This window comes from Apus apus, chromosome 3 (assembly GCF_020740795.1).
Source record: "Apus apus isolate bApuApu2 chromosome 3, bApuApu2.pri.cur, whole genome shotgun sequence".
In the NCBI taxonomy this organism is placed as follows: domain Eukaryota; kingdom Metazoa; phylum Chordata; class Aves; order Apodiformes; family Apodidae; genus Apus; species Apus apus.
In genome coordinates, this window is record NC_067284.1 from 88,030,084 (window position 1) to 88,101,773 (window position 71,690).

A 71,690-nucleotide genomic window follows, 5' to 3' on the forward strand; every position below is an offset into this window, starting at 1 on the left:
TTGTCTTCAGGGCTGCTCGCAAGCCAGTCACTGCCCAGCCTATATCAGTGCTTGGGATTGCCCCAGCCGAGATGCAGGACCTTGCACTTGGTCTTGTTGAACTTCACAAGGTTGGCATGAGCCCACCTCTCTAGCCTGTCAAAGTCCCAATGGATGGCTTCCCCTCCCTCCAGCATGTCCGCCACCCCACACAACTTGGTGTTGTCAGCAAACTTGCTGCAGGTATATTCAGAACATAACTGTGATGGAAATTTCTTATTGCTTTTCAGTTTGGCCCCAGAACAAGTTCTATTTCTTTTTTTCCTTTTTAACATTATTGGTCATGGAAAGAGCCTTTTTATTATAGTGATAACTAGTCAAATAAGTTTATTCTATCAAAAAAAAATCCGCAAAAAACCCAAACTAAAAAACATTTTGACCATAATTTCCCCTTCAAAATAATTTATGAAGCAATACCTCTTGGTCTTTTATTTGTATAAATTATACAACAACTATAGTTTTTTTTAGACAGTGAGATGAGTCTGTATTTAGTACTTCAATCATCGTTCTCAGGGTTGGAAAAGTCTCTGATACTGATGGTAGGCTCTTGTAAGAAGGTGAAATACTGAGAGGAGAAAAAAAAGAAAATTATTTATCTTTTGCCAAGTTTTATGATTTACCTGAAAGTTAACACATTAGCTTGCATTTCTTTTCCTCCCCTTCTCCAACAAATCTGGGACCTGAACTGAAGCATCTGCTGCCCACAGCCACCTCTTGCTTCTCATGACTCCTCACTACACAGAATGAACATAACGACTACATAAAACAGCCTTTGGAAATGGCAGAAGTTAAAGCAAAATTTTACTGCTTCAAGTCTTCAAGCCTTACTTACCCTACCCACTATTATTCTTCTACCACAGACAAATTAGCTACTCAAGTTAATTGCCTTCATATTACTACTTCAAGTCCTTTGGGCTGTGCTTCTACAGTTACTTTTCTCAGCATCAAGCAAAATCAGCTTTAGCATTTTCTTCACTCTGGCTCATTCCTTGTCCCATTATACATCATTCATTTGAGCCAGCAACACTACTGGTGGAACTACACTATGGAATTGTCCCAGTTGAAAATAAATTCTGGTTTTGTCAAGATTGTTTTTAACGGAAATCAGTTTCCTGATCTGGCTTGCTATGGATTCCCACAAATTTCAACAGTACAAATGAGAGCGTCAGAAACACACAGGTAGGGTTGAAATGGCTTAAACTGACTTTGCTCCCAAGAGAAGAGTTCCCCTTCAGTAAAGACGTCTTAAGGAAAAAAAGAAACCACAAAAAACCAACACCAAAACAAACAAAAAAACCACACCATGGAAAGAGGATTAAGAAAGAAGTTGAGTATATAACTTAGGAATTTATAGTACAAAATTGTAGGAACCATAAATATTTTATATTTCCCAGACAACCAAGTCTCAATATTTGTGCAGACTACTTTTAATAAAAACTGCAACTTCTTGCTACACCATAGTTGAAAAATGTCAGTCCTTGATAAATGCTGATTTTGACTGCATTTACATTTAGATTTTTAGTCTGAGTCTGACAAAGATGCCCCTGTCTTCTTTATAGCCTTCTTCATTTAGGAATAGATTTTATAGTCTTGTGAAATTCACCAGGCTGAGAACTGATGTTATAAAGTCTAGTGAAGTTAAACACCACTCATCAGTATGAGATACTTGGCACTAACAGTAGCTGCAGAGTTCCTCAGGCTCTCAAGAATAAGTCAGGTTGGACCAGATCTCAGAAGGTCTGTGATCTAACATCCTGCTCAAAGCAAGGTCAACTGAAAAATCAGAACAGGATGTCAGGGCTTTATCCTGTCAGGTCTTGAAAAATCCTCAGGGTGGGAGACTGCACAGCCTCCCTGGGTAGCCTGCTCTGCTGCTTGACTACCCTCAGTGTGAAAAGATTATATTCGGTCTGAACCTTGTTTCAACTCATGCACCGTTGCCGTTGTCCTCCCACCAAAAGCTGCCCAGCACCATATTCTCAATACCTGCAGGTACTGCAAAGTTGCTGTTGGGCCAAAGTTTTCTCTTCTCCAGGCTGAACAAGCCCAACTCACTCCTGTTAAGGCCTGTGCTCCAGCCCTGTGACCATCTTGGTGGCTGCCTACTGAATTTGCTCCCATTTAGCATACTCTTTACTGCAGCTGCCCCAAACTGGATACAGTATTCTAGGTGTGGTCTAAAGTGCTGAGTATCTCCTAAATCTGATTATCTGAACAGCTTTTTACCCATCTAGCTGTCCATTTGTCCAGACCACAACATATTCTCCTGGTATGAGAGTATTGTGGGAGTCCTTGCTGAAGTAAAAATAAACAACAACAACTCTCTTCTCATTCCCAGATCTTGATGTTTTATTGCACAAAGCAATAATATTGGGTCACACAATGTTTAGTAAGCTCATGTTGACTGGCCCCAGTCACCTTCTCCTTCACATACCCTGAAATGCTTTCCCAGATGACTCACTTCATGACTTTCCCAGGAATCAAACCGAGTCTGACCAGCCTACAGCTGGTCAGAGTTGTCCTTCTAGAAGATGGATGCAAGATTTCCTTTCCTGCAGTCACCAAGAATGTCCCTGATGTGCACAACCTTTCAGAGCCTATAGATGGCCTCGTAAGGACATCGTCCAGTTCTCCCAGCACCCTTTAAGTGTCTTGACCCTGACCTGAAGGATACTAAAACTGGTTTTGTCTCTGGCCCAATTTTTAGATTTTATGTGGGGAATAACCTCTAAGGTACAAATAAAATGCACCAGATTCACAATATTGTCAAGGAATTAATGTGTTCACTATTCAAAAATCAATTCACAGGAAAATAAAAAAGAAAAGTAATGCAGTTATACTAAGTGATGTAATTCTGTATATTAAAAATTTCCATCTACCTTGAAAATACTTATCCTCTGAAATAAAACAGCACTAAAGGATAAGGAAATTATTTTTTATATACATTTTGAAAAGAGCCCTTAAGAACGAGGAAAACAAAGTTAAAATATTTCCCTGCTTTGTTGACTCAATCGCCAGATTTACTAATGATAAAAAATTAATAAGAAAAAGGCAGATATGACCACTGGATAAACCAAAGAAAATATTAACCCAAATAATTTTCTTAGAGGTTAATATTCACATAGCTGAATGTCTAGACTCCTAACTATTCTGTTAGACTAGAAATAAGCTACTGTGTTTGTAAATTCAAAACTAGTCTCAGCAATTCCTAAATGGTGTTAAAAAAATACACTGAATCATTTACTAAACTCATATTATCGAAGTAACATTTTTTTAGTATAGGTTTAAATTTTAAATTTCAAGCCTTTCATATTTTATTTCCTCATCTCTTCATCTGAACAAAAAGATTTACCTTTTTAGATTCATCCAGCTCCTTGCAATTTTGCTAAAAGCTTCAGACCCTGGTGCTGTCATAGCTTCAAAATCAACCAGCTGAAAATGCAACAACAAAAAAATCTTAAGAAATCAGACAAGCTTTAAGTTATCTAATTTCAGGGAGTTAATCCTCAATTAATCTTAACATACACATTTTACTTTAAAAACATATCCTTCCTTTTGTGACAAAACCCCATTATTTCTTTATCTCTTAACAACATGTTTTTACTTATCAGCCATTGCCAGAAAATATTGACTGTCTTTAGCGCTTTATTACAATGTCCAAACAAAATGGGGATATTTCTCATTTCTACATACTGTATTCTGAAAAATATTGTTTCAAATGATTGGCAGATTAATATTGGAATTTCCAGGCATTCTGTATTGCTTCTTTCCACAGTGGGTTTTCAGACAAGTTTGACCACCCTTAGCCAAGAAATTTGTGCAAAGTTGTATCTACAGCTAAAAATAAGTTTTCAGCAAAACAATGTTCAGCCAAAAACATGGGTTCACTAGTATTGAAACACTTAAGCAAATAATTCTGTCCAAATGTTCTCAGCACCCTTCTCAAAGAAAGCTGAAAAGTGCAGCTCAGCACCCTAGAAATGCTTCAGTTACCAATATGTAACTACTGTGAGACACAAACTGCTAAAATCTGCCTAACCAGATTTACTGGACATACTATCTCAATCTCACCCACTGTCAGAAGAGCAATGAAACTTCCAAAACTCTCTCAGGCTGCAAGACATCACAGTATGCAGCTATCCCATCTCCAGTAAACAAGTGTGCAACTTCTGTTGGTTCTTACAGCTCCTTCCACACATTTGCAAGCATTACTTCCTCCATCAAAGCTGACCCAGTCTGTTTTGATACTTGCCTTTCCTTTAGGGATTTTTCCTGATACTTCTTTTCCACTTGCCATTAGTGCTCCCATGATCACTGAATAAGCTATCACACTAAAAGAAAAAAAAAAAATTAAAAAAAATCAAAGCCAACAAAACAAAGCACAATAGAAGCTTTTCCATAATGCTATTTCAGACTAGAAAACAAAGAATCTAGTATGGTTTCATACGAGGTGAGTAAAATTACTGTGATAGTTACTTTATTTTAGAAGTAAAAACAATCATAAAACACTTAAAAAGTGAAATCACCATTACTTTCCACCACCACTGGAATGAAGTTAAGATCCTATAGAGTTTAACTACTGAAGAACACTGTTTCTACAGTAGTCAGAGTCGCAGTTTCAGACTTAGGAGTTCTTAAGACTCCACAGAGCTGGAAACAAAGCAAACTCCTGTTCTCAAGAAGCTTAGCTGCAGCCCAGAAGAGTTTATGAGCTCGACTGTAACAGAGCTAGAGTCACTGTAAAACTGTTCAGTTACTCAATGTTTTTTAAAATTTAACTTAATTTTTTAAATGGTAAAATTCAGACATAATTTCTGTTAATTTTTACATTCTTCAGGACAAAGGCAAGTCTGATTATAAAAAGAAGTCTCAGTACTTTAACAACATTATTTTCTACTGACCTGTGTTTAATAATAAGCTTTAATATCCTCAGTGCTTTGTGGAAAAGAGATTCATAATAGTGTTAGAGACAGCCAGGTTTGAATTAAACTAGAATTTCAGTTGAACAGATCTGCCACATGGGATTTTATTCTAGGATCTGGTGACCCAAACAGTTGCAATAAATTACTAAAGTAATATTTTAGTGTATTTTATTAACATACGTTATCACAAAGTATATTTCATCTTAACTACACATTTTGGTAAAGCTTCTTGAGTGAAACAGCAGTGGTGTAAAGTAATATGGATTAGGAATCCAACCATTACAACTTAAAAATGACACTTTTCCATCTTTGAGCTGAAGTTTATAAATAGAGACTACTCACCATTCTAAATATACATGCAGCTATGAATAGTTACCATCAGCAATTACAAACTAGCTTTTAAAACAGTACTGGGTCAGTACCCATCATCATAACAGCACAAAATCAGAGACTGTGCAGGACACACAGCTCAATCCAGAGCTTTTTTAGCTTTTGGAATTAAAAATGTACAAAGATACTGCAACACGTGGACATTTTACAGCATGCATCCAAGAAAACAGACACGATAAAAGACAATCACTAACCTAGATCCTCTTGAAAGTGGCATTAAATTATAGAAGTAATAAACTAATGACAGGATCAAGTTGCAAACAGCATCTACTTCCTAAGCAAGAGCAAAAAAAAGCAAATTCAGTTTAACAGTCAGGTAATACCATTTAAAGGAATTCATATTAGGAAGTCTTACAGTACTGTGATTTTTGTATTTTTTTAAAGAACATTTCAAATGTGAAAATTATCAAATTAATAAGTTGAATTCTGATCAACAGATGTTTAAACAAATTATTTTGTTACACGTTTAAAATTTAGGTGAAAAACAGTTCATCTACATGGTATTAAAAGATGAAAACCGGAAAGAAGAACCTCAAATGCAGTCAGATTCTCAGTGCAACACAAATCAACTCAAACACAATTCTAGTGCTTCTCATTAAGTCATGTTACTTCTCATCTGTTGTGTAACCACCGTGAGCCAAATCCTAAGTAGCGCTTCTAAGGATGAAGAAACAGTGAACACAGATCCACAAGAAAAATAAAGAAAATAGGGGTAGGTGGGGTGGGGAGGAACAGAACACGCTGTGGTACTGAGACCTTGCCTGGACTCTCTCTATTACTGCAGCAAAGCACAGCAAATTTTAAAGTAACAGATAGAATAATGGGAACTTCTTAGGTTGTTTGTCAGAATTGGGTTTAAGCAAGCAGTCGATTTTATTAAGAGCTCTGTGAAAAATTATTAGAACACTGACTAAGAAATAGGAGGTATAAAAACATAATACAATTTCATCACGGAATTCATAATTTCCACTAAAACAGCCTTACCCCCAGCTCTGCAGACAGGATTAGAATTTTTCCTTTAGCTGTTAGATCTCTATATAGCGCATCTATTTCTGCGTGATACAGCTGTGTTCTCTCTTCTGTTGTCTGAGTTTCTACTGAAAATAATATGTTTCCCACTCTATCAAGTAGATGAAAAAAAACGAGGTAAGAACTTTTTTGAACAGTAGAACAGTAACTTGATGAATAAACTAATATCCAGAGTAAGTTACAAATGTACTACAGATGAACACCACCTTATAACCTTTGTCCTATCATTCTTGTTCCAGTAAATTCTTCACTATGAGGGTCATGAGACACTGGAACAGGCTGCCCAGGGAAGCTGTGGCTGCCCCCTCCCTGAAAGTGTTCAGGGACAGGTTGGATTGGGCTTTGAGCAACCTGGTCTAGCAGGAGGTGTCCCTGCCCATGCACAGGGGTTGGGACTAGATGATCTTCAAAGTCCCTTCCAACTCAAACCATCCTATGATTCTATAATTTCCTTAAGCAGAACATTATGTAAATTGCCCCTCTCCGTTAAAATAAAAAAATACATTAAAAAAATAACTTAAATTAAAAATGTTTTGGCACACTGTAAGTTTGGCTGAAAAGAATATATAAAGACTGCTGTATAATCACAGATGAAATATTTCCATTGAAAAATACCTGACAAGCACTAGTGTTTCACTTAAAGTTCAGGCAACGCATAAGAAATATGAAATATTGAAGTATCTTCATGGTCTTGAGATTTTTGTATAGAATGCAAACTGTAGCTTTCTTAACTTTTAAACTACCAAAATGGAATTGTTTTGGTATAAAAGCATAGTTACAAACTTTGGATCAAAACAGATTGACTAATACTGAACAAAGTTTGTGCAGAACAAAGTTATACTATTTTACTAACAGTAAAATAATTTCCTTAAAACAGTGTGGCCATATATTTAATGCCATTTCACTGTATATAGAAATATTATTTAGAATGCAAAACTAAAAAACTAGAGAAGATATGTTAACACTTCAGAAGAGAAGTTTGGCTTCCATGCCCCTTATTAGAAGCACACAAGTTTTGGGAAAAACTCCAAACTATGGAATTTTAAATTCCATATGCCAAACTTTTGGCTAGTAGTAGGACAGAACTTCTGAGCTTCAGATTAATGTTTATTCTTCAGGAAGACAAGGAGCCAGTATCCATAAAGTGAGAAATTTGCTATCTAGCCCAAAGAGTGGTCTAAAGCCTTCTGATTGTATCGTCATATCTAAATTGGCATTTGCAGACAGAACATCTGCAAACATCTCAAAAATAAGCATAAAAAAAAGAATAAAAGAGAGTTTCTTCCATTCTCAGACCACAGAAATTTCCATTCTATTCATGACTTTTTAGTCCTCATAACAGAAAAAGTCCCACAACAAGAAATGTATTTTGATATGGATAAAATCTGAGGGTTTTAAAGATTATTTTTTTTCCCCTTTAGGCATTTTATAATCCGAGATGAATAACAAGATCTCTCTTCACTTTTGTGCTATATGCTGAAGAATCATCTCAACCGGGCCCATTCCATCAATTAATGTTATCCATATTCCCTTTTTGTGAAGGAACACAACAGGAATCAAAAGTCCTCAAGTGTAAATTTTTTAGTTCTTTACAAATTGCCATTAGTGAAAAACAAAAGCCACTTTATGCAAGTAGAAATTACATTTCAGAAGATTAATTGCTAAGACTTTATAATTGCTTAATGTACCTAAACCACTGAAAATAGCAAACATACTTATCTCCTGTTATTGTAATTGTGAATCCATCATATTCTTTCCCTTGATCCTTGAGGCTGGGGACTTTTGTGTTCACAGTAAACCCATCTCTTGTTTTACTGTTAAACTGCTTTCAAAAGAAAAAAAAAAAAGGTAATATTAGAGTGAACAGACTGCCTAGCTGTTGTTCAGAAACACTAAAATACCTGGAGCAGAAATGAAAATGGACAAACGGAGGGAACAGGATAAAGTTACTGTCAATCACATTTTTTCATTTATCCTTTATTTCCTACTGAATGGAAAATCATAAATATTGAATGAGGCATATTAACTTTAAACTTTATATAGCAAACATAAAGCGGCCCTGTTTCTGAAACTTTACAAAATAGTTTGAGTTGTACAGAATTCTCCACAAGCTGCATGTTGATAGTAACCTTTTGGAGTAACAGTGTAAAAGTAACAGCAAGAATTTGAGAGCCTGTTCTATGTTTACACTAAGAAGTAGCTGCATTAAGTCTTAAGTGTAGGTTCCAGAATACAGCTCACAGCAACAAGTTCTTCACTATGATCCACTTTCAATTAATATTTATCCTCATCAGAACGAAATACCACAAAGTTTAAAAAATGTGCAAAGCTACATTATTTAAGTGTAATTTGTAGCCAATGAGTTGTATTAACCAGGCAAAAGTGTATTTAAGCAAAGCCAAAAGCCCAGCTTTTAACATACAACATTCCCCAGCTATCTGAATAACCAAACTACATCAATATTAGCAGACATTCATTTTATACAGACACTATGAATGACTATTATGCAATAATGTTGAATTAATTACTCAGACAATTCTTTAAGATAGAACTTGTGATTTAGGATGTTTCACTTAAAGAGAATCTTCATTTATTTTAAAGAAATCTAAAACCTCTAATAAGAAACAGTATTCCACTTCCATACAGTTTGGAATGGGATACCAGAGATTCAAACCAGAGCAAAATCTACAGGTTATGAAAACCAGAAAGAATATTTGCTGCCAGTTGAGACATCTATTTTGAAATAAGTCACGTATAGTCCACCGTTTATATGTTTTCACCATCCTCTTGGAGTAATCTATAATTTTTACTCCACTAATAATAGCATTTTGTATGGCCTACAATACAACAGTAGCCATATTAGGTGTTCTACAGCTGCCTATTGCACATTCGTGTGCCAGCAGAACATTTAACTGTCTATCCACCCCAACATCTACTACCTCTTCATCACAAATTTTTGTTTAGGTTCAGTTAGTATCCATTTGGCTTCACCTTTCTAGGCCAAGAACAAGACAGTAATATAAAAGGGACCTCCAAAATCATGGTAGGTTCTTTGAAGGCACTTATAATAGTAACAGATAGTGAAAAAAAAAACCACCATTAAAAATTTAGTCCTTGAGCCATGTTGCTTTCATAAAGGTATCTGTAAGCACACAAGTGAGTGATCACTAGTAGCACGTACAAATCCAAACCCAGACAGTCAACCAGTAGTAGCAGCTTATCTTTAGAGAGCTCTGCTCTATGGCAATTCATCAGCTTTGCTTAGATATTAAATTGCAGCATGAACACACTCAATAAGAAAGCTTTGTTTGTCTCTGCTTAGAATGACTGCTTCTTCCCAAAAGTTATTCTATTCTAAATAAAATCTGGTACAACCCTTTAAAAATAAACACTTTGTAACAGTGTTTCCCCAAACCCAAACACTTACATGCTGCTCATCCTGGATTAATTTGAGGTAGCAGGGGGGAGAAGGGGAAGACCTTTTCCTTAAACCCAGCTCAAGTCTTACTATTTTACTTGAGATAACAGTATAAATAATTTTGCATGTCATGTAACCAATTGACAGTCTTCCAAAGCACAAGAACGTAAGCCAAGATTTAATTTGAGATTAGCCATCAGTCACTAAGAGCAGCTATTCCCCTCTTTCCCCCTGCCAGCCCAAACATGTACTGACCTGGACTAATGAACCTAAGCAAAAAAAAAGAGCTTCCATGTTCCTTATCTGTCAAGCAGACATCTTCAGTTTTTACCTCACACTGTAGAGGCACAATGTGAGCCCAGTATGGTGGGCCTGAGCACAAACCCTCCCAGATGATAAGACTGGCTCCAATGAACTACATTCAATCTTTTCTTTGTTTGTTCCTCTCATTTCTTTACCAATTCAGTTAGGCTAAGCCTTTCAAATATATATCATGTGTCTGTATATATTAAAGAGTCATACCACATATATACAGATTTGAAATAACCTGAGTTAGTGTTTCTAGTTATTCATGTTAAACTTATACATAGTGATTACATTCTGAGGAACTGGATATCTCTCAGAATACATTTTATCATTTTTATCATATTTTGAAGTTTTCTTTAATTTACCTTCATTATGGGAAGAAGATCTTCTACTTTATGTACCTTTTCCAAAGCTTCTCGAACCTCTAATAGTCCTTTTGGATTATTAGCACTGGAAAAAATTAAATATGGAATCATAAGAGTTGAACACGTCACATTTTTTGAAATCCATCTAGCTTTAATCTAATAAGTTATACTGAAAAAAGTTATTAGAAGTTATTTATTTATTTTTTAAAACTTAGTGCCTTCATACTTGGCCACATGCTCTCCTGTTCTTCAAAAACTAGTTTCCTTTTACTTTGGCTCAGCTTCTATTATACAGCTTCAAACCTCAACTTCAGATTTCAGGTTTATCTTATTTATTTGCTGTTGGCCACTCATTAAAACAGTATTTGCATGAATGAATGTGGGCAGGGCGTTGTTGATGGGGAAAGATGGAAGAAGAATAGTTAAATTTAAAAATACTCTTCTCAAAATATATGCATCTGTGTATCCTGAAAGGTACATAAATACGCAGATGCAGACACAGCTGGACCATGATGAAGCCTATTGAACTAGTGCTCTAGTATTTATTAATCATTGTAAACTCAGATTTTAAGAACAGAATTATATTTTAAAAAGGAAAAATCACAGCACAAATTGCCCTGATGCAAGGTCAAATGCTGATGGCTCACTCTGAACAAACCTTCTCCCAGTAGAGGATAGAATCCCCAGTTATTACAGAACTTGTGTATCTTCAGCAACTATCATACATTTTTTAAACTTACATGTTTTCAATGGTTATAAGGATTTTCTGCACTTTATTTTTTTAATATTTAAGTAGCGTAGTAAGATTGAGAAACAGAACTCAATAATTAGTAAGTTACCAGGCAAAAAAAAAAAAAAAGATAACTGGAATAATAAAGATAACAGAGTATCTGTTAGAACACTGTTGCCACAAATGAGCCACAGGTGGGGAAGTCATTTTATTAATGAAAAACTGATCAAAACTTGAAATAAATGCCAACATACATTTCAGATTACCTTCAGTCACATTCTTTCATTCAAGATTCTACAACTGTCTTCTGTTCCAGGACAAGGTCTACTGACCCATCTATTTAACAGGTTGTAAAGATTCTCTGCTCCTCTAAAACCACTTTTCAAAGAATAGTTTGAATTAAAACTACCTTACACATCTTCTTTTAGCTTTTTTCCTCACTCCTACTATTTAATAAATTAATCTCAATATTCAGAAAATAATGGGAGGAAACTCAACATCTTCAATAAATCATATTTTTAGAAAGAATTGAGACCCACTCATGCCAAAACTGTGGGTACAAATTCAACTCCTTTATTATTTCTAGATACACTGTAATTCACTGTTTTTTTCCTATTAGTTTCAGTTTCTTTACATGGCAATGAATAGGATTTTACATTTCCAAAAGGAAATAAACAATGATAGATACTAAAAAAACTAGAACTCCCTAAAATTAAGAAAATGTCTCTCCGACTTTCCGAAATGATATTATGTAAATTACAAATCAGTATTACCAGGGGACTAAAGTAAGAGAAATAAGATATCAGTCATTTACCCATGATAAACAAGGATCCTGTCTTTGATAAAATGAAGAATTTTCTCAAAATATTCCAGGTACCGCATGTTAATGACCTGTCCCCTACAAAGAAAATAAAAGGTTTTTTTAAAGTCTTCTTCTTCAGCCCAACATTTCAGACCTAAGACACAAATATTGCTCATTAATACTTGACAGAACTTAATCCACAGAAGCACTGTAAATTAAAGGAATGAATTATAGGTTTGTCTGAAGTGAACTGCTCATTCCTCATTTTCAATATAAATTTCAGAGTGAACTTGCAAAAGCTTATGTGTTGGTGTTCTCTGATAAACTACATTTAATGTATATTTCCCCATTCTCAACAAGCCCACATCCAGTAAATCTTATCCATATCATAATTATCAATTTGTATCAGGGTATAATCATTCTTAGGCAGTTGTTGGCACTTGCAAATATTGCAGAACTCTGAGAAAACCCTCAGTCTGCATACTGATTTACTTTGAGAACCAACACTCTGCATTTTATATATCTACCAAAATACAAGCTGATCTGCTCTGAGAGACCATACATATTTTTATTCACCTACATCCCTCTGTACTGAAGTAATTTTGCTTTTACTCCTAACAGTTACAAGTAGTAATTGTTTAACAAAACATCAGAAAGGTCTTGTATTTTCCCTTGGACTACTAAGGAAAAGAAAAAACCCAACATTAAAAGCTTGGTAGAAACCTGCTCGGATTACAACCATTCTGAGAGGAAAAATTACATACCATTATTGTATTTGTAGGAGTCCTTCCTCTTCTCCCAGTCTACAAAACAAGATTTTATAAAGCAAATGTTATCGCTCTCTGAGGAAGCAAAACCACTGTCAATCACAGGAAGGTGTGTACACTTAGCTTTTCTTCCTCTCTAGGTGATTTTTGGCAGCTTAATTCCCTGTCTAATGCCTCACTCAACAGTCTTATACTTTAGTAGGCCTAGTCTCAGAATAACAGCAAAAACTGTCCTTAAAAACAGAACAGAATTAGAACACAAATATATATCTGCATATAGGAAAGGGAGGTAGGGAAAACAGAAGGATGAGGCAAAATCTATACACATAATTTGCCCTTGTTGTACGTCCCATCACTTTCCATCAGTATTAAAAAAACATCTGTACAACAGGCAGAAGCGTGTCAGTATAAGAACTTTCCTTTAATGGCATTTTAGAAAATAGAACCAAACTAGACCTATCATTCTGTTAGGCCATCTAGATGCAGTAATACCAAGGAAAGACTTTTGGCGAGTGGTCAGAAGTTATTTGTGTTTATCCCCACTCTTTATCCTTTTTAATAAATACTACCACCAAGAATTCAAAAGTCACAATGTTCCAGAGAGTGTTTTCATTTTTTTATATGAACCTTAAGTATAACATTAATGCTCAGCTGATCTGAAATTCATGTTTTGCCAATGAAAATAACTTCAGTTTTCTACTTTCAATAAAACTTGGTAGCTTTGATCATTTAAGGCAGAAAGGAGATAAGCCAAAGTTGCATTTGTCTTGAAGAAGTAGTGACAGCTGACACACTTCCATCTTGAGGAAGTTAAAATCTGGAAGCTTATCAAACACTGTGAAGTGCAAGATGTTTCTTATACACCTTTAACAAAAGGTCCCAAAATTGACTCAAAACAAACAAAAAAGTTCTTGCTTTCTGACATTCTCCAAACATTTTGCCACTCTGCAAAAGGCAATGTAATTCAGCAGTCACTGAATGTTAATGCCTCCATGCCAAGACTCATTTGACAGGAATCACTGAACAATAATGGACAAAGAATTCTGAGGAAATGAAACGGTTAATGTATATCTATTCTAACAACCTTTGTACACCAGAAATTACTGGTGTGCAATTTAGACCAAGTAGAACCTAGAGACAGCTTCAGCTCAGCAAGATCAGATCTGTTACAATTACTAAAAGAACACCCAAGTTCTGTTGTTACACCTATTTGATTAAAGAGCTTTTATCTTTGTATAGTTAATAACCAGGAAGGCTGTCATTTGTCAGCCTAAAAAAAAATAAATAAATCTGTTACACCTGGTTTTCAGGTAGCCATGCCATAGAAATAATTCAGCCTTAGTCATACAGTTATAAAAATGTAAGCCAAATATAAAGCAACATACATCTTCCTTAAAAACGGTCAAGTGATCTCAATTACCAATAAAAATGTGTTAGCTCTGTACCCTATTAATATTTTCAGTCAGCAGCCATTTGACAGCTGAATAATGCAAGAAGGGGATTATACAGATCTGTATAATCCATTAAGAGCAAAATGTCATTTAGAAATCATAATGGACTTGAACATGCTTCAAAAGTAAAATAAATTTTTAAAACATATTACCATTTAATATAATAATTTATTTAATCCCTCACCTCACATGAAATCATTGGGAGGGAATCCAAAAGCAGAAACAAATCACTACAGAAAGCTGAGCAATGAAAGCAGCTATTATTTGTGACGCAGAATGATCAAACAAGTATGTATTTCCAGAATCAAATAGGATGCAATCACCATGCAGTACCAAATAGTATGTTTAATTACTAAGGCAGAAGTATTTAGGCTGCTTCAAATCTATTGTTCCTTCCAAAAAGTTGCCAAATCAATAATTTTTAGAGAACTACTACCTATCAATCAAAAAAATGGGATGAAAATGCTGATGAGATCCATGAAAGTCAAGGCTGAGGCAAAACCAAATGGTTAGAATTAGATTCACTGTGGTCCTACCATTCTGAATTCCCACAAAGCTTATTCTATTTTCTATTTTCCATGACATCACCAAAACAGCTGGTACAGTAAATAATGAATTTTGCTAGTGTTGTCTAATGAGAGGAGAACAAGTAAAGTACTTTGGGCAGTGAAAAACAGAGCTGCTGACACAGAAATCCTGTACAGGGAAGCATTTCCCCAGATTAAATGTTCAATGACATTTTCAGCATGATGATCCAGTGTGTTACATGAATGCCCTTCTGCCAGCACTCGTCACCTAGAAATTAAGCTTTTACTATCTCATTTAAAATAAAACCAGAAAGAAACAGATGAAGTATAGAACACATCCTTGTCTCAAAGCACAGATGGTTGTGTTTTCTCCTGCATCATATGTGTTAGAAGAGAGAAATGCAGCAACAGCAAAAATGGACAGAGCTTGGAGTCCAAATGTAATACTTGGCTTGAGCGAAGACAGGAGCCTGAGCATAAGAATGTTCAAGAAGAAGCACACCTTGCAGGCCAACTACTGATCTGCACTGGAGTTTAACCCTGCATTGCAACCACTCCCTAAAGCAAGGTGGAGGCTGCTAGGGTCCACTCCGTAGAGTGGAAGCAAAAGCATGGACCAATTCTCATTACCCTCTGTACATGAACGCTATAGTACTGCTAATTTTTTCCACCTGAAATAATTCTTGAGAAGGCTTTGCTTCCCTTATCCTCATTTTTCCATACAGCTTCTCAAAAAAGAAAGAAATAGATATAAAGGCAGAATGACAGATCAAAGATTCAATATATCCCATGGTGGGGGGAAATAGATGAAACCTGGCTACATACTTGCTTACACAAACACACTCTGCTCCTGTGATTGACAGTGATTTGCCACATTGAGTCTCTCACCTCTACCACTTCATGGGAGGTAGCACTGTCATTGACTACAAAACTGTGTCTTGCAGCATGGGAGAAGATGGAACGTACAACAGTGGTTCTGTTTTTTAAATTTTACCTTTGTTTGAAAGTGCATCTGTTACTTTTCACAGGTTACTTATTTCGTCATTTTTGCTTTACTTAGGACTGATTGCTTTGAAAACAACTAAAAGAACTACGTTTTTCCTCTCTATTGTAAATTGGTATTAAAGCTAAACAACCAACATTGTTTCATTACTGCTGCCACTATTTTTGAGAAGCAGCATTTGAAAAAATTACAACTGTCATGAACATCATCTAATTTGCACATTTAAGGTGATTTTGAAATTAAAAACAGCACATTAAAAAATGTATCATTTGGATCCTAGTTAAGATTTTACTATAACTCAGTTGTACAGTTGATATTCTGGAAAATGTCATGAGGGAAGATCTGAGGTTCACAAAACCCAAATGTTCCATTAGGAAATATAAAATACATATTAAAGCAAAACAATAAACACATAAACATTCAATACTGTAATAGGTTGTTTCATGAACAGCCAGTAAATTCTGGTGCAATCCCTTAGGTATTGGGGAAGGTTGTTTGGAAAAACTCTCATACCTGATTAAGTTTATGTGATTATTGAAACCTCTGCTAAGGCTTCGGGCAGGCATCTGGTCCAACCAAAGTACAGGCTGGTCAGGGTCAGCTATCCTACAAAGACAAAGGACATTCATATTGGCACACATTTCACTCCATGTAGTTATTTTTAATTAAGCTTTGTGCAAACACCAGTAATTTTAGGCAAAAGCTAGAATTCAGAGATCAACCAAAAAAAGCCCTTTATTGAAATGCACCTACAATTTTCATAAGAAAAAAAAAAGTCACAAGCATTTTATGTTGCCGCAGTTTGGAACTGTTAGTTTTTGTTAGCCTAAGCTGCAATGTATCCTACTCACAGCTTTGCCTCAGCCAGAAAGTGCTATTCCAAACTCTCTTTTTTTAACAGAAAGAAGAAAAATTGAGTATTTTCAGAAGTGCACTCACTGTACCTAAATCACCCTTATCTTTCATCAGAATACTTTCTAGTTACAGAGTGGTACTAAGTGCTCATTTTCTCCTCCATGACTTCTGCCCCTTGGTTAATGGAAGCATGCATCACTACTACAACCATCACAAGGCTTGCTCTCTCTCTTTTACCATTACCTTCGCCACTTCACAGCAATATCAAACATATCTCTCCATTGCATCAGTCTAGTTTTCCCATTCATCCGAACTTTGGAGTTAGCCCAAGTCCTCTGCACAGCTTGCATTACTTCTAGCGTGGCCAACCCCATTGCTGGGCATGCAGGGAGGAGGAGAGAGGGACAAACAACAGAAAACCCATTAGAGCCAAACACTCATTTTTGTATAGGTAGGAAAACTGAAGTAGGGAAGTGAATGTATTTACAGGAAAAGAATCGATGACATCAATAAAAGCCAGGAGATCATAATTTCCAGTTCCAAATTAGGTCAAGAAATTGCTGACATAATGATTATTTTAAACTTTTTATCTAATTTGAAAGGAACAGAGCAATAAAACTCATTTGCAAATAGCAAAGGTATAGTGTTAAATTATCAACACAGATTTTTTATTTTTCCAACTCAAATTTACAGAACATTTTCAGCATACCTCTATGTATTCTTTTATTTGGAAGAAATCCCGGTGTCTCATACTGCATCATGGAACCCAGATGATCAGCTACACATATGAGTTCTTGCACATCAGGCTTATAGCTTTCAAAATTCTGAAATAACACATCTCTTACAGAGGAGAAAAACATGCATCAGACATAACTTGGCAACAAAAGTCCTGAAAGTTGTAAAGCATAGATTTGTTTGTCTGATAATCAATGCCATTTTTGTGAGAAATACTTAAAAGCAATATAAAGAACACTCATTCCTCTTCCCACCCCACTGAACATACACAGTACATGGCAGCCACACACCATATCTCAAATTAAATTCTGGTATTAGTGAACCCAATGCCAGAACTTACTACTGTGACAGCCACCTTTTCACTTTCAGACTTGCTCATAGTAAGTGATACTAAATAAATTTCACAGATACTTAGATGTTACATTGTTTCATTATCTTTCATGTTACACTGACCCTGAGGAACACTTAAGTATGAAAAGAGTATGCATATAAACTGAAAGCCTTAATCCATAACTTCTTTAATTCTGTAAAAGCTTCTTGTGCTAAAAAAAAAAGTGGATTCTACTCCAAGCACGCAAAAGGCATAAGCTTTTAACTTTGCAAAATTTTACATAGATAAAAGTGAATACATGACAATACAGCTAGAAATTAGTTTACAGCATGAGAAATAGGCTGAAGCCTATTCTAATAAAATGCCCTGCTTTGTTGACTGAAAACACCCTCCTCCTAAAATACTGGTTACCTAAATTACTCTGGATAGTATTTTTTTTTCTCCAGTGAAACCCAGCTGCCACTAAAAATCTATTAAGTACACCTATAACAAAATAAAAACTTAAGACAAGAAACAAGAAGGCTGCTATATAATGCTAACAATGACCACATCAAACTCTTTAACATAATTTGCAAGAAAAAATGAAATACAATAGTTAATCAGTAAGGCCATAGAACATAAAACATTATGTGAATTTTGTTAATTATGTAATGACAAAAGTGAAGCAAATCATCCTAAATTTCATTCTTCCTCTTTCATAAGCTAAACCAACTACAATCCCTATGATTTTTAAAAGGATCTGCACTTTCAGTGGAATCCCACTTTCATATAGCATTAAACATTTGTGCTGTTAAAATGCCTTGGAACAACACTTTCAAAAGTCAAACTGAAAAAAAACAATTGGAGTAAGCTTTAAAAAAATGATAAATTACTCACTTTATATGTGGCTGTAATCCTGGCTGTTCTTCATAATTTTCTATAAGAAAAGGAAGATTTTTTGCCCAGTGGTCCTTGAAATTTCCAGGAAGATCTACATCAATATTATACTCTGTAAGAGGGGTATCCAAATGTGCATGCAAGTATCTAGAATACTCTGGTGGAAAGAAATAAAATTAAACACTGTTTGCATAATCAACCTACTTACATAATTACATAAAAATAAAAATCAGATTATACATTTGTCAGTTATCCAAAACAACTTTATTAAGTTATTACTCTTAGACAACTTAATTTTCTTATTAGCTAATTTCCAAGATAGAAATAAGTCTACTTCAACTAAGTATCACACTTTATCATTATATAAAAATGTATCTTTCATTTGTGGTCCCAGTATTTAATTGTATGAACAGTAAGAATAAGTGTACAACTTTTTTAAAGGCATATTCATGCTCATGAGAATGTGTGATGAATTCTTTAAAATGGCCATAACTATAAGTCTGCTTGCACTTTAGGGTTCTAAAAGGATTTAAGAAAATTAAAAAAAAAAAAAGAAAAACAACTCCAACTTACCTCGGAGGTATTTCACTTTGAGATATTCTGGGCTGGCCTTCTGACCAGGTAGTGGATCATTTAACATAACTTTAGTTTGAGCTTTTATGCCTTCATAAAACTGTCCCATTGCAACATGGCTGAGACCTTTCATGTACTGGCATACTTCATTGTATGGTTCTAGCTGTAGACATCTCTAGTAAATTAAAGGAACAGAACACTCATCAATCAAGTGGGAGAATGAGTATCTTCAAATAAACTTAACCTGTTAGGTCAGAAGACCACATGAAAAAGTTTTACTGATTATTAAGATCATTTCTCTCTAAAATCATGCTGAACACATAAATTGCTAGCAAATGTACAAAATAAATATTTTCAACTTCAATAAAGGGAAAAAAAATACATGGAACTGACAGTGCAAATATGCTTTTGATCACAGTTTCATTGTTATGAAAATAGTTGATGTTTGCTCTAATGACATTAGCACTACAGAAATGTCAACTTCAGTTGAACAAAATTAGACAAAATATACTGCTGACAATATTAGAAACAAGTAATTTCTTGCTAGCTCAGCATCAACATATAGTGCAATTTCTTCCATCCATATCTCCTCTATTTCATGCATTAGTACACTTCATTATGTTAGTCAACTATTCACTATAGGTTAACACATGGCAAATTCATATTTATAATTCAAAAATGAATGTTCTGATTCTTCTGGCAATTACAGGTATTTAGAAGAGCATCTCCATCATAAAAACTGAAATATCTTTTCAAATACACCAGCATTTACAAATTGTGTTAGAGAAGGTGAATAGGTAATAACACACATGAAATGCCCTCCCTGGGATAAACAGACAGGAATTCAGAAAGGGATGGGATGGTTTCCATATCTTATTTCACTCTTTTTTTTTAAGGATATGGTCATATGATTAACATATGCCTTTATTGTTCTGCCTACAAAATGAGGCCATCAATTAATGCTAATGGAAAGAGGCAGGATTTTGTTTACCGATGGAAATACGCATTTTTACAAGCTCAATGAATCGCAACATATTCAGAGCTTCTCAAAACAAAGAAAGTATCTCAGAAAAAACAGATAAATATTGGAACTTGGTATGCCTATTTTAAGCTTAAAATTACAAAAAACTCTATATTCCATCTACTAGTCCTTGTTAAAGCATTTTGTATTTACTTAGGGCCTGCTCACCTTAAAATTCTTTAGTGCTTCATCTAGGCTACCATGATGATACAGCATCATTCCCTTGAGCTGTAATGTCTGAACATGATTTTGATTTAACAGCAAAGCCTTCTGGAAGCTCTCTGTAGCAGCATCGAAGTTGCCAAGTTCTCTAGACAGTTCCATAAAGTGGAAAGCAAAGAATATAGAAGGCAACAGTGACAATAAAATTACTTACTAAAAGTTGTTTTAATGTGTCCAAAGAGAACATCATTAAAGAGTTACACAGTACTAATGGAAAACTTCATTAAAGGCAGCAATTCTGCAACTGTTCTTCAACAGTATTAAGAGAACAGCTGCACAGAGTTTTGCACTCCCAGAAATGTCTTCTCCGACATACAACTCCACAAGACCACAGATCTTCAAAATTCTCAGTGGACAGAAACCATACACACACACACCCCTATGATATTTCTTCAGAAACGAAAAGAAAGAAAGCTGCCACAGAAAGCATTCTTGGAAAGCATTATCTACAACAGGTCTTTTCACCTACTAAATATAAACACTTCAAAAAAAAAAAAAAAGATACTTAGATGCTGAATAAGAAGAAAGTATATGGTGTTTACAAGGTGAAAATAACTGAAAACATACTGACTAGAATTACTCGATGTGCAGGACAGATTTTAGTAAAAATAGCCATAAAGTATAATGAAAAAAAAATAAAATAGGAATAGTGCACAACTTAAGTTTTCTTCATTTTTCTAATCCAGTATACTTATTTTTTAAGCTCTTTACCATTCTTTCCACATCAAATGATATTAGACTAAATTAATCCCAACAAGAGAACCACTAGAAAAAACAAGACTTACTAGTTTTAAATACATTTGCCAAAAAGAATTTTAATACAGAACAGTGATTAACCAGAGCTCTTCGGTTTCAAATAAATGCACAAACACCAGTAACCAGATTTGAAGGAGGAATTATTAGGTAAAAAGCTGTAATTCATGTTATACATAAGGACAAATCAGACTAATAACTGTCTACTTCCACTATAAAGAAAATTCTTTAAAAGGTATTTTTAAGCACTATATTTGAAGCTTACTTGATGCAAAAGAAAGCTTGAACTTAAAACTCAAGATTTTAAAAATAAAGAATTTTACAGCCTAAGTGAACAGTGCTCTGAAAAAGTGAGGTTATTGTTTCTGCATGTTTTAAGACCTGAGTGTTCATGGGAAAGTAATTCTGACTTATCATAGTGGATCATTTGTTACAGTGTACTCATTTATTAAACAATATTCTATTCAGCTTCTGGCCTTCTCTAACTGCTGAGCATTTAGAAGAGTCAACAGCAATTGTACTTTGCATATCAAGTTTAAAAAAAAAAATAGAAGGTAGATTTCTTTACATTCCTTCCCCTATTATTTCTTGAGAACCAGAAAACTTTTGGAGGCAGGGAAGACAAGGAATAAAAGAGAGGGAATAAAAGCAACAAATTTAAACTCATTAGGAATACTCTAGTTAAGTGAGTTTTCCTTTGCAAAACAGCAGTGCAGCATAAAATGAGACATTTTAAGGCTTGCTTTTTTCTGTCTTTCAAAACAAGACTTCAGATTAAGATCTCTTGGGCAGGGGGTAGAACAGCTGATCAACTAGAGAGTCAGTCCCACATGCAAATACATATCAAAAACATTAAAAGCATTTACTGGAAATGTAAGAAGGCAACTGCCCATTTTTCAAGACAAATTACTATTATTTAGTACCTTGGAAGTACTTACACACTGCAATAACAAGCACAACAGAAAAACTCATGAATAGATTAGTGATTCCACATTGAGTTCAGAATTTAGATACACATGTAAACAAGGCGTAAGTCCACAAAGCAAAAAATAACAAAAAAATATTTAATTGACACTGCCTTCAGTGAATATGACATGTTCTGTATGCTGAAGGAAGTGTAAAGCCTGAGGAAAAAGAACACACATTCATGTAATACTTGCAGACAAACCCTGCCCAGCTTAACCCTTGCTACACAAAAGCCATTCAGGTTGCAGCAACATCTGAGGAGTGATTTCCAAAAATAAAAATGTAAAACAGGAAATAAAAAGCTGGCAAGACACAGCATGTTGGAAAAAGAACTGCAACAGGCAGAGATATTTAGTTGCTATTTAAAGTTCTTATCTTGTTATATACAAACTATATGTACTTTCCATTTACTAATTATCTGCAGACCTCCTTTAAAGTAATACATATTATTCAACTAGAAATTATTTTATCTTTATTCTAAATTTAAACAAGAAAAAAGTGACTAGTCACTAAAAAGAGGGTGTTGGGGTTTTTTTTAAATTATTCTATTAATAGGTAGGAAACCACAGGAAATCAGCTAAACTCTCAAAACTGTAAATCTCTTTGAGGAGAGACTAATAGAGGATGTAGCAGTTCTATGATAAGATACGTGCTATGCAATGAGTTTTTAATAGATTTAAGTAGCCTAATAAATCTCAGATGGCAACTAACGAACATAGCAATTGATAATTTGTATTAAATATTTCCATCATTTAAAAATTATTTAGCATACCTAAAACACATTTGCCATTTTCCTAACCTTTGAGTCTGGGAAATTCAAAGAGCTACTGGAGACTGAATCAAAAATGCAGAACAAGGCTAGAAATTATATATATTGAACATAGCCTAACATAGCCTTACTGGCTACAGGAGCTAATAAATACACTTTGGATTCTACAGTGCTTTGTAACAAACACATAAAACTTGAAAGTGCATTTTAAAGAACACAATCAGATAAAAACTGACTTGAAAACTATTTCTGAATGCAATTACCTGTAGGCTTGTCCCAGACTTTTATAGGCATCTATAAAGTCGGCTTTCTGCTTCAGAGCTTCTTTGAATGATTCAATGGCTTCCTACAAGACACCAACAGAAAACATTTTCACTTACTGTATACATTTCATTTTAGCATCCTCAGTAGTTACTAGCCATGGATTTAGTGTTATTCACCGAAACCTTTGGAAGGAACAAGGCATGAATTTATTAAAAAAAAAATCTATAGAATAATAATCATCATGTAACAAATGAAATACTTCAACACTCTTTATGGCAACAACAGATTTGGCTGGAACTCCTTTGTCTAATATGCTATGGGAATGAACGATTCTTTCAGCATTTCACAGATTTCAGAGATTATAATCTCCTGAGTCTGCTTTCAAAATTCAGTCTGGTCCCCAAGAAAAAGCAGGTTCTCCTTACAGTCCTCCTTCTTCATTCATGATACACCTCTTAATTTTTGCAGTCCAAAAGACTCCTTCAGATCTGTACTCTGCCTTCCATTGTTTCATTGCATTCTGTGTTAGTTGCAGTTAGCAAACACCCTCCTGAGGGGTTACAGAGCAAGTGATCATCTTCACACTATAGGATGCACTGCTGCTGTGAGGAATACAATGTAATAAAAATAAGATAGCTAAAAGTAATTTTATATATATATATATATATATATGCGCATATGCTCAAACAGATCTTCCTCTTCAAAGGATCTGACTAAGAACTCAGGTTTTAAACTGGACTGTCTATATAAATTGGCAAACACAGTATTGAGACTTAGAATTTAGGACAGAATAATCAACTACTTTACATTATGAAGGAATGCCTGAAAAGTATCTTGAAGTCTATAGAGCAAGAAATCAAACCCATCATTAGTATCTTCAGTCAATTTAGAGATATTTACTCAGAAAACTCTTAAATATATTCTAAGCACTACCACACGCACAAAAATACCTACTGAAAAAATATAAGATCATCACCTACCATTACTAATAGCCTCAGGCCCTCTAGATAATTTTTAAATCCAAGAAGATTTTTCTCAAAAACAAACACTGTCACCCTGACCCCAAGCTTAGTAAAACCTAAGAGATTATGTTTATAGCCTTCCTTTAAGAGGCAGTCTGAACCTGACTGGAAGCTAAGGTATACCCAGGGACGAAAAGTTGCTCTGTCACAATCTCTCGTAACTTGAATATCAGAGAGGGAAGACACTTCCTCTGAGAATGAAATTGGGAGGAATAAGGTGGTAGTGCAGAAATGTGGTTTTGCAAATCAAGACATTATTTATCCTTGCCAGTTTTATTTCCACCATCATTTTCTGGGTTTTCTGCTGCCTACACCAAAAATCAGAAATTAAATCAGATTATTATTTGCAAGTAACTCCTCTGAGTGCAGTATGACACACACAATAAGTTACATGACAGCCTGAATTTCTCCCAGCATACACTGAGAGTGCAGAAAAAAAATCGAGCCTGGTAGTAAGAAAATGGAGAAGTAGCCTGTTTGCTAAAAACAAAACCACAAAAAATCCCAACCAAACCAAACCAGATACTAAGTCGAAACTCAGGAGTTCTGGGTTGTGTCCAGGTTGTCATGTTTTCTTCCTACAACCCTTAACAAATCCCAAACCATCAGAATTTAAATTAAAACTTCCACAGTGTTGGAATTTAGGAATCACACTGTTTCATCCCCACTTCAAACTGAGGATTTCAGACACCTTGCCCAATTACTCTCCCTGCAGAAAAACTGCAGCAGTATCTCTAAATACTACACAAGGAAGAAACAGATGCAGTATTACTGCACCTAAAACTCACAGAATTTTTGAGTCAGAAAATGGTAAAACATTAAAAGTAGCACGGGAAGACCTTCTTTCCCTATTGGTTTTAGAATGTGAAGGAGCAACTATGTTCTCTTGAATTAGATAGGAGCATTTCAGAATACCCATGCATATATAGATGCAGGGGTCTCTATTAGCAGTTTCCTTGATTGCCTGCCAGCTCAGTCAAGGAAGAATTTAAAATTATTTTCCTCTTCAACCCTTTTCCAGTCACAAAAACTAGGAAGTAATTTCATAGAAAGAAATTTTTAATATAGCCACACAGATATTAACAGAGGTGCCAAATAAGAACATCTTTCAAAGCACCCTATAAACACGTCAGTTATCACTGATTTATCAAGATTCAGCAAGTATTTACAAGTCACAGTACAAAGTAACTCAGTCAACAATGGCACCTTTTCATTTTGTTTGCACTCTTTTGCCTTAAAGAGTCTTAAGTGAGAAAAAAGTCCGTATGTCAAGACCTATGACATTTCTCCTATTTTACAGGAGTAACTTAAAATAGAGTGTATTGTTCTACATGAACTATTATTTAACACAGTTTTACCTTCAAAAGTCCTCTGTGAAAAAAGGTTAAGCCTTTATAAAGCATAGCTACAGGCTGATTTTTGTTCAGTTCCAAAGAGTGCTGAAAATCTTCATGGGCTGTTGCATAATCCTGTGATAAAAGTAGATTTTAGATGACAGAGGAAACATCATACAAATAAAGAGGATTACATACTTTTATTTTCATAAAGATATACTACAGAATTTTGTTTAATCCATGAAGTCAGTTTCAGGGCTAAGCAGCAACAATTGCCAACTGCCAGTCAGAATATCAAAGAATAAGTAGTGTGCCACACACTTCCAACTTTCACAGAAAGGGCTATATAGAATGTAGTAAAGTAAGTGGATACAGAGCTGGAAACAGAGCATTTAACAATACTACTTAAATGCAGCTGTAGGTTATAAATCAAGTCAAATTATTCATCCATATCCTACTCCTCAAATGCACAAAATGGTCTAAGATGTGCATGCAAGGCACTTGCTTTCTGATTATCTGCATTAAATAGATATGCAGTTTAAATACTTGAAGAATGCCTCTGAACTATCAGAAAGTCAACTACAGGAAAATCAGAGCTTTTGTTGTTGGGTTTGTTTTTTTTTAATTTCAATAGGAAAGAAGCTCTTGAACAACTGGAACAAACACCACCAACAAAATAACCAAAAATATCCACACAGCCAAAACCAAACAGAATCCCCAAAATCCACTAACCTCAGATATGAAGTAAAGGGTACCTCTGTGCCTGTAGAGCCGCGCTGATGGTTGTAGCTGAATAGCTTTGGTGAGATCAGATAATGCTTCACTGATTCGTCCTAATGGGGACAATATCTAGGAGTATAATACAAAAACATAGTTCAGAACAAACAGGCTGAATAGATTTTAGAAATGCAAAAATTATTCCTTTTCGTGTTCAGCTGTACAGAATAATTTTATATGCTAGAACAGGTGGGAAAGTTCTACTATAAACTTCAGTATTTGTTGCTTTTAAACCCCTATCAAAGGGAAAATCTGGCAAAAACACAGTGTACACAAATATAACCAATAACACTTGCAGAAATCTAGTATTCCAAATAAAAACAAGTCAGCCAAAGCAAAATGCTCTATTTCAAGTCTTTTCAACACATTCAACTGAAAATGTAATTGAATTACTCTCATAAACCTTTTTATATTGAAAATATTTCCTCATTGGAAAATGGTCTATCTTCCAATTATTTGAATGCCTTTCACATTTTTAGATCAAGATTATTTCCAAATGTATTATAAAACAATTGAAAACACAAAAACTGCGAATTAAAATTTCATATTGTGGCAGTTACCATTATACAGCATTCTGACTTCCGTGAACATTTACGCTTTTGATTCGTCTACAAATCTGCTTCTCGAAATCCATTTTCTGTACTTTAATTGGCAAAATAAACCATGATTTTCAAAATGAAAATTATCTGTACCTTAACGATATTTCACTTCTATGCACAAATATAAACCCAAAAAGTTTGATTAAAACTCAATTCTTTACAAGGTCTGCATTTTTCCAGCTAGTCCTAACAATACATTTACTGAGGTGATACTAAGTGCTCATGGTATTTTTATTCATTATATTAAAAAAGCCAAAACACACAATCTTAATTGTATGCCAAAACCTAAACAATTAGGCATAATATATGCTATTCTATTGGCTACAGTAATTCCTTATGGTGTATGTTTCATTTTACAGATACACACTCCACAAATTACAGTTGAGAGCAAATACGTATATTTTAAAGGAAAGGAGGAATGTTCACAGAAAAACAAAGGTAAGAGCTTTAGTCATGAAATCAGTGAAGAAATACTTTAAAACATTGCAAAATTGAAAGTTCTTCTCACTTCTGCTCGCTGTTCAAATACTTCAGGATGATCTGGTTCTAGACTAATCACTCTACTGAGTTCAAACAGAGCAAGTTCAGCATTTTTCATATCCTGAAAAGGAGAAAAATAAAGGTAAACAACTGTGCATACTCTGAGTAATGTGCATACTTAAAGCAGCAGGATCCACTAGATCCCTCTCTGTTATGAAGCACCTACCACAGCTAGACATATTATGATAGTAAGACTGCACAAAGACTTCAGGATGCACCTATTAAGTTCCCATTAGTCCAGCTCCTCCTGTTACAGGTCTTCTTATAGGTTAGATTCAAATAATTCAGCCAAGTATTTAAATAATTATTTACTCACATGTAGTCCTTTTTTTCCATATGCTATCCCTCGTCCATAAATTGCACTAACCAGCTCTGGTTCTTCCTGTTAAAAGAAAAAATTAACACAATCAGTTGCATTTGTCTGGGACTTCTGTGGTGTTTTGTGGGTTTTTTTAAGGTATCTTTCTTCAATATCTGTTTAATTCTTGCTGATGTTCAGTACTAGCTGTCAGGCAAAGACACTGATTGTGTTAGAGTCCACACTTCACATGCTCACAGTTTCCAATTCAATTTACTGGCATTGTTCTGGAGCATTTATCTGGGAAATGAGCTAAATAGACTGCAGTGACCACCTATCAGAAGCTATGTACACATTCATATAGTCTGTTATCCAAACTTCATTACTTGTAGCCTTACTGGTAATTATAAGACTTCTTTTGTCTGACGGCATCTGAGGTGATAATAAACAAACACAATTCAGCCATTCAAAGCTTATTTTGTTTGCAATTTAAATTTAAGAATTAAAATTAAGAACCAGGAAATTGTGACATCCTGATTAAACTAGTACTCAGGCAGAAACAAAAATTAGAGATATTTTACCAAAATATTTCTGCAAAATTCAAACAAACAAACCTGCCTTGGGTTAGAGTTCAGTTCATGGCTTTCCAACTTGGGCACTTAAGGGGATGTATATTACATAAAGAATCTACCTCTTGTTTAATGTTATTTCTTTCATCTATGGTTTATCCCCCAAATTTGAAGAACTACAACAGCAAAACTGGTTTTCTTGGTACAACAATCCCTATGCAGTGAAATTCCCTGAAAAACAGTCATGAACCATGACAACTTCACATATGCAAACCAAACAGCTGGCTACAGAAATTTGTAGAACAGGCTACAAATTGCTTCACTGACAAAACAACAGGCACAAGGCACAACAATGCTGGCAGTTTGCCAGACTTGAACTGATTCCAAGTGTACACTTAGCCAACATCAACTTCAGGTAGTAACCTACTTTTAATACAGCAGCTAAGCAAGGCTGTTTTGTTCTGTTAAATGTTTTAATACCCACCTTATATGTATTTAAAATTGCCTGGTGGAAGGCAGAGCGAACACTCATAACCACAACCTCTCAGGCATACAATGAGCATGACACTCATTTCAGCTGAGAGGTGTGCATTGCAAAGGTACTCATATTATATACACACTTCCCACAGCGTGTATACAGTGCCTGTATCTTGCTCATCTTTGCTTATATTAAGTCTCCTTAATAAAGAGAAGGCAGGAAACATCATATAAGTCCAGTGGTTTTGAAGCAGGATTTCTCATTAGGGTAAAAAAAAATAAATCATTTCCCACATTAAAAACAAACCAGACATCACTAGACACCTAAAACAAACAAACAAAAAAACTATTCTGGTTCTCTGAGAATTTCAATTTAAAAATTCCACTAAATTGCCACACTTTCACTCAATTTCAGTATGAGCCATATGACATTTGAGTTAAAAAAAAAACAACATGCTAGTATTTAAAGTATTACTTTCAGCTTGCATTTGTGTACTACAACCAGTTTATGTAAAAAAACCAGGTCCATGCTTCTTCTAGTCCCAGGTTTCTAGCCATAAAAAAATACACTATTTTCAAATAAGCTTTAGTTGAAGCTTTTAAACTATTTGGGTTGGTTTTAAGTGTGGGTGCCTTCTACTTCACAGAAGTTTCTAATTTCTTTAGCTTGGATAGAAAAAAGATGTTTGAGTATTATGTTTTACTTATATATTGAACTCATCAAATGCTTACCACTGAAGAAGAGGGATAAACCCATAACACAAAATCATTTATCATCATGAAAGCAATGTGATTCTTGCCACTAGCAATAAGCAATCTCTGTTAGTTTTTTTTTCTGATGTTACTGGGAGCACACTAACTGCCACCTCAAAAAATCCATATTAAAATATCTCAGCCTACACATTAAGCGGGTAATTAAAAGAACTTCAATTTTGCACAGATCAGGTTTCTCTTGATGGTTTGGTTTGTAGGGGTTTTTGGGTTGAAATGCCATAAAAAGTTTACTCCTACAGATGAGAAAAATACTCGTTAAATAAACAACCTGCTGAGTCATCTGATTTTAGGAGTATGCTTATGTTTGGATGGAAAAAATGAATAACAGATTAAACTCCTAGAATAATTACTCTCATTTTAAAATCTTTAATTGAATCTCTGTTTTAGTAAAAGCTGTATGTTGTATGGATAATTTCATAAAGTGATTTTCGTAGGGGTCGAAACAGAAAACTTACCTGCAGCATTGTTGAAAAATGTCGTATGGCTTCATCATACAAGCCGTTGCCAATCAACACGTAAGCAACAGCTAAAAAAAATTACAAATGTAAATCAAACAGAAAAAAAAAAGGGTTTTTTAAAATACATTTTACAATTAGTTTATATTGAACATAAGATCCTACATTGCACTGAATATTTAAGCAGTCAAATGTTTACCAAATTGCCACTGAAATTACTTCCATCAAGCATTACCTAGTATTCATTAATTACTCAGTTCATACTGTGCTCATCAGAATTGGATTTTGTAGTTTTTTTGGCGTTTTTTCTCTCCTTTTTACAAATTGTTCAGTAAAGGGTCCATGTTTGCTCCCTAAAGTACTTAGGACCAGGAAAGGTACCATGATCCCATTTGGTAGCCCTAGATGCTTTCTCAATTATAACTGAGCCTGGCTAACACTGGCTAACTTTTTTGTGGTAATTCCATTACAGAACATCTGATTATCCTTCTCTGCACACATTTTGATAAACTTTACTAGCTCTTGGTAAGTTTTTCCTTCATTGGAGTAGAAGCCAAGTGTTTGAAAAAGAAACAAACCACTGTCTTAGAAACATGTTCTTGTAATCTCCACAAGATATAAAAATACAGTAGAGTCACAAGACTGTGGAAAGCCATGGTTGTGTCTGTATGACTGAAGTCCAGTTCTGATAGCTGAATCTCTCCAGATTGTTCCATTTTGCATGCTTTAATCTCTCACAGCTCTTAACTCTGGACTAAGATCTGCCTACACTGCCCACAGAAAAAACAAGTATACTGCAGACCAGAGCTATGAAAGTTACACTTTAACTTTTCCCCAGGCAGTTTGCATGAATGGCTAAGAGAAGAACCAAGAGCAGGAATTCACCGTTCCCACTACTTCCAATGAGTTTTATCAACCATCCAAACAGAACAGAAGACGTGCCTATTTGTTTGATTATTTACTCAAACAGGAGAAGAGACAAATAAGTCACGTGAAACTAAGGTATTCTTAGCAGGACACAGACAATTTCATGCAGGCAGAGCCACATTGTTTTGACAGTGTTGACAAGCACTGTTCATTAAAGGAGGAAAAAAGTTAGATGAAAGAGAAATTAAAAATGTATTTAAACAAGAGCTTGCCTCATTCTTGGAGATTACTATTATGCAGAAGGAAATACTTGTGTGCAATATAAGCTTTTGCCTCAACACAAAAAAAGCTTTGCTTGGTACAGGTACATAGCATTGCCAAAAAAGGAAAGAAAATTGGCAAAGTGAAGGACAGGTTGAAGAGCTCCTTAATTTTCCTCATTTCTTTCTCCTCCAAGACTACACAGTTCTTAGTATTATCTTTACAGTTCTAATCCCAGAACACAGAACAGTTGGCATGTAAAATAAAACAAACTCAAACATGCCACTACTAAGGAATAAAGCAAAGGAAGCAAGATAATGAAGACTCATTGTCTTGCTGGTAATGAATTTATTTTGTTTATCCAAGACTCCTGGCAAAATACAGGAGGTTGTAGACTATGTAAAATTATGGCAACTGATTGGCAGCTAGTAGCTGATACAGTATTAGCCTCTTTTATAATTTTATCTCTTTGATTAATCTTTTCATCTTTAATTAAATGCTACAAAAATACAAGTATTTTATTACAAAAAAACTAAGCATTAACAATGGTACATTAGCCCAAGTATTTGGGTACCAACATTGCTTCAGACTGTCCCATATTTTTCACTGTACTTTGCCTCAAAAGAGTTAAAAGTAACACACACAAACAAGGATCCAGGCTCCTCACACCAGCACAGACTTGAAATAAAATGAGTAGGTAGCTGTGAGCCTACAGGCCAAATATGAGAATAGGGACCTTCCTGCAAAGTCTTCCAAATCTACAGAGCATATACAAAAAGCATCAAATATTTTCTGATGGATGGAAGTTCGGTATTCCCTGCAGGATTCTATTAACATAGTTAGGTATACTGGGAATATGAGAAAAGATTAAGCCCCCAAATTTTCCTAGATAAATCCCTGAAGGCAGAAATTATATCAACAAAAAACTACTCAATTGTTTTAATTTATTTAGACAACTTATGAGCAAAGTCTTCCTTTGCTCTTATATAAAAGACCATCTGCTGCCTTTCTTTACATACATCCTCAGCAATGTCTTTGCTGCCTTATAATACCTCTGCTTCCTAGAGAGGATACCAGTTTGGAGAAGCCGTGCATGTAACTGCTTCCCCAAATCCTTTGATAAAAGTATTTCCTGCTGATTTATTTGGAATGCCTTTATTTTCTGTGCTGAGCGTGCTCTGAAAAAATATCAAGTAGCAGTCTGTATAAGGACATAATTCACATAGCCTTCCTGCTGCCTATAAGCCTCAACACGACAAGAGTGTGGTAGGGATGACAGATTCAAGATCTATGCTTGATAGAAAGCATATTCTATTCATAAAATTTTCTGGATGCTTGAATAGTTTTAGTCATCAATAACGGCAGAAAAAAGGAAGCAGGAAGTAGCTGAGACTGTTTAACAGAACTTAATCAAAATGATTTTTGAACCTTAAGCAGACATGGTGAAGAATTCTAGTAAGCAAAGCAGAAAAGATTTTTAGGAAGAGAGAGACATATTTTCTTTGTATGACCAGAGAAAAGTCACTGCATTTTCAGGCTTACTGGGATCACTTTAAAATAAATGCATCACTAAGAAATCATCAGTTCAGTTTCAAAACATTCAGTGCTAATAATTAGCACATAAACCTTATGTAAGACATCTTACCCAATTCTTCGTTTGTGTTGTCATTATCAGTAGCAAATGGAAAGCGTTTTTGCTCTGCAAGCAACTTCGCTTGACTCTGTAAAACATGTTTTTAAGTGTTCAGGAAACAACAATGAAGAATTTAATAGAAACCCATGTCTTAAATCCTTAAGAGAATGCCTTAAATCAAAAGATAAGACTAGTGTGATTGCTTTAAGGTAACTGAAAAAAAAAAATCATTCCTAGTCTTCCACAGGGAGAACAACTGCTCTTCAGTCAGCTGCTGCTGTCATCCTCTCTAAGTAAGTCTAACCAAGCCTTCCAGATGAAAGGACATTGTCAGCAATTTGCCAGTGGCTGAAGTTTCTGTATTAATTCTGTATTCTGTATTCTCCTTAAGACATAGCTTTGGAAGTCTAAAACATGCACTACATCATAAGAAAGTTTATGCTCTTTACCCCACTAATTATTCCTTTGTCTCTTGCGAAGGATCGGGTACTACAGAAGGATACAACATTGAAAACGAAAGACTGAAAAGAATACCTCTTGAGCATTAAATACAATTTAAGAGGGCCACACTAAAGTATAAAGGCTTTTAACAGTAACTTTGTTCAACCAACTGTAGCCTCATCTATGAGTTCAGTTCTCCAAACAGTAAGACTCTTCAGAAATAAAGAAATGCTCCACTCTGTTCATTTTCATAAGTATTTTCCATAGACAGCTGTGAGCCTACCAGAGGAGACTGTTAGAAAAACACAAAACGCTCAATTAATAGGCCTTCCAAACTGCTTTAGAAAGCAACTTCTCTCACTGCTCAGTTCTCTTATTTTGCTTCAGTTAATCAGCAGATATGTACATCTTTAACTTCAGAGAAGACAGTTAAACACCTTAACTTCAGTTAAATATATTAACTCATCACTTCCTCTACTGAGAGGATTGCACTATGTTCTCCTCCTTCCACTTTTTTTGGCTTGTTCAATGAAAAGTAGCATCAGTACTTGCCTCATGTCTGGACGCAGACATTTCAATTATTTACAAAGCACTGAAGTCACTGGCTGAATCCCATTGCAGAGTTTCTGCCCTGTTCATCTAATAGCCTTAGGAATGAAAAGGAAGTTTGGTCGCTCTAAATGCTTAAGTATTTTGGAGGGTAGGAAAAATAAATCAGATTTTCCAAAGTTTGGTTTTACTGAATATAGAGATCATATATGAGTTCTACATTACACTATTAATAATCTGAGAATTATTACTTCACCTGCTGCTGCACCTACATTAACAGGATGGAAAAGTTCTTTTCCTCATAGAAAAACCTCATTAAAAAGCAGCACAAGAATGAGCAGGGTTCAACAGGTACACCTCTGTTAGAAAACTAAATCTACATTGCAGACCACATATATTTACAAAACACAAAACTCCAAACACAACCTTTTAATATTACCAATGGCCTTCAGGTGATTTCCAAAAAATCTACGTCAGAAAGTTATCTTCAACATCTAACTCTGCAAAATATTATTCTTCTGCAATTGTCTTAACTTTAGAAAAAAAAATAAATTACCCAAGTACAACCTTTTCCTTGATGGATTTACAAAAAAGGCCTATACCTTTAAAGATTTCATGCTGGTTATAGGAGAATAAGCTACAAACAAAATAATCTGGCATCACATTAATATCCTATGAATTATAAAGCTGCATGTGACACTCGGCAAGAGAAGCACCTCACAGGTTTCCCCACCCTCACCTGACTCATCTGTTTTGTTTGGCTCTTGAGATAGGGGAGGAAGGGGATTCATACTTCAACAAATTCTGAATCAAGTTACAGCTCAGATATCCTGCAGCTCTACATGCAAAAACTGCAAGTCATCTGTCTTTGGGGATGAGAAAGGAATTTTCATCACAGCACCAGCTCCTGATAGGCTGAATTGTTGCTCTTTTCAAAAACTTTTTTTTTCCTTTGTAACAGGGGAATTTCTAACAAACTAATACACATACCATGGTCTTTGCAAGAATTGCTGGTACCACTAGACTACACAGAAGATCTGATCAATATCTGATGAAGTCATGTCTAAGGAGAACATTCAAGTTAAATAATTGTCTTGATAAATTTGCTGTAGAGTAGTTTTATTTCCAAATGTCACCTTTGGAGAAGTTGCTTTGAATTAGAATACTGTTTTCAAGCTCCCCTACACCAAATAATTTCTACAAATTTGGCAAGGCTTCTTTGTATACTCCCATGGGAGTTACTTGAAGATTTTCAGTATCTGTGACTCTATTGGACTGATGAAGTAACATCAAACCTATATTCTGATGTAGAGTGAAGATGATATTTGTTCAAGATCAACAGGTTAACAGTAGCATTGCAAGAAAACCCAAATTCTAAAATAATCCCCTTGAAGTCTCTCTATCAAGAGATACCCTCATTCTCCACATACCATGTCTGCATTACATACAGTGAAATATAGTCTGAAGCCTCTAACTCTATCACCTGTGCACATAGTGATTGCAAGTTACCACTCCTACTCTCACACACGTTATATGGTAAACCTCCTCAAGCAGTTAATCTGGATAAAACAAACACGTTTTTACCTTTTTCAGGCATATCCTCTGCACCCCTAAAGATAAAAAATGAATTGGCAGACTAAGCCAGGTGAAGGTTAGCCTGCAGCAGAAACATCAGCTTCCATCAGTTGAAGCTGCTGACAGCCGTAGGACTCGTGGTGGAGTACTACAAAATCATTCATTACCAACTTGAGTTCATTCCTACTTGAGCCTTTGGGAACCTACTCCTAATGATTCTATTTGTCATTATTTGTGCAAACTTAATTTTAACTCATTATGGAGCTAAACTGATCTGCGACTTCAACAATCTATTAAAAATTGTTTTGTATATTACATTTTTGATAGCATACCAGAATTTTTTCTGTGTTGAAAGAAAAAACAGATTCACAAGATGAAGACCCTCCTATGTCACAGTCTGATTCATGGAAGTGCAAAAACGATGAATCTGTGGGAAAAAGAGAGAAAATACCTTTAGGAACTCAACGAGTTACATGTATGTTCTGTTATCACATCTTGCATTTCCTCATGTTCATCTGAACAGCTTCCCCATTGGACAGTCCACAGGGCAGAACTTTCACGTAGTGCTTTCTGCACACAGCTCTACATCCACAGAGTCAGGAAAGCAACAGCTGACATGACTGCTTCTATGTGGTTAGTTTTATCACTACTTCTGCTTATGCTTTTGGCTAAAAATACATGAAAAACAAAATTAAATGAAGGTGCTAAAAAAACAAGTGTGGAGAGTGGGATAAAAAGGGAGGAAGCTGGAAGCAAATAAGAAAGGCACGGGATAGACATATCCCCGTTTGGCATTACGATTCTGTCTCTGGCCCAAAAATTAAAGGCAAAATTATCATTCCAAATACAAAGAGGAAAATAAACTGAACAGACCATACAGAGCGGGGAAAGAGCTGCTGCTGCTGGAAGTTCAGGCAACGGAGGTATGGACAGTAAAAATCAGACAGAACAGCAAACTGTAATTGCCTGAACACATACAAAGGTCCTCACAGGTATATTAATAAAAGTCCATTATAAAATGTGTAAGATTGATCCAAATCTGTAAAAAGTCAAACCCAGCTTATTGGAATAGCAGAGAAAAAATTAAAAAAAAAAAAAAAACACAACCAACCATATCCCCAGATTAAAGAAGTCACTACTTCACCTAAGTGGTACTTCAACTGCTACCTCAATCAAAATTGTTAGCTTTAAAATGTTTGGAACTTAAAACTTCTATTAACTTGAAATATTTCAAGAGTAAATAAGAAAAAGCAAATAAACATTATTATCTCTTTGATTCCACGTCAAATACCAAATTTTATCATCTTCCCCAGAATTTGCAAATACAAGCTTAATGCTAAGTTTGAAAGGCTGAGGTCAGTATCTTTCTAATTCACTTTTACAGGCAGTGATATTCTTATATTTTTATTACATACAGGCTGCAGTTAATTAACTACCCATTTCTTACAAGTACAGTGCTAAAAGACAAAAAGGAAGTTTTCTAATAAAGAGAAGTAAAAATAGCTTCTAAAATCATTCCCTGTAAATAGAAATTTGGAACTAAGCTGAGCCATAAATGATAACTGCTGGGAGAAGTTTTACAGTAGAACCAAGAGTGGCGAAAAGCAGAAGGTCAAAGTTTAAACTCGAAAAGTCCTGTAAGAACAGTGGCTCACCACCCAGTTTCCAGAAGAAGCATTGCTAGTAAGTGGTTTCAGGACTGCCCTTTGCTCTTCACGTTGGCCAAACCCTCCCGTGCTGTGGTAGTGTTATTAACACGTTACTTGTTCTGTGTTGGTGCTCATGGCCTCACTGAGCAATTTTTGCTTCACAAACCAAACCACAGAGGTGCAGGCACAGCGTCCCTCCACAATGATTTCAGCAAAACAGTGTGAATTTAGTGACGGAATTTTTAAATAAGGTGACAAGGAATAATAATAGCCTATCCTTTACAAGATGCAGGGGGAAAGGAACCTTCAAATCTTGCAGTTCTTGGGACAACAAACAGCTTCACTCACGGGGAAAAATGGATCTAGAAAGCTTATAAATTTGAGTGGATTACACAAGCTGTATGTTGTCCTCAGGGATCACAGCAATTGTTGTTATGAGCACAGATTTTATTAAATAAGCGGGTGGAAAAACAACCCTGCAGACAGCTAAGCAGTCGTTACACATCACTGGTCATTCTCATGTAAACGTCCACATGGCATCTGTATTTCATGCACGTTGTCATTCAGACTGGCATTTTTGTACAGCACATACTTAAGTCACACCACCCTGATGCAGGAGAAACTTAAGCTCATAAAAACAGTTTCAACTGTGCCTGTATTAGAAACCGTCAGTTACCCTGACGAAGACCAGACCTGCTCCCTGAACGCGGCCCTCCTAAAGAGGAGCTCCCAGCTCACCGACAGAACACACAGACCGGCGGCTGAAGATTAACCAGGCCCCAGGCAAGGCAGGGACAGCAGCACCAGCGGCTGCCGTGCCACCCAGCACGCTGGGCCGGCCGGGCGGGCCAGCAGGAGCGCTGCCGGGCGGCACCGCGGGCCCCGCGGCTCCGGCGGGACCGGGGCCAGCGCGTCTCCCCCTGCCCGCGCCTCGGGGGCCGCCTCCGCCCCGCCCCGCGGCACCGCACGGGTGCAGCCCCCGGAGAAGATGCCTCGGCATGAGCCAGCTGAGCAGCAGCAGCAGCAGCGCGCCCAGCCCCGCTGCCCGCTCTCCCGCCGCCGGCACCCGCACCGCCCAGGGCCCGCGTCCCCACGGCCACCCGCGGCGTGAGGCGTGAGGCGAGGCCCCGCAGCGCTTCCTCTTCTGCGGCCCCGGCAGGAGGGGAGGGAGGGGAGCGGCCTGAGGGCTCCGCCGGGCTGCCGGCCCCTGCACCCGCCCGCGGCTGGGGGCGGTGGCCGCCACGACGCCCGCCGACTCACCGCACTCTGCCGAGTACTGCTCTGCCCACTCTCCTGCCGCGGCGCAGCCCCCCGCCGGGCCCTGGCGCTGCCGGTGCAGCTCCTGCTTCAGCAGGGAGAGGGCCGGGTACTGCTCGGTCAGGGCCAGGGCAGCCCGGGCCAGCAGGGCCAGCCGGGCCAGCCACACCCGCAGCGCCCGCACGGCCGCCGAGCCGCCGGCAGGTGCCATCTTCGCAGGGCGCATGCGCACCGCTGGCCCGGCGGGCGGCCCCGCCGCCCCTCCCACGGGAGGGGCCGGGCCCCGCCGCGCTGCCCCCTGGGACATGAAGTTCCTCGTCGGCAGGGCCCGGCCGGTGGCGGAGCCGGTGGAAAACCACAACTCCCGGGATGCACCGCGGCGCGGGAGCTCGCTAGGCTCCGCCCCCGGCCGCGGAAGCGAAGCGGTGACCGGCCGAGGCGTGCTGTCGCGTGCCATGGCGGCGGGCGGCGCGTACCGCTGCATCGAGTGCAGCCGGGAGGCGGCGGAGCTGTACAGGGACTACCGGCGCGGGGTGCTCCGCATCTCCATCTGCGTGAGCGCGGGCGGCGGGCGCGGGGGGCGGGGCGGAGGCCGGGGGGCGGGTGGGAGGCTGCGGCGTCAGCAGGCGGCACGTGCCGGCGTGCCCGCCCGGCCGCGCCTCGCGCCTCGGGAGCGCCCCCTGCGGGCGGGCTCGGGCCTGGCGGGTGGGGCCGCTGTGCGGGGCCGGTGCGGGGCGGCCCTGCGGGGGAGCCTGATCCCCTGCGGGAGCCCCGGGGCGGCCCTGGCGCTGCGCCCCCGGCCTCCTGCGCGCCGAGGAGCCGCTCTGAGCGCAGCCCTAGGGTCAGGCAGCTGCAGAGAGGCCGGGAAGCGGTTGGGCCTGCAGGTCAGGTTTTGACTGGTGGTTACTGAGCGTGTGGGGAGGGACCGCCGTGTTAGTTACCCAGCCACAGTGGCACCTGCGTGTTCTAGGCGGCTCAGCGCTCTCCCTGCCCGCTCTGCCTCTCAGAGAGGTCATTTTTTTTCCCCAGTTTTTTTCATCGTGCTAAAATAACTTCCTTCTCTTTTAGTGTTTCCACTGTTTTCTTGCAGACTTTGCAGCCACAGGAAAAAAAAAACACACACACACCAAAAAAACCCCAAAACCAAACCCACAACCTTTTAAAGCAGTATTTTCAACTATTTCTAAACTACTCCTTTCAAAGTTTTTGTAAGGTTGATGTAGGCTTGTCTCCAGTGGTTAGTTTTGACCCTTTTTTTTTGCTGTGTGTAAAAAATACTGAATCACTGAGCAGCCTGGAGTCTGGAATTCTGGAATGGAGGGATCTGCGAATACATCTCTGCTAAGCCTTTGGTTTTATCTGTGTTTGTGTTTCACAACATCCCGTCTGTTCCTTATAAAATTGGGAAACCTTGTGCTTGAAGCAGTTGTTGAATACTTTGTATTCTGTAAGGAATTAGTTGTGCATCATTCAGATTTTCTTTGTGGTTGTTTCCCCTGGTTTTGTAGCCCCTGGCATTTTGAGAGTGTTAATAGAGGCTTGGTTAGTTTACTAACCGTGAAGCTATAAATGTAATGTGACCAGAAAGCCTTGCATAGAAGGTGTGATGAATTCCTTTTCAACTTTGTAAGTTCTGAGTCATTCAAGCATTTGTTAGATCAAAAATAGAGATCATAGGCAACCAGATCATAGAGGTCAGTGGCTGGTATGTATTTGGGGAAACAGTGGTTAGCTCAAGCTGAAAGATACATGTTATTCTGTTTTCAACAGGGCACTGTGAAAACAGGATAAGCACAAATTACTGATGATAGTAGAAATCACATCCCTCTTTTCCCAGCCTAGCTGTCAGGTAAAATGGCTTGTTGCTGTAGAGCATAAGCCAGCTGACAATGTACAAAATATCTCTGCAGACATCTCAAACTGGAGAGATCAGCACTTTTCTTAGGTAAAAGACAAACTAAGGGAGAAAGCATAAGGGAGAAAAAGTGAAAAGTACATAAAAAGATTGTACAGTGATACTCAAAGTGAGGTCAATCGATGTTGTCTAGATAATGTTTGGGGTTGTTTTTTTTAAAGCTTTGGGATACTTGTGTGGGATTCCTATTTGCAAGTGGTACATGAAAATACTGACACATTAAGAAAAGGCATACATGGAACAATTGTTGGGTTGTTTTTAACATTAAGCATTTATTTTTTTCTTTTGGCCCAAGAACATTAGGAACAATCAGAACATTGGCAAGATCATCACTGTTTTATTCTGACCTAGAGATTTTCCCCATGCTAGTTTAAAGTTATCAATGATAAATTGATAAATCTGCCTCTAAAAAGTCTTTGCCATTCTCAGGATGTTCCTGGTCATTCAACACCTGTTGGAACATCATCCTGAGATGAAGATGCTAAATCCTCTCAACAGCATCTTCTGTCTATTCCTACATTTGTTTTACCTTTTCTGGGCCTGATTTTCGGGCAGAGATTTAAATTTGAATGCTTGAGCAAAATACCGTTCCTTTGTATTGTGTTAATCATCTGTTGAAGCAAAGAGCGGAGATTTTTCCAGAGACAAATACTCAAAGCTTCTGTTAGGGAACATCTGTTTCCAGCTCACAGTATTGGAGTGGAGTTTTGGAAATTCAGCCTAATATTCATGGTGCTGTTTCACTTTAGTTTCTGCAGCATTTGTTATTGCTCTTCAGAGAATTGGAAGTTTCTTTGTGGTCCATATTGTAATTTTAATGTGGGGAAATATTCAAGACCTCACAAGCATTAATGTCCACCCTAGAAATAAATTTGCAACGGATACTGAAGAAGCTAAAGAAACCTTCTTCTGTCAAACATGGAAGTCTACTCAGTACCTTGAAATTCACTATAGAAAGATTTTGTCTTTTATTAAAAGTCATGCAAGGTGGCTCACTGCCACAAATTCTTCAAGTTTTGTAACTTCTCTTTTTAAAAGGCCAGTTTCAGCAGAAGCTGAGCTTAAACCTCTGGCATTACACATTCCTTGCTTGACATTCACATTTGGTAAATGAACCTTTTTCTCATCCTGCATGTATTTTCCCATGAAAATGTGTTTACAAGAAATAGGTGGACTATGGCTCCTTAAAAAGAACCTAAAAATGGACAATAATATTCTGAAGAAATTCAGCTCCTCCAGGAGACATGTTCAATATGCTTTGTCTTCAGCATGATAACTGAAGGTGGTGGGGGAGTGGGATGGGCTGTGCAGGTGTGTTCAGATTGCCTCCAACAAAGGTGACTTTTGATGGTTGCTTCGCAACTCATGGGTCTGGTTCCAGTCCTGTGCCATGAACATGCTGATATTTTCCCTATTCCAAACCAGAAGTGATGGTGAAAGTAAGTCTAAGTGGTTCTTTATAGAGGAGGTCTTTGTTAATTATTTTGAGATCCTTAAAACTTAAAGGATCTGCAAATAATACAGTAAATCTTCACTGATTATATTACTAACCAACCATTAACAACAGGAAGAAAAAAATACTGTTCAGATAACATTGCCACTGTCGTCTTAATGCTAGAAGGGGAAAAAAAACACAGTGAGCTAACCTGGAGTAAATTCTGCAGTCAAAATGCAAATAATATAAGAGGAAATTAGCAAACTTGACTTACTAAAAAATAAAAGGAAAACCATGCCTTTTTAATTTAGTTTTAAGTTACATATATGTTGTTGTGGTTAAAGTTTAAAAAATGTTAATTGTTCCAGATCCTAACAAAGGGAAATAAATTATTCATTGCAATATGTAGAGCTCAGTCAGGATTCCCCTTGTGTTTTGTAATAAGAAAGCCAAATTGCCTGACAGTGCACACTTCATTTAGCTTTTCTGCAATTAAAAAATAATTGAAATGCTCTTTTATTGCAGCAAGTCAGATAGACTGTAGATGCTTTGAATGCAAAGCATTTATGTGGTAAGGTGAAGAATCTGTCAAGAGTAAAAAGATCATCCTGGAAAAGAAATGTTGTTTTTCTTATTTACATTACTCAATCTACAGACCAACTCACTACTGGAAAAGGTATCATTCAGGAAAAATTCAAAAAGATTTTTTTTACTATTAGCTTTCTGAAATGGAATGCATCTGAAACTGGGCTGCTTTGCTTTTCAGCTTATTATGACACTTAGCCAGACACCTAATAAAGAACCCATTCCTGAAAGCAGCACAGCTAATTACATTTTAATGTTTAAGGGTGCAACTGGGATTAAGGGCACACTTGCAAGATGATGTGTCCATGTTAGTTTGCCCTATGGACCTATGTTCATGTTGAAGCTATGTAAATGTTGTTAAAATCTGCTGTAAAATCAGCAAAAAATTGTAGCTTAATTTTGCCAAACTCCAAACCCTGGAGAAAGGAATACTAAAATGAGACTCTGTCACTGGTGTTTCTAATGACTAGAGAATTGCAAGCATATTCCTGGTGTGTTTTTCATTGTATTTTTAGTTCAGAATACAGCTTTGTTATTCAATCTATATTTTTGTTTTCTGTAGTGTTCTATGGCTTCCACTACAAGAACGTTTTTCCCTTCCATCGCCCCATCCAAAAATACTTAAGAAAATTAGTTATATTTTAACATTGGAGAGAGCACTCTCAAAAAGTTATTGGTGTATACTTTAGGAACTTTGCCCTTCAGTGACAGCAAGTATTTTCTCAAATATTTGTGTACTGTATTGTATTTGGCATGTGTTTGTAAACTGTGTTCACAGTTGACTATCTTTGATGAATAAAGGAGAGGTATGTTTTTGAGTAGTGTTCTCTAAAAGGCTGATAAAAATACAGTCAGAATTAACACTTCAGTACTTTTGTCTCAATACAACTCAGATGTTAAAACGTGTTACTTCCCTTTGGATTGCTTTGATCAGAAAGAATCTGACACACCACACTGTCAAGAGCATGGCTGTACTGCCTTTGAAGGTTATTTTTTTTCTCCTTAAAGCTGTCTTTGCTAATTAAAAAAAATAATTTAAAAAAGCCTATTTCTATGTTATGAAAATTGTTTGTTTGTTTGTTTGTTTGATGGTTTGTTGTTTTCAGGTTTTTTCTTGGGTTTTTGTTTGGTTTTTTAAACAACAGGCAAACATAACCAAATATTCCTAAAGATTTTATTAGTCAAACAGTTCTTAAACTAATATCCATTTAAATTGACTAGAATATTGAATACATTCATTCACATTAGGGGAGCATAGTATCTATTTGGATTCAGTGAGTCAGTATCAAACATTTGTAATTTTCCCTAAATTTACCAATTTAGAGGAAGGCACATACATAAAATTTACAGTGTCCAGCTTAACCTCTCTTTTCTGCAACATAATCTGTATGCCTGGGTGGGAAAGCCAGAATATGGCTGGTCTTCTGTGATGTGGCAGAATGTTTTTCCCTGTTTAAGTAACACAGGAAATAGGATTCTTAAATGTTTGGTGGTGATATGACAGAATCACAGAATCCTAGGGGTTGGAAGGGACCTTGAAAGATCATCTAGTCCAACCCCCCTGCCAGAGCTGAAATACTGAATTAAACATCATTCTGGCAGCTGCAGAAGATGTGGTTGTGGCTGCCAGAAGCTGTGGAGCAGAAGACCCATTCTTATGGGTAACTCCACAATTTGTGTATTCTTTCATAGCAGTCTCCTTATATATCTGCAGTAGCATTTCTGTGTCGTTGGTTTTGTCTGTAAGGTTGGTTTGATATATTTCAATTGTCTAAAATTCATGTCAGACAACAGTGACAATTTTTCAATACCTCTTAATTGCAAGTTTTTTGATTGCTGTTTGGTTGGGACCCTCTACTTGAAAAGGTCATTCTTAACTCTTCTCAGATTTTTCACCATGGTCAAAATATGTACTGTTGTAGAAAAATCTGAAGACATAATAAATCCTGTAGTATGTAGGATATCCTTCATCTAACTTTTATGACATCCATTGTGTTCAAGGATAATCTTCTGTATGTGCTTGTCCAGTGCTGGTGTGAATAAGCCTATTAAAAGAATTTGAGTTTTCCTGTGCTACATCAAGCAAGAGATTTGACATGTAAATTACCACCTATAAGAATATCATTCATTATTTCCCTGTACAGAGAAATGAAGCAAGACACTGCCTTTAATGATAGTTGCAATTTCTTCTTTCACTCTATTAAATCCTGTAGCTGTGGTTGGCTGTTAATTACATCCTTTCTCCCATCTTGCTCACTTTAATTTTAGACCTATCGAATTGTTTGTTCATTGAGTCAATTTTTTAATTCATTACCTCAAACTTGTGTGCTGTCATGTTTTCTTTTTGACTCCAAATGAGTTTGCTGGGTGTTTTTCTTGAGCTGGACTAAGAAACACTGATTCAAACATTCCTTAGATACTCTATTCAACTTGTGCATTTGTTAGGATGTTGTTCTTAGTATGAGTGTTGGACTTTTGAGTCAATCTGCTAGTAATGTTTTGCATTCTCAAATTCTCCAGTAATCATTCTGGTAAATAGCAAGGCAAAGTTAACTTTGGACACAAGGAATCCCTATAAAATTGAAAAAATCTTTTTGTATTTCCTGGGAATTTGTCATAGGTGTGTGTTGTCTAATGCTGCATTTTTTACTACTACAACATTCTCGGAAGTTGTGTGCATAATTTCCATTCTGACAGTGCATAGCTGTGCACTCATTGAAATGCAAATAGAGATTGTTTCTCTGACAGTTGTACTCTGAGCATGGCAGCTGATCTGAAGGCCCAGGGGAGTGGGATTAGCTGAGGACACACTGGAGGAAACAAGTAGCTGAACTGGAGGATGGGAGCTGGAGAAAGCTGGCCTGCAGGCAGGCACCCTTCTGCAAGCACTCTGAGCTGAAGTGGTCTGCATGTTCAGCTGCTGCTGCTCCTCTGCTCTCTGTTAGAAGTTATTTCCCCCTCAGGTCTGCTAGATGAGGCTTTTGTAAGGCTGTTGTTTAACAACTCTGTTCACAGTTGGTTTAACAGCTTTTTGTTAGCCCTTCTCATGTAACTGAAGTCAAGGAGTGACCACCCATGCAGGTAAGTCAATAAATCTTAAGGGATGACAAGCAGTTCCCCGTGGTCTGGGTGTGATAACCTCTCCAGCAGGCACAGCAAGAACCAGCAGCTGTTTTGGAGAAGCAATGGTCTAGTGTCTCACCATTGTGCAGCAGCAACTTCTGACTCTGTGGCCATATCTGTGTGTGAAAACTACTTTATCTGAATATATTGATGCCTGTTCAATAATGGAAAATCAATTGGAACATCCAGGCAGTTTACCAGTAAGGAAGAACAATGCAACAGCAAAAAACATGTACTGTCTTCTTGAAAGGAAGAAAAAGGTAGGATAGGAGGATAAAGCATCTTTGAAAAAAAGAAACTGATAGAAGGACACAACATGAGAAGGACATGGAGCTCTTGGAGCAAGTCCAGAGGAGGGCCATGGAGATAATCAGAGGGCTGGGGCACCTCTCCTGTGGAGAGGCTGTGAGAGTTGGGATTGTTCAGCCTGGAGAAGAGAAGGCTCTGGGGAGACCTTAGAGCAGCCTTCCAGTACCTGAAGGGGGCTACAGGAAAGCTGGGGAGGGACTTTTCACCAGAGAGGCCAGTGATAGGACAAGGGGGAATGGTTTTAAGCTTAGAGAAGGTAGATTTAGGTTAAACATTAGGAAGAAATTCTTCACTATTAGGGTGGCGAGACACTGGAACAGGTTGCCCAAAGAAGTTGTGGATGGCCCCTCCCTTGAAGTGTTCAGAGATGGGCTAGACAGGACTTGGAGCAACCTGGTCTAGAGGGAGATGTCCCTGCCCATGCAGAGGGTTTGAAACTAGATGATCTTTAAAGTCTCTTCCAACACAAACCATTCTATGATAGAAGAAAGTACTTTGCTTAAAAAAACCCAAACAAAACAAGGCAAAAAATACCCAGGAGGTAGGCCATCATCACGTAACCTCCGACAAGATACTGGTGCATTTCTTAAGTCTTGGGAAGGTATTTTGGTTTTTTGCATCTACAGTTTATTATCAGTGTTAATCTGAAGCCTGTAAAAATTGATTATGTATCTTTCTGTTTTATAAGGGAAGTCTGTGTGTCAACAGTGTCAGGGGAGGGGGAGCAATTTTTCTGGATTAATGAAAAAACTATTGACATTTGATAGACTAATAAATATTGAGTAGCTGATTTGGATTTATGCAACTGCTAAGATTAGAGGAACATTTTATGAACTCTTGATTTCCTTTCTTCTTTTTTTCCTAATTCTTTTTATTTTGTGACTTTCAGAAATCCTGCCAGAAACCTGTGGACAAATATATTGAGTATGATCCTGTTATCATATTGATTAATGCTGTTTTATGCAAAGCACAAGCATACAGGCACATTCTTTTCAATACAAAGATAAATGTAAGTTGCAATCACCCTGCCCTGTGACTTTTTTTTGGTTAAATATATATTTAGATTTAGTAATTTTTTGTAATCGTTGCAAAATTTTAGAGACTGTTCTTCTCCTACCCTTTCACAGGTTCCAGCAAGCTGAACCAATTATATCATTAATATAACACAGGAAAATCTCAAACTCCAGCTATAACTAAGAAAGTTACTGTCTCCACAGTAGTGATCCCACAATACTAGCAAATACAGGAGTTATCTTAAATGTTAAAAAAGCAAGTGTACAGAACTGTTAATGCAGTTTTCTACACCCTTTAATTTGCCTGTCATGTTAATTGATGTTGAAAGGACGATGTGCTAAACTAGTGTCGCAACAGAAGAAATTTGCTTATATTCTAAACAAAAAAAAACAACCCTATATAGCTTGTTTATTTAGAGATGTTGAGAAGTATTTTAAATAACAAATTCTTAGTAATGCTTTAGTTTATGCTGATTTAATACTAATGCTTTTATTATTCTTTTATTTACCAGATTCATGGAAAGCTCTATATATTTTGTTTGCTCTGTGAAGCTTATGTCAGGTGGTTGCAACTACAGGATTCAAGCCAAAATGTAGATCCTGATGACTTAATAAGATATGCCAAGGAATGGGATTTTTATCGAATGTTTGGTATAGCTTCTTTAGGTAAGATCAATTACTAGTTCATGTTACTGTCTGCTCTTGAGCACTGAATAACTTCATGAGTCTTTCAACAAGCCCGTATTGCAAAAATTAATACCGAATGGGTGATATTAACCCAGTATGGTTAAAAAACTATGCACATACTTTCTAATTTGCCTTCATTTAATGCAAATGCATATTTTAATCCTGGTTACAGTTCAGGCTGATGTGATCAGCATTAGATAGCAAAACACCAAAAAGTGTCAGTATTCAGAAATCTTTGTCTGAATCCATTTGCATAGTTTGAAGACCAACATAGAGCTGAGCCTTATTCCATATTTCATGTTGACATCAAGGTTTATTATTCATTAAGGTGATACACCATTAAGGATGATCCTTACAGAATTAGAAAATAATTAGGAAAAGCTGTATCTGGGTTGTGTTTTTTTTAATGAATACACAAAAATACAGTGCAGTGTCATCACTGGTAAAGACTAAATATTTCTGTGATCTAAAACAGTGTTTGAAGGCAGGAGATGTTTTTTGTTTTAATTAGGTTTATACTGCTATTCTTGTACCTTTTCTGGTGTTAGTGTTTAAAAACTAGTATTTTCCTTAGACATTCAGAGTTTAACTTAAGTAATTTACTGTCTAGTGTTGCTCTACGTAGGTTTTCATAACATGTCAGTAAAAATGCTGGAACTCATTGTTTAGTAGTAATTCATCTACTACAGTTGTCATGAGAGTTGCTTTGACATCTGCCTTAATTCCAGTGTTACGCAGGGACATGGTGTCAGTAAAAGTGTAATAGCTCAATGATATTTTCACTTTAGTGTTCTTTCTCAGGCTGGATAGAAAGGGTTCATTGCTGGTGACCTTTTCAAAGGAGACAAGTATTGACTTTATCTCACTGCCTGACAGTTGAAAAAAACCTCTTCTTTTGTTAAATAGGAAGAGTGAAGTGGTTCTTATGCTAAACTTCCTGTGCTGTTTGGTGTCAGAAATTATGAGCATGACAATCCTATAGGCAGAATTCTGTGATGGCATTATTCTGAATGTCATGATACATAATAGTTTAAGTGGTAGTAATATTTGCCTATTAAAATGAACACAGAAGATGGAGGACGTGTTCATATTTGCCTATGTCTTCTAAATAGCAGTGGTTCAGTTGCATTTGGGACACGTCATTTCATTTAAATTAATCCAAAAAAGGCCTTGATTTTCACTCTTTATTCTCTCTTTCCAACTCCTTTTATTTCCTCTTAGAACAAACTTCATTTTTGGTTGGCATTTTTATTACCTTGTGGTGGATGAGACCTGAGCTGCTGAAAACAAAGTCTGAATTCATTTTACTTCTCAAAGCACTGCTGTTGTCCAGCTATGGAAAGCTTTTGCTAATTCCAGCTGTAATTTGGGAACATGACTACACACCTTTGTGCCTTGCATTTATAAAAGTGTTTGTCTTGATATCAAACTCTCAGGCAATTAGAGGTAAGTTTTTGCTTTTTTATTACTACATTACTCGTATAGAATGTGTGTGAGAATGCAGCTGTTATAGAATTCATTATTATTGTTGTAATATTCTTTTACCAAGTATTAGATACGTGACTGAAATAGCTCTAGCTTAAGACTGTTATTTAGACTTTAATAGAGAGTGAATGAAACAAAACACTTTATTAAAAAAGAAAAAGCATCTCTTATCTCACTGTCATCTTTTTGTATATGCTGTATTATATCCATCAGATCCATTGGTTAGAATTTGAGACAACTCATCATGGATTATTGAAACATAAAGCAGAGTTCTTTGTGTGTCCAGAAAATGAAAATGCCATGTTAATTTTATGCATGGCTTTGGAATGCAGACTTTTAACAGATTTGTGTGATTTCTTATACATACAAGGGCAAGGGAGGTGATTCTTCCCCTCTGATCTGCTCTTGTGAGACTGCACCTGGAATACTGTGCACAACTCTGGTGCCCTCAGCACAGGAAAGATATAGACCTGTTGGAGAAGGTCCAGAGAAGGGCCATGAAGATGATCAAAGTGCTGTAGCACCTCTGCTGTGAAGACAGGCTGAGAGAGTTTGGGCTATTCAGCCTGGAGAAGAGAAGGCTCTTGGAAGACCTTATAGTGGCCTTCCAGTACCTGAAGGGGCTACAGGAAAGCTGGGGAGGGACTTTTCACCAGAGAAGATAGTGATAGGACAAGGGGTAGTGGATTTAAACTGAAAGAGGGTAGATTTAGGTTAGACATCAGGAAGAAATTTTTCACCATGAGGGTAGTAAGGCACTGGAATAGTTTGCCTAGGGAGGTTGTGGAAGCATCCTCCCTGGAGGTTCATGGCGAGGTTTGTGCAGCCTGGTCTAGTGTGAGGTGTCCCTGCTTATAGCAGGGGGGTTGGAACTTGATCTTTCAGATCCCTGCCAACTGTAACCATTCTATGATTCTGTGATCTTTCTAAGTGGCTAGTGATAAATTTGTTCTGTTTTCTTTTGCAGTTACATTGAACTTGAACCGCATGTTCCCTTGGTTGGCCATCTTCTTTGGATTATTTTTGGAAAATGGTGTGGTCTGCTTGTTCCAGAAGATGGGATTGGATGTTTGAAATGTCAGCCCAGATCTGAAGAAATATCAACAACGTGATGATCATTTTCTAAGAATGATCTCTGCCAGCAGGATCCAAAGATGATAGAGAAAAAAACGAGTGTTGAGTGTAGGCAGTTTTAGGATGACTTAAAATGAGACACTTCAGATGTTTGGCTATTTAATGTTGTAAGCCATAAAACTTCAGTCTTAGCTTGTTTATTTTCCCATTCAAAAATATGAATGTGTCACTATCCTAACAGCTTTATAAATCTGGCTGCATAGCTATGGCTGTTCCAAAAAGGGTACACACACAAAAAAAAAAAATCACTACTACCAGTCACTGCATTTTGGCAGAAAGAGGAGGATGAACTGTCCCCTTAAGAGGAAGTAAGAGTCAGTGGAAAAATGGAAAAGCCAAAATTTGTATTTCTGCAAAAAACAGATTTTCAAAGAGAAGTGATCATGTGCAAACAGTTTATGAGGGAAATGGCAAGTGTCACAAAGTAAAACTAGAGTGGGAAAACTAAGTTGCACTTTCTGGAATGTTTATGTAACAATCCAAGATAATAAAATACCTAATTCTAGAGTAGCCTCTAGGTTCTGTAGTTTTAACTGGCTTGGAATTTTATATGGTCTTATAAATGCTACTACTTTGTTCTGAAAGCTGCAGAGAAAGTGAAAGGACTCTGATCCCCAGCATACACCCTGTTTGGTATACGGCTGCTGCTGCCTCTGATGTGCAGCCACATGTCCTGCATCCAGCCATCACCTGCAACAGGGTGAGAGGAAGCAAAAAGTGAAGTGTGAGGCTGATTACCCAGAGACAATTACTTGTTAAAAAAAGTACAAAACCAAAAAACAAAACATGTTTAGGCTTAAAATAGTGAAGAAGCATTTCTAGAAGATCTGCATCTTTTTCCCCAGCAGGCAAAGAGGACTACAAGGCCCACAAAGGAACTGTCAGAATCAGTTTCCACAAGACAGTAGTTAGGACATGAACCTATTTCTTTTGTGCAGACCAGTTTTCAGTATGTTCCTGCCAAGTCTAATTCTCCTGCCTGTTTGTCTGCAACTGCCTGTGCTACAATAAGATACTTGGTCAGAAAAGCAAATGGTTGCTGATTTTGTTTTAATAGGTCAGAGGCTGAAACCACTCGTGCCATTTGTGTTTCACTTTACATCTTTCTGAGCATGTAGAGAAGGCCAAAAAAAAGCTGAGCAGCAGCTTTGGCAACATGGTATCTAGTGTATGCTTTGCGTGCATAATTAGATCTGGGGAGATACTCCGCCCGCAAAAGCTTGTTTAAAAACAGTATGTTGCCAAATGTGCTTTGTGTAACTCTCATCATCCTCCCACAACAGCAGCACACAGCGTTGCAACAGAGCCTGCAGGTTGAGAAGGTACAAAGGGAAAGAGCAGTAGATGCTTTGTCAGAGTGTCAAGGATGCTGGTCTGGCTTGCTTTTGTTTTTCTCCTTCACCTTCTGCCTTGAGTTTAAGAAGGACTGAAGTTGTGCTGCAACAGAGAGGGTGACAGAAGAATATGCACTAGGAAAATGCTGGTTGCTGAGCCAAACCCTGTTTGGTGTTGTACCTGTCATCTGGCTTTTACCCAGCTCTCTATTAATCTTAATACAACATTAGCATTGGAGCTGAAGTTTCTCACCACTTTTTATGTCCCTCTTTCAGGAAGAGCACATTCTTTCTACTGCCAATTTCGTTTTTCTAATGATGTAACAACAGTATTTTGGTTTGTTTCTCTTAGGTTATTTTTTTTTTTAATTAATCTTGGGTGTCATGTTTATACACAAAATGTTATGTTTTTTTTCAGAAATTTCTGCATTGTCTGCTCCAGCACTGGTTTCAGTCTGAAGGCTGAGTAGAACACATTTAAGTGTGACTAATGCAAGGGAAATATTTTTGTGTTACATGTAATGTGAATATTACCTATTCAGCAGCAAATTTGTAAATACAATGTACATACATTTTATTTGAGAACAGTTTTCTTAAAGTGTTTTTTTTTTTATTAAAAAAAATTAATTCTGGACATATCCTGAATTTTGTTCAGAGGACCTAGAATGGACATGAACACATTCCAAAAGAAGAAATGCTCATCTATTGTGTCCAATCTGCTAATAGCATCAGTTACACACTCTGAAATGCTGTGAGGAGTCACCACTGTCCTGATCCAACTTTGAGGATGGAGAAGAAAATGAAGAGCTACAGAGCAGTGGAATGAAAGCAGGTGGTGTGCAGGTTTTTAGTCTTCAGAGGCAGCATTACTGTTTAATTATGTAGGACTTTCTGCCTTGTGTGGTTTTATGGCTACTTATCTATCAGAAACAATATGACAAGTGCACTAATATTTCATAAATCTAGGAGAAGTCAAAGATGCCCTATATGTGGGCAGGTGTGTGTGCATTTTTTATGCCTTTGGAAAAGGGTTTCATATGGTGCTTGAGAGAACTTAGCCTATTTTATGGCCCTGCTTGTTTAAAATAGTCATCTCTCTCATGTTTTTATTCCTTTTTGTCTTTTGAGCTCCTCTTCTTTCATCAACTCTTTGTGATTAAATAGTCATGTTCTGGAAGATGTATGACAAATACCCCACCCTTTCTAGGTATCTTCAGTTGCTTCCTTAACTTATGAAAAAGGATGTACTTGAGTTAAAAATTTTAACAGCCTGCAAATGAACCCATGTCAACTATGCTTTTCTTGAAATCAAAAGGGTTTTAGCATGGCCTATAAGAAATTTGTGAGCCTATGCAGCAAATTCCAGAATTCTGTTGGATGAAATGCACAGAAGAACCAGTGCTGTTATTCATACTTGGGCTGAGTAATGTCTTAGTGCTTGCACAGTGGGAGCTGGGAACTTCTAACTGGGTCCATAGGTCAGGTAACAAGTATTTAGAAACTAGTCTATCCAAAACTGGAGAATTAGAAGATAGGGTAGGTAGGGTTAAAGGATAATGTAGGCATCAGGAAGACTGCTACAAAAGTAAAGACTTGAGAAGACAATATAAACAAGATAGAATCTCAAGAAAAAATAATATGTAAGAAACAATGCAGTGTAGATCAGTATGAGTCTATGATTAAGCAAATACATGAACATCCTAAATTTTCAAAGGATGAACTTGAAGGAAGAATATTATTTATTGTAGACATTTTTGTAATAGTCTCAGTGATAATGTGAAATGGCAAAGGATGTTTTCCAAACAGTGAAGTCTATGGTTTTCTCTAGAAAAGTCACTGATCACCTCATTAGTGGTTTGCACTCCATCTTTGAAAATACACTTTTCTGAGCAGAATTAGCAGTTCTACAGAGAATTAGTCACCGTGAATAGGAAGAGCTGTGAAACACCAGAGCCTGTCCCCTCGTTCTGCAATAGTGTGTGTTGCATTAGGTTTCGCTGGTGGTTGCAAGAGCTACTACCCTTGTGACCTCTTGCAAGTTCAGACAAGCGAGTCTTTACTTCCATGACAAGTTGTATCTCAGGCATATAAACTGCCGTTTGTTAGCCCAGTCTTCACCAAACTGAGAGTAAAATAGGACATCTGCACTAGAAAACTATTAGCAGCTGATTTCTCATAAAACAAGAAAGCCATTGTTTTTCAGGATCTTGCATGTTTTTGCAATCCATGAGCTCTTCCCCCCGGTTGGGTAGTGCTAAGCCCCACAGTGCCATCTGGAGTTAAGAAGTAAAGCACTATTGTTTCCAAAGCTGGAAGGAACATAAAAGCACCATAAGTACATATGCTTTAATCGATTTTTGTTTTGTAAAATCACAAATCCAAGCTTTTAAAATTAACATTAAGTTTGGAGAACTGAGTGAAGGTAGTGATGAAAAACAAGTCACAAAATACTTATTTTGGTGACTTGGTATCAAGGTCGATTCAATATATGCACCATAAAAGCTATAAAATGCAAATTATTTTAGCACAGCATCTCTTTGTTTAAGAGATAAATAGTCCTGCAAGCTGGAGTTATTCTGAATAGCCTCGCTGAGCTCAGAAAAGCCATGTGGCAAAAGACATAGTGGGTGCATTTCTCTACTGCTAAAATCCAGTTTTGTTGCTGAATTAATTGGAAATCCAGGTTGCTGCACTAAGAATTTGCAGGAAGGTGTATATAACAAGATTCCTGTTTTCTCTCCTACATCTTACAATGCTGTTTTGACCTTCTTAGTCTTTCCAGTAATGCTTACTATATTACTGAGGTGGCTAGAAAGATCTGAACATGAGGAGCTTTATAAAATCTTTTTCCTAAACATGATCTGCTGTCCTAGATTTGTAAAGCTCTTTTGAGCCCTGTATAAATAAATGGGAGGTCTGCAAAGCAGTTAGGAAGCACTGCAAATGATGCTTTAATTGCCATTCATTAGGATAGAAGGTATTATTTGGTTTGTGTTTCTTTTTCCTGGATAAAAATGTGTTTTAAATTCCTTTACATAGTAGCCTAAGAGTGTAAACTCACACAGTTTTCACACGGCCTGGCTGCTGCAGAAAGAAATCCAGATGACCCCCATAATTTCTTGTAATTTCTAACCGTAATCCTGAGTACATTTTAGGCAAAAGAACTGTTGTCCATAAAGCTGCAGAGAAGTGCCTGCCATAGCCAGCTGAGGAGTGGAGCGGAGACCTGAATTAAGACCTGAATCCTAATCCTGGATATAAGACTGACTACTGCTGTGACCTTGTGCAAGTCAAATATGTGGCTGCATAAAATGATTGTACCTCCACCATCACAGGATTTGGGGGAGGATTAATATGTTCATGTCTGCTTAAAAAGATGAAAAGCATTAAGTCCTCTCAGCTGTAGGTTGTTGGGAGTCAGCACCATGTATGTCAGATATTGAAACAGGCATGCCAGGAGCCAGAGAATGGGAATATTGAAGGTTACATGTTTAAAGAAGTCTTCTTTGTTATGTTAAGAGAAGCTTTGATTCTGACCCTTGGTGCCATACAGTTCTATAATTCTGAAGACTTTTAGTGGTGTATACAGCAAATCATTAATCCCTCATCATGAATTTTAAGTTACTGCAGCTGCTGCGTGCCAAAATAAATCTAAACTTAGTTTAAAAACGGAGGGGGGGCGGAGGGGGGAGGGAGGAAGCTGGCACAATAACTGATCTTACTTTCAGCTATCTGAAAGGAAAATTAAGCTATTTTATTTGACCATTTGAGGCTTTGAGGTAGCAAGCATAAGTATGTCTTATGTAAAAATTAAAAATAAAAAATTACAAACCATTGGTATCTTTTAGGTAAATGAATCCAGTAACATTGCACAGATTTAAAGAAGAAAACAAAGCCTCAACATCACAGAAGCACTACTGACCTCGCATTCTCTCAGAACTGCTAATTCACTAAGCATTTGTGGGTGTTACCTTTACAGCAATTCCCTGCTATGCAGGCTGCAGCCCATCTGATACTGGCAGACATGCATCACTCCTAAACTTTGATCCCTTGTCTCTCACTTTACTTCCAGTGTAAAGCTTTGGTTCTAACCTTCAAAGCCACTGATGTATCATATTTTGGCTACAGCAGAGATAGCATCTCTTTCTCTCAGTGGGACTACAGTGTTCTTTTGATCACCAGAAATCAAAAGCCAGCAAAAATGTAATAATAACTAGGAAGAAAACATTCTCCTAAAGCATCTGCTGCATAATACAGTGCCATATACCAACACCAGAAAAAATGGCTTGGACTGCGCAGGGTAGGGAGCAAAAGTTAGTATCACTTTGAGCATGTTCCTTATAAATTTTTTCAACAACAGGACTCTCTCTTTCCCTATAAGGACATTCTCCCTACTTAGCAATGTGGAAATGGCAGGTTTATTGCACAGCAAGGAAAACACATTTTCTTACTCATTCTGTCCTGGGAGAGACCAAAACTAAAATAAGGTACTGCTGATTAGTGAAGATTTTTTTTTTTTTTTTTTTTTTTTTTTAGCAAGGTTGGACAGATTATTCAAAACCCTTTCCTTTGGAAAAGCAAGTTAACTTTGCAGTGTATGAATACAATGGTAGGCATACATTTCTTTATATAACCAGATGACCATACATAGTTTGTATTAAAGCTCACATCTTCTAAAACTTTATTGACACTTTTTTCATTTTAAGTGGATTATTCCTTACAAACTTTCCTGCTCCATTGAATTGTGCCATTTATCTTAATGGGGGCTAGTGAGGGGCAGAGAGGGTGTAAATGTTCAGTGTTATTCTTACAGCCTATGCATTTTCTGCCTTATCTGTGTATGAAATAGTGCAGCTCCTGACCATGCAAAGGTCCTACACTGAAAGAAAAGGCCATCTGAGAGAAAGGCGCCTTATTCCCACACCGATTTGATACTGTGCAACAGGGCAGATTGTATCAGTTGTTTTGTTTTGTTTTTTTTAAAAAAAAAAAAAGTCATGTCCCTGATAAAACAGCCTCAGAAACGTACAGATCATGTCTCCCTTCCCTCATGGTTACTCATCTGTTTTCATTTTTCAAAAAATGCCAGCATGGTGATGCTAATCTAATTCAGCTGCAGGAGTGCTTTGATAGAAAGTTCCGACAGTCGTTTTTAATCCTCTCCACTACACCCTGACAGAGGATGCCAAAACAGGAAGCCCTCGTGTGCAGATCCTTCCTCACTATAATGGAAGGGTGGAAGGTGCCGTCTGTAATTTCATGCCATTTTACCAAGTGCTGGCTTCTCTAAGCTCCTCGTGGCAGCTGCTCCTGAAGGCTCATTTCTTTGTCCTGACCAGGCAGCTGCCTCTGCCACCGCTGGTGGGAATAGTTTTGTTTTCATGGAATTGGACAGAGCTAGAAGTGAACTGAGAGGTCATCTGGTCCTTCCTCCAGCTGTGAGGCTGGATAGGAACCCTTGACAGATGTTCTCACTGACAGGATCCTCTGGCTCTGAGACCCAAGCTAAGCTGCCTTTCCCTAATTAGGGGGCCTGTCCTTGCTGCATGCAGTGGCAGTTTGATGCCCGGTTTCAACTATGACCATTTATTCAAGCAATATGATTTTGTGAAAATATAATATTTTACTCAAGGAATCAGCTGTGAAGACGGTGGCTTGATCTTTTAATAAGTTGGTCTCCTCTGTTCTCCAGGTTGCACACTTCAAAATTCTCTGCCACCCCCTGCAACAGCCTTGCTAAGCCAGCAACATGAAAATGTTCTTGGCTGTGAGACTGCACAGCGTTTAGGACTTTTAGATAAATAAGGCAGCTTATATCACTTTGTATCTACTACAGGCTTCTTGGGTTACACACAGTTCAGTTGAAACAAAAATATGATCCCTGCTTACTGACTAAGGTATTTAATTCAGAATGGAATGAGAAAATGGGCATGGGGACTTGAGATCGTTGTTCCTGGAGAATGAAGAAATTTACAAACTGCCTTCTAATCTGCAAAATAAATTGTAGTGTACATTTCCATGGTCAGCACACATTTAAGTGCTCTCTTACAAATTAATGTCTGAGATAATAACTAGAGATGCTTGGCTTCTGATTAATGTATTCTGTCCCTACACACCTGCATTTGAAGACATATAAAAGAGAGTTTTTTTCTCTGAGAAGTGACTTTGAAAGCCTCAAACAATCCTACATTTGCAACAGAAGTATAAAGGACTTTTTGAATCACTGGCTAGATAAGTGGCACAGAGGAAAAAAGTCCTATTGTGTAACCACATAAAGCACTGGAGACAAGACAAATCTATTTACATATGAAAACTCAGACCTCAAGCAAGTCTTACCAAAAAGGACATGAGACAGGATAAAAGAAATGTGTAAGACAGAATTCCTTTTCCTCACAGAGATTACAGCAAATTTTTCTCTTATTTATTATCCATAATCCTTTATGCAAGCACAGTGATGGCCCCCAAAATACAGTAGAGTTTATAGACCTGCTGTGTTCAGACAGGGTAAAAGCCAAATGGTAACAGGATTTCAATACTCTCATGCTATGATAAATTTATTTTCACCCTGATTGGATGTATTATTTTTCTTTCAGCTGATTCTGGTAAAATATCCTTCCTCAACACCAAACAACTATTTTGTTATTTCAGTAGTTTACCTTTTGTGTAATGTAGCTTATAAAAAAGAATTTTATTCAATGAAATGAACAGCCTATGGTATTATCTAGTAGTAATGAAACAAGTTAGAAATGTGGTGCTGTTTAAGCTTGTACTTTGTGACAGTGCCTGGTACCCTAAGCAAAAGCAAGCTTTAAAACTCTTACTCCTGTTTAGCCAGATAATCACAGGGACCTTTCTGACCCTGGAAGAAATGCTTGTCATTTCTGAGTGAGAGTAGTTAGCACAGCAAGGCGGATTGAATTGCTTCTGCTAACATGAATTTAAGGCAGTGATTTGATACAGGACTGAACTCTCTATGCACTAACAATTCCAGCCAGTCTGCTTCAGTCATTTTTGTAATTTCTAATAAACCACTCTTTGCATGAGATTTCTCCTCTGAGGACTTCTCAAATATTACATTCTCTTAAAGACATTATCTTAACAATCGTTTAGCATGAATGCACATAAAACCCAGGCAAAAGTTCAGTGAAGAGTTTCAATAGTCACAAGCCTGTGTATTTCTATAGCAAATGAGTTTGTCTCTTTAAACTGCATACCAACCTTATCTGAAAAATGTAAATTCTACTGCTAAAAGCACATTCCTCTGAAATCAGATGAGGGCTTCATTACTCAGAGCTGGTTGTTTCCATATTCAGTTAATGAATTTTCCTGAGTAGAAAGGAGGAAAGGGAGCCAAAAAAGTAGGAAAACAGACTTCTGCAGTTAATATTCATCCCCTCCAAAGTTCATTTAGAAATGAACAGCCAAACTCGATGCTGGTCACCTGGAGCGAGAACCCCTTGCTAATCCTGCTGCTCCCTTAGAAGGTGCCTTGCAAGCTGAAGGCAGCAATCCCACTCACATGGAGCCTCACCTATGGTTAAATCCATTACATTTTCCCTGGAGCACATCTGGGTTTTGTGGGGGCATCTCCCAACCTCAGCTGGGGAAATTTTGTCACCATACACAGACTGTGGTCACACAGATCCCCCCGGTTCTTTAAGGCAGAGCAAAACCTAGTCTTCGCAGCAGACCTTGGATGTTTGCAAAACTAATTGCGTAGTTTGGGTGGCTAGGATCATGGAACAGCCAGTTGGGAAGCTTTAGCACTTAGGTGAGGTAGCTTGGAAAATTCCAGAAAATGTCAAAAATCAAAAGAAGATGGCTTTGCAAATAAGACAAGAGGTTTTAACTAGTTTGCTGAGAAAACAAATGAGTTCTTTCCTTAAGTCATACAGCGTTGTTTAGATTTAAGTTTAGTAGCTTCAAATAAACCAAAGACAACAATGGATGGAAAAATGTAAATTTGAGTTGTTTTCTGAGAAAATACATGTAGTAAACTACATGGAATGTGACCCCCAATCTACTGTGGTAATATAATCTCTACTGGCAGGGATCATAAAAACTAGAGTAAATTTTCAAAAGTGTCTGAGGACACAAAGCTGCACGTTGGAGAAGAATAGACCTGTTGATAGGGCTCTTTTGGCATGTACCCGATTAATCCTCCCATTTCACATTCCTCCCCAGCAGGTCAGCTAAATGACAGAGGAGGGGAATTAGTTCCCCTTGCCCTCAGTGCAACCTAATTCCTCAAGCAGTGAATGGCTTTAGCAAGGCAAATAAAACACATTCTTTCCAGTTAAGCAAAACTGTGTACCTGCAACAAATGACTGTAACATTCAAAATGCATAACAAATAGCATATACTCAGACTCTAAAACAGGTTGAAGAACATGAAAAATCCCTCAAAAAAATGTAAATATATGTATTTTTAAATCAACTTATTTTAGAAGGTCATGCAAAATTATTTGGTTACCTAAGCTAAATTAATTACAAATATAATAATAATCATTTTTGCATAATCCTTCTCCTGGTCTTCCAATTTCAGATGACTACATTAATTTTGTATTATCAATTCATCTTCAGCAAGCATCCAAGTCCAAGCTACCCATAAACAGTATGATTTCACCCCACCTTTATTGGAAAGCACTTTATTTGAGGCAACACTGAACATTTTTACAAGTTATTTACTGCATTACAAAGTAGTACCTTTGAAAACATTTGTAGTATGTATTTGAATACCTCTTGTATCTTAGTATGAATACCGTAAGAGACCAAGCAGCACTTCTGATTTCAAGTCCATCCCCACTACAATCAGTAGGGCTAACAGTGGATTCGCCAGGAGCCGAAGCTGAACCTAAATGTTCATCTGTTACAGCTGACAGGACATCAGGGACCCATTTTTTATTACTTTGTCCAGAGTGGAGCACTTCTTTCTGACTCTTCTCGTTTCGTAGACTAACAACAGTTCCAAGAAACTAGACTGTAATGTAATTATGACTGTATGATTCTGCACTTGTCACAACAATAAAATTAGAGTGGTGTGCTGTTAAAAAAATGCATCTTCAAATATAGCTACTAGAGACCTAGTAATTCCTTATTTCTAACTACTTCACCACATTTGTAGGCCCTCTGGAGAAAGTCCAGTGAAGAGCTACCTATGGTAGATAGCTGTCTGAACTGCTGATTGCCATCTCTGAGCAGCAGGAGCCCGACTGTCCTTGTTTCCTTGTATACCTGTCTTTTCCTGCACCTGCTCAGTACTGGCCAAGCTGGCTGTGCTGTGAGGGACTGGGAGTTGCACAGTACTCACTGGGTAGGGAAGTTTTCCAGAGTTTCTTTTGTATACTCTTAAAAGGTTATGTGTTATTCAAATTGAGGTTACAGAGCAAAAATGGGAAAGAGGTTGTTGTTGGCATGTGGTTTGGACCAAGGGTAGCAAGCTTTTGTAGTAAGACCTTGTTTTTCACCCAGAGGGTGGTTGAGCACCGGAACAAGCTCCCCAGGGAAGTGGTCACAGCACCAAGCCTGCCTGAGTTCAAGAAGCATTTGGATGATGCTCTCAGGCACATGGTGTGATTCTAGGGGTGCCCTACACAGGGATGGGAGTTGGCCTCAATGATCCAGATGGGCCCCTTCCAACTCAGCATATTTTGTGACTCTATGAAACTCTGACTTGAAGATGCATGTAACAATTACTCAGTATTTAAGCTATACTTTCCCACCAAGCACCTCTCCTTCAAAGCAATTTCCCTCCTTCATGCTGTTATAATGTAGTGAAGAAATACAGCTCACAACTGAAACAGAAGGCACAGAAACCTATGTCTGGAACTGCTTATTGGCTTAATAACAAATCTACTGTTTTTAAAACCTTCATCTAGCTAGGCAGCCTTCACAGTGTTTGGATTTGCCTTAGGAATATATAGATTGTAGGGGAGAGAAGGTACAAGAAGGTGTTACGAAAAGGGACAAGGCGCTGAAAACTCAGCAAGACCTAATAATCCATAATCTATCCTTTTTCAGTGCAGATGATGTTATGGAGTGATGCCTTGAGACTTTTACACTTCTCTTAGTACAGTGAATACCAGCCAAACATTCTACATTTCCCAACTCACAAGTATGCTGCATTGAAACCAGAAACATAAATAATGTTGCTTTTTACGTTTCATTCATGTAAGAGAAAGTACTGTAAATTTTGCTCAAGTCCATTCTCCCCAGTGGAACTATTAACGAATGGCACTGTATAAGGACTTGCAAAACAGAATATTTTATGCTAGAAGAGACAGGATTTTCACTGTTGAATTCAAAACCAAGTAAAATCCAATTGTGACAGAGAAGCTGGAAATTCCCATTCCAAATATAGGCAGGTAGAACCTTTTCCGCAGTAATTTAAAACCAGCTTGCTTCAATCCAGGGGTAATGACTAGTCCTAGGTTTTTTAAGGGAAGGTTGGGAAGTGGGAGAGGGTTTGGATTCACTGAAATGGTAAATAAAAATACACACAACATTGAAAAGTTATGCTAAACATCATGCTTTTTATTTTTTGGGAAAGAGCAAGAAAATAGCAGTACTTTAACAGACTAGAAAAAGCCTCATCTAAATACGAAAAGCACCACAAATTATATTCAAAGCTGTTACATTCTTAAGTCAAAGCATAAAGTTGCATGCACATGTGTGTGTATACATCACACATATATATATATATATGTATGTATATAAACACAGACATACACACACAACTTTTAAAATATAGATGTGGCCACTTGGTTTCTCTGTGTTTGCCTTATCATTCATTTTAGTTTTAGGCAAGTGAAGTAATCAGATGAGAATTAATATTAAAAAAATTCTAACCATTGCCACAGACTAGATTAAGAACTTCTACACATACACAATTACAGCACAGTATTTTACTTGTCGCCTTTTTTTAGGGGGAACACAGGAAAACTCCACCCTGGAAATGTTTTGGCTCTTAGCTTTTATCACTGCAATATGCTAGACTTGGCTAAAAACTAAGAGAGGAGCTACCCCAGAATGTGACCTCCAATTCTTTCTGTAAACTGTGTGCATGCCAGACATGAACCATGCAAAAACCCTTTGAGATTTTAAGCCCTTAATTATTAGCTTGTGTCAAGATTCAGGCACTGTGCTTTACAGCAATCTTTAAAACTAAGGTTAAGAAATGAAAATTGCGTTGGGAGCTGATTTTACTTAAAATAGAAAGGGTGAAGACTCAGATAGTTGGCAACTCATTTTCCAAGCTGATTAAGCATTACATGTACACAATATGAAATAATAAAAACTTAACCGAGTGCTTTAGGAAATTCTGAAAAGAAAAATAAGTTATACTTCAAAGAACAAGTTAGTATAAAAAGTTTTAACATATGCAAAGTATGTGCTCAAAATACTTATTTTGCATTTTTAAAAAGAGCTGTAGTCTACCTTACAGAAACAAAGTTCATCCAGTATAAAATATTGCAATTTGTCCCATTGTTGTCATATGAGAGGTTTCTTTATTCTTCATATGATTGAGAACACTTGCAGAAGAGTTCATGTTATTCCAAGCCACATAGTGGCAGACAGAAAAAGTTTGAATCTGTGCTTTTACTATGCAGCACAGTAAAAGCTTAAGCAAACCATTTCAGCACAGAGTTTAGCAGGTCAAAGAGCTATGTTGATGCAAGAAATCCAGACAATAGTATAAAAGTTAATGCCAAGTGGCAATACCAAGAAAGTGAATTAGATCAACAGAAAAAAAACTGCTGATAAGAGTCACCATCACATGTACAGCTTGTCAGCTAGGAATAAGGAAAATTCAAAATCAGCATAAGGAGAAAAGAAAAAGTAATCTGTGTAAACAATTCACCCAGTATAATACTGGATAGAGTTGGTAAGAGCAGAACTAGCTTAGTAGGGCTGAGGATGTGCGTGTATCCAGATGCCTATTCAAAATATATTTATCAATACCACTGACCAAAAAAAAAAATCACCTATAGCTATTTACATTGCAGCAGAGGCTTCCCTCCCCCCTTACAAAGTCATTACAACTCAAGAAGTCACTGTCATCTTCTACAATTAAAATTCCAGTTATAAGCTACCAACGTTTGTAAGTTGAAAACACCCACCCGGCAAATTAAATTGAAAACTCGTGCCAAGCACGTCTGAAAACTTTTCAAAAATTAGAGTACAGCACTTTCCTCAAGTGGTATTTGCATGAGTAACTTGTACTGACAGCCTGTTAAAATAAGTGAATTTAACACAACTTGGGGTAGCTGGGTGTTCCTCCTCAGGAAGAGGGATCCATACATATTCCAGTTGTTCTTGCTGAGGTGTGTTATAGGGAGAGAAGGACAAAAGAACCTTGGTCAGCCTAGAGGTGAATTTTCCTGCCTCTAGAAGTACTCCTCCTCTTCATCAAAAAAACCATTTTCCAGAGCGTACGTGCAGTCTGCGTTGGAGTCAGCTTGGCAGGCACCTTTGTATTCTTGAATGGATTCATACAGGGAGTACAGCTGACACAGTAATGACATATCCAGCTGCCGAAGACCAACCTGAGGGGGGAGGAATTCAAACAAACAAACAAACAAACAAACAGTATTACAATTGTGATTTTACTGACAATATAATGATACATATCTTCTGTTGCCATACAAGAGGATCAAGCTTCTTTCTACCTTGAACAGTTACAAAATATGGTAGTATAATTAATTTCTGAAGGTGACAGACTCCCCAAGGGATAAAACTAGACAAAGAAACAAGGAACAATGTGATGCAATACAGCAGAACAGAACGTAAGCAAAGTGTTCTTTGAGATTGTCATATCACAACGCCCTGCTGAACTTCCAATGAGCAGATCACACCTATCCAAAGCATTACAAATAAATTAATAAACTCTATATTCCTCATTATGCAAGATACACAATTTTCCAATAACACTGTATCTTTCACACACCTTTCTCAAACAGTATCATAGGCTCTCTGTTTTTATTTAAAATGGCCTGGATTTAAAGCTGCAAATGGAGTTCTGGCCAGTTTTCTGCTTCCTGGCTAAGTACCTTCTACTAAAAACTAAAGCAGAATTAAGAACATACATTGTAGCCTGCAAATCTTCAGAATATTTTCAAGTGCTCCTCAAGCATAGGCTTGATTTATAATTAAGTGCCTAATAATTTGGTCCTCAAACTTCTTAAGTATTCGTTCCAGAGCTAATTAAACATTTGGAATGACATTTACAAAAGGTTACCCTGTAGCCTGCATCTTTACATCAAAACTAGTACGTTGCACCACAAATCAAAATAAAACTAGTCATTTAACTCAAAGCAGTTTCCCTCTCTGGCAACAAAATGGAGAGTTAATTTGATATTTTCACCTATCCAAGTCAGATCAAATTAAATCTAGGTTTTGTCTCACAGTAAATTAAAAGCACTAGCTAATTTACAGTTTTCAAGAAGCAGCCTTTTCTGCCTAAATTTTCAAGCTGTTAAGCTGACAAGCTGTTCCTAGTGAGTCTCAGTTTCATCAAATAGAAGTTTTTGCTACAACTCGTGTACTGTGAAAATAAATAAATAAATAAACATGCTGGTAGCCTTTACTGCAGCTGGAATTCCAGACCATGGTTTACCTAGAATGAAAACTCTTATGACAAAAATCTCTCCTTATATGTCTAAATTCTAAGGACAGATATGCTCAGCACACAAAAAACCCACAAGAAACTAGAATTAAGATCTTCCTTTGGCATTGCTGAACTACCCTACCAGCTCCTTTGTCTGAAGATGGAAGGAGAGGAAAAAAAAAATAATTCACACACGACAATGCCATTCCAAGTCAGAAAAACAGGATATGGCATCTTTCGGGATCAACACAAATTACTTGGTGAGGTTATGAAACTGAGACATGATGCCCCGTACAGACCAAACACAACAACTTTAGGACAAGCCATGGAACAAGACGTCAAATGCTGTGCTGGCTGCCAGGAGTTTACAGATAAGCCTTTCCACCACTTTGGATTTATGCTGCTTTTCTTGCCCATCTCCACTCTACTCTGTAAAGAACACAGCAACTTTCTCTGCCCTTGTTGTTCAAGCATGCACTCTGCAGGAAGTACAAGCTTCTCTGCCTTGCTCTCTATTTTGTAAGAGGAAACCACCACCTGTGCAATCCCCTTCTGAAACATTTATAAACCAAAAAGCAGCCAAACTAACAGGACTGCAGGACGGGAAATAAAAGGAATTTTAACTATATATAGAACCCTCCACCTAGCCCTGCTGAAATTATTTTCTTCAGACTTGTTAAGCTAATGACTGTTTACCTGCCCGAGAATAAAATTTGAACATCAACCTTTGGAGGTGGCAGTTGACGAAGTCTGGCTTGCCCCACCTAAACAAACTGCTCGCCTCAGGTAAGAAAGGATGGTGTGAAGCTGGACTTAAAGCTATGACATGCAAACATGAGACCTGCCAGGCAGACTTGCATCAGAGCTAAATGTCTGAAGGACAAAACAGTGAAGAACTGTTCAAAGAGCCATTAGTGGGTTAAGTAAGAAAATTCAACCTGGAAACACACGACCAGGCCATCAACTCCTGAGGAAAGCAGGAGCGTTTTAACCAGCAGCTCTCACATTTCAGCCCCATAAAGCATTTCAGGGCTTTCTGTGAAGATCAGTTCCACACCGAGTACAATCTCCAAGATAGAAACTGCTCAGCAGAATTAACTTAGCAGGCCTTAGCACCAAATGCTTATGCTTAATATCTTCTTTTGCTGCAGCTGCCACTTGTGCCAAACAATCAAACAGTAAGTCTACTAAGAAAAATGCAGCCTCTGGCTCTTCACAACCTTCAAGCATGATCCTCAAGGTAGCAAAAGCCTGAAAAAACATCCAAGCCTGCTAGCACAAGTACCAAGTTTTTAATCCCAGCCAATCTGCATCTGACTAGATTTTATCATAGCACCTACAAGACAACCTATGGATAATGCAGAGTCCTTGCTTTATTGCGCAGGGAAAGACATTGCTACATAGTTCTTCTTCATTCACTACTGAAAATTTAAAGCAAGCTCATTACTCCATAGAAATGCTATCTTTGACTGCTGCAAGAGCGTTCAACATAAATGATAAAGTGCTATTATCTAATTGATGAAAGGCAGCCTATTAGTAAATTAGAGTCTCTCTGATTTGTACAGGCCACAAAACCAAAAGCCTGGAACCAAGGAGACTGTTGCTTGAAAGCCTTTGTTGTGTTCAGAAGTAAGGTATTTTCTTCAGAAGTGTTTTATCAAATTATCATCAAGGATGACAGAGTATCAAAGGGCAAGTCTAGTGCCAAATGACTTTAAGAAGCACCTAATTTCATTTTTCATTAGGAAAAATAGAACAGACTTTTATAACAACTTATCTTTGCTTTTATAGAAAGGATTAAGACAACTAAACTCATATCCTTGTTTCCTCTTCAGAGAACTGCAGAAAAAAGCTCCAGCAGTCAAGAGCCACTCGTGCTCCCTGTTGCTTCAATGCAAACTGGCAACTCTAATCCACACATTTAAGAATATCACAAACCGTATCTGAACTGCTTGTTTCAGCACTGGTGTCAGAATAGGATTTGAGCACATGACGTCCTTCTAAATCCACAGAAAGGCCCTTCCACAGCTCCTTGTGCCCAGACACCTTTGTACCATGAGAAGGCAGCCTCAAAAGGGGCAGATTTTCAGCAATAACACGTTCCGTGTTTCAGAACTCGAGGCGCACAAGGCTTAGGCTGTTATCAGCCACCACCACGGCAGCTGGCACCGGCAAAGCAGCAGCACCCACGGGAGCGCTTCCCCCGGAGGGGCGCCCGGCCGCCGGCAGGACCCGCAGCCCTCGTCACGCCGCGCCACGGGCGCGGAGCAGGAGAAAACCATGTTCAGCCGCGCGTGACTTAAACCGAATGAATCAGTGTCGGTGCCCCTGTTTGTTTGTTTGTTTTTTTCTTTCTTTTTTTTTTAACGACATTCTACCAACGCGGGTGGGGGGTTCACAGGGACACAGCCGAGCGAGGCGCCGGCCACACGGCTCTCCCCGCAGGCGGAGGAGCCCCCGGTACCGGCAGGCGGCCGGAGCCGGGGCTCCCGGCTCTCCCGGTCCCGCTGCGTTTCAGGGTACCCGCAGCAATCCCGGCCCCCGCACCCCGCAGCAATCCCGGTCCCCGCAGCAATCCCGGTCCCGCACCCCGCAGCAATCCCGGTCCCCGCAGCAGTCCCGGGCGCCCTTCCGGCCCCGCGGAGGCCCCGGGCCGGCGGCAGCCCCCCCGCCTCCCGCCACGTCCGCCGCCCCCGCCCCGCTCACCATCTCCTTGCGGAGCAGGGCCAGCGCCGCGTCCAGGTTGGGAGGCTTGGGCGGCCGCGGCGAGCCCCGGCCGCCGCCGCTCAGCTCGTCTTGGATGCGGGACTTCTGCGCGTAGAGCCGCTCCAGGTCCCGCCAGCGCCCGCCCTGGCCGCCGCCGCCGGAGGAGGAGGAGTTGAGGAGCCCGCTCAGGCTCTTGGGCAGCGGCGGCAGCCCCGCGCCGCCGCCGGGCCCCGGCAGCCCCGGCCCGCTCATGCTGCGGCCGCGGCCGTCGGCGGAAGGAGCCGCCCGGGCGCCGCTGCGGGAGGTGCCGCCGGAGCTGCCCCGCCTCGGGGCCGGGCCGGGGGGAGAGGCCCGGCGGGCGGGGCGGAGGCGGAGGAGCGGGGCTGGCGCCCGGAGGGGCGGGCGGCGGCTGCGGGAGGCCGGGCCGCAGGTGCCCGGGCGGTGCGGGCGGGGGGCGTGGGCGCTGCGCCGCGCCACGGCGGCTTGGTCTGCGGGGGCGGGTGCCCGCGTCCCCTGGGGCCAGGCCCGGCTGCCGGCCGGCCTCCCGCCTCAGCCCGCGGCTCAGGTCGGGGCCGGCGGGCCTGCGTTCCGCAGAAACACCCCCGCGGTAGCCCGGGGGCGGGGAGAGGCGACGGGCCTCTGCGGGGAGCGGGCTCGGTCCCGGGCTCGGTCCCGGGGCGCTGGCATGAGGCGGGGGGTGAGATGCAGTGAAAGCCGGCGTGGAAGCTGATCGCCTTTAATTGGGTTGGGGGGTGGGCAGATCTTCTGAGATGGTGGTGTTTCAGTCACCTGGTGACACGAAGGTGCTGTCCCCGTCGAGGTGCTGCGCCTTCACATCCTTGCGGCCAGGCTTTGGGTCAGATGTTTTTCCCTCCAGCCCTTGCAACTTCATCATCTTTGGTGTAGCTGCTCTATGAATCGAGTATCTCGATTTGAGAGGTGGCTCTCTGCTTTCATTCCAGGTTTATTCACAATGAGTGTATTGCTTTGGCTTACAGAAATACCCTCGTGCTTGCATGGGATGGAAAGGGTGCCAGGTTTCGGGCAAGGTGGGCGCAGCATGGGAACCTTCCAGTGCTGGCACAGCTCTGCTGTGCTGCTGTGCTGTCCCAGGAGTTCACCAGCTCTCAAGTGCACCTCTCATTTTCCCCCCCCTTTTTCCTTGACAACGTTTGTGTATATCTCGAGTCTCTTGAATAAATTACAGCATTTTTTGGTCATGTAAAATCCAAACCGAAGCAGGGTATGAAATTGTTGTTCTGGGAATGTACTGCCATTGCAAAGACAGATTGTTTGAAGGTGCGGTCCCGTTACCAGAACCCTGCTTTGTTTGTGGAGTTTTCTCTTCCAAGAAATAACCAAATACAGTGATTATTACTTCTGCATTATTTTCAGTTTTGTTCCCAGACTCGCATGGCTTTTTATGGCTTAAATGTCATCCAACTCTGTGACAATTGTTTTAAAACCACTTACATTGCAGGAAGCTTTTGCCAATCTTATTTGAGTTTTCTGAAGATTGATTTTTCAGATGACCTGATGTGCTTTATAATGTTTTGTACATGGAATTCAAGAAGATGGAAATCAAGAAGATACTTTTTTTCCTCTTGTTTGTCATGATGCCTCTTGTGCCCAGGTCAACTGTGAAGAATAAAGTAGTGCAGAGAGCTTTTATGAAACTAAAGGCATGTAAAACCATCTCTATTGTAGATTAAAAGTGCCAAGAGACTCCTTGTCCTTCCAGGTCAAGGGTACCTGACAGCAAAAATACTGATTACATTTGCTGTGGTTGGAGACACTGTATTATCTTCCTGCTTATTAGCTAATACATTTATTTGTTCTCCTTCCAACCCACCCCCTTTTCCTGCCCCCCCCCCAGATTACAGGTCTTTGGAAAAGCTTGTCAATATTCTTATTTTATCTAAGCCAGTTTATCTTAATTATTTTTTTCAGCTTGCCTGATCTCATTAGATTTTAAGTGCATTTTCTTCACACTCAGTTTCTTTAGGCATCTTTGTTGCCATATTTTTACTATTGCAAAAAATCACCTTTGTCATCTGGAACATAAAAATTAAAAAAATTGATTTTGGGGTTCTCAGTGGCCCTTCCCTGACTTGACAACCTTATGTAGCCTTTATTCATATAAAATTCATAACTATCATTTAAATCTACTGCTTTGTTTAGTCTGACCTAGTTATCACATGGAGATAATGGCAGCTGGAGTCTTTTGCAGTTGTGTCTTTTGCTTACAGGGTAAGCTTTTGTTACCTGCATAAACCTTTTAGTCTTTCTTGGTTCCTAGAATTGAACTACAGAAATGTGCTACTTGTTTAAACTGTCCTTTGCTAAGGACATTAACCTAAAAAACCCCACATGAGAAATACATATAATTTGTGTCTTAAAAGAATTAGGAAGTGCCAGATGAGACGTATCCTATACCATTTCTTTGTGAAAGTGCATTATGGTGTGTTCTTAATTAAGATATTCATGTGATGTTCTTTACTTTCCCCATTCGTGAGGAGGATAAGCAATGTCATATATCATTTGTACATCATTTGCTAACCTTCCTCTTTCCAAATTGAACTGATATATTAAAAGTGTTTCCTACAGCCTTTTCTATTATGCTTTCCTCTCTTAATATCTGACTTACCTACCAATGTTGATCTATTCTTTATGACGTACCTGTGATACCAGGTGGTATTGTTATCCACAGTGGAACCAGGACACGAGGAGATTAAGGTAGGTCACGGTAAAAATGTCTACTAATTTTAAATGCCTGGTCTGCGATTCCTAGGGATGATTTTTCCTTCAATAGAACTGACAGAAGGACGTGTACTTCTGCTTCAAGCTACTTTGTGCAGAGCAGCACCTTTGCTTAAAGCCACCTTCATTAGAGATTTAAAGTACTGCTCCAGATTTTGCAGTGATGCGGCTGATGTTGTATTTTGTCAGCCATGCAGCAGGGATATCTTAAAGCTTGCCAAGGATGCACCAGAGCTCATCTGTCTGTGCCACTGGCCTTTTTAAGTCCTTTTTGTGTTTGCAAGATGTCTCATTGGGTTAACGTGCGGTCAGACTTGCTTGTCAAGGACAGGTCAGGATCCAGATATCACAAACTGGACATAAGCAAGACAAATTAATAATTAGTGACACATGCTTTACTTTTCCCTTGGCTCCTGTAGTCAGAGTGCCTGAACATGCCGTTTCTCACAAGGGTGATGGTTTTTATCACTAATGCCAAGGACCCGAGATCATGCTGTTTTGTGGTACTTTGGGAATGACGTGGCATTTGGTCCTTTGGCTAAGGAGACTTTAGAAGATGCTGGGTATAATTGGCACCTGTTATAGGATGCCACGTAGTGGTATATCCAAACAGAAGTTAGATTTTCAGCTAAAGATAATTCAATTCTTAGACATAATTTTTCATCAGAGAAGCGGTTTTAAATAAAAATGGTCAAGCTTGAATTTTGACACTTTTTTTTCAGGAATATTTCTGTATCTGTGCCTGAAAGGTGAAAATCCAAGAGCATTCTAGCATGCAGAATATCACAGTGGCTTTCAGCTATGTCCCTAGCAAAGCGGTATCAGATGTAGAGTAGAGATCCTTATATTTAAGCTACCTGAGCCTGAGTAAAGAGGAGCTATTGGGCTGTTATTTTTTCTATAGGTCTGCTACCACATAGGTACCCAAGAGGGACACTTCATCCTTCGTCTGCAGGGCTCAGAACCAACAGCAAGAAGCACAGAAACATGGAGATTTAGCGATCCAGGCTTCAGCTTAAAGCTCTTGATGAAATCTGTTCTTGGGGTTATCAACCCTTGTGTGTGCCACTTGCTCTCCCAGCTGGTTCCTCTTGGCCTTGCTGCTGCTTGTTCACCAGTTCCTGTCCTTGTCCTCTCATGGACCCAGTTCCAAAGCAGTGTCCCTTAGCTGTGGTCTCTGATGCCTTAGTTCTTGTCCCTGCCTTTTTTGTCTCTCTTGCTTCAATTGCCCCTTGTGCACTCTTGCTGCTGCTTTCCTGGGCTTCTCTTTGATGTCTAATTCTGCCCTTTAACCCTTTGCAGTGAAGTCAGACTGCTGATTCTTCCTTTTTCATGGAGAACCAAAAGAAGCAAAATGTTGACAACAGGAAAGAAAGAACATGTCTGTGGTTGCTTGGGGAGTAGGTAT

The 71,690-nt window shown here is 38.3% G+C and overlaps 3 protein-coding genes across 8 annotated transcripts; 1 reads left to right on the forward strand and 2 right to left on the reverse strand.

Annotated features, from left to right (window-relative positions):
- Window positions 1–440: 440 nt before the first annotated feature.
- TTC13 (tetratricopeptide repeat domain 13) lies at window positions 441–38,421 on the reverse strand. Of its 3 annotated transcripts, none has more exons than XM_051614696.1 (23): window positions 38,195–38,421; window positions 35,618–35,712; window positions 32,733–32,808; window positions 29,960–30,030; window positions 27,703–27,768; window positions 27,355–27,447; window positions 26,203–26,319; window positions 25,495–25,605; window positions 23,114–23,196; window positions 20,309–20,450; window positions 19,120–19,294; window positions 18,547–18,586; window positions 17,314–17,444; window positions 16,848–16,980; window positions 16,263–16,355; window positions 12,014–12,097; window positions 10,470–10,554; window positions 8,096–8,205; window positions 6,336–6,471; window positions 5,546–5,625; window positions 4,292–4,370; window positions 3,392–3,471; window positions 441–604 (listed from the first exon to the last, which is right to left on the reverse strand). In XM_051614696.1, the coding sequence occupies exons 1-23, from the start codon at window positions 38,415–38,417 to the stop codon at window positions 481–483; spliced, it is 2,427 nt and encodes an 808-aa protein (XP_051470656.1). In that variant the 5' UTR covers window positions 38,418–38,421; the 3' UTR covers window positions 441–480. The 3 variants fall into 3 exon arrangements, with proteins under 3 accessions (XP_051470656.1, XP_051470655.1, XP_051470653.1); XM_051614695.1 differs by having other exon boundaries at window positions 8,096–8,202; window positions 18,547–18,703; XM_051614693.1 differs by having other exon boundaries at window positions 18,547–18,703.
- Window positions 38,422–38,612: 191 nt separating this feature from the next.
- ARV1 (ARV1 homolog, fatty acid homeostasis modulator) lies at window positions 38,613–51,845 on the forward strand. 4 transcript variants are annotated; one of them, XM_051614830.1, is made up of 6 exons: window positions 38,711–38,745; window positions 45,277–45,509; window positions 46,448–46,567; window positions 47,084–47,237; window positions 48,480–48,704; window positions 49,711–51,845. In XM_051614830.1, exons 2-6 carry the CDS (start codon window positions 45,414–45,416, stop codon window positions 49,815–49,817), a joined length of 702 nt encoding a protein of 233 aa, XP_051470790.1. In that variant the 5' UTR covers window positions 38,711–38,745; window positions 45,277–45,413; the 3' UTR covers window positions 49,818–51,845. The 4 variants fall into 4 exon arrangements, with proteins under 4 accessions (XP_051470788.1, XP_051470790.1, XP_051470789.1 ...); XM_051614828.1 differs by lacking the exon at window positions 45,277–45,509 and having other exon boundaries at window positions 38,613–38,745; XM_051614829.1 differs by lacking the exon at window positions 38,711–38,745 and having other exon boundaries at window positions 39,326–45,509.
- A 9,877-nt stretch (window positions 51,846–61,722) lies between these two features.
- Window positions 61,723–67,815, reverse strand: FAM89A (family with sequence similarity 89 member A). The gene is made up of 2 exons (XM_051615477.1): window positions 67,523–67,815; window positions 61,723–63,755 (listed from the first exon to the last, which is right to left on the reverse strand). Exons 1-2 carry the CDS (start codon window positions 67,772–67,774, stop codon window positions 63,597–63,599), a joined length of 411 nt encoding a protein of 136 aa, XP_051471437.1. The 5' UTR covers window positions 67,775–67,815; the 3' UTR covers window positions 61,723–63,596.
- Window positions 67,816–71,690: the final 3,875 nt, after the last annotated feature.

Excerpts from the sequence above, each read along its gene's own strand:
- ARV1 (XM_051614828.1), top strand. The coding sequence starts at position 38,647 with ATGGCGGCGGGCGGCGCGTACCGCTGCATCGAGTGCAGCCGGGAGGCG. Across the intron at positions 47,238-48,479 it reads GTTTGGTATAGCTTCTTTAG|AACAAACTTCATTTTTGGTT; the intron begins GTAAGATCAATT and ends ATTTCCTCTTAG. Across the intron at positions 48,705-49,710 it reads AAACTCTCAGGCAATTAGAG|TTACATTGAACTTGAACCGC; the intron begins GTAAGTTTTTGC and ends TTTCTTTTGCAG.
- FAM89A (XM_051615477.1), bottom strand. The coding sequence starts at position 67,774 with ATGAGCGGGCCGGGGCTGCCGGGGCCCGGCGGCGGCGCGGGGCTGCCG. Across the intron at positions 63,756-67,522 it reads CCCTGCTCCGCAAGGAGATG|GTTGGTCTTCGGCAGCTGGA; the intron begins GTGAGCGGGGCG and ends CTCCCCCCTCAG.
- TTC13 (XM_051614693.1), bottom strand. The coding sequence starts at position 38,417 with ATGCGCCCTGCGAAGATGGCACCTGCCGGCGGCTCGGCGGCCGTGCGG. Across the intron at positions 12,098-16,262 it reads AATCACATAAACTTAATCAG|GGGACAGGTCATTAACATGC; the intron begins GTATGAGAGTTT and ends TTTTCTTTGTAG. Across the intron at positions 10,555-12,013 it reads AGGATCCTTGTTTATCATGG|TGCTAATAATCCAAAAGGAC; the intron begins GTAAATGACTGA and ends AATTTTTTCCAG.